Source organism: Podarcis bocagei, assembly GCF_964188305.1.
Source record: "Podarcis bocagei genome assembly, chromosome: 3".
NCBI lineage: Eukaryota > Metazoa > Chordata > Lepidosauria > Squamata > Lacertidae > Podarcis > Podarcis bocagei.
Window position 1 is genome coordinate 81,410,385 of NC_138127.1, and position 72,089 is coordinate 81,482,473.

General features: G+C 43.0%; 1 long non-coding RNA gene across 1 annotated transcript; it reads left to right on the plus strand.

The window, feature by feature from the left end:
* The first annotated feature begins 3,502 nt into the window (after positions 1-3,502).
* Positions 3,503-41,843, plus strand: LOC308582733. Its single transcript, XR_014005820.1, has 3 exons — positions 3,503-3,549; positions 4,094-4,135; positions 41,618-41,843. It is a non-coding gene; the product is annotated as an uncharacterized lncRNA (long non-coding RNA).
* Positions 41,844-72,089: the final 30,246 nt, after the last annotated feature.

Consider the following 72,089-nt stretch of genomic DNA (forward strand, 5'->3'; position numbering starts at 1 on the left):
GGGATTTTGTGTGATATCTTGCCTAAGGGAGCCTCAGGGTTTACTAGATTATACTGGATATTTAGCTCCAATATTTTGCAGCTTGTGAGTATTCTCAAGGACATAACGGAATAATTGAGTGATTCACCATAGAAACAAATTATACATACTTAGTAATGTATCCCAAATATTTTTTTAAACGGTGGAGGGTTGCTTTTTTTAATCGATTGCATATCCTTGTATTTATACATTCCATATTGCGTCTATATGCTAACATTTTTATTTCCAATTTGGAAAGATGAGCTTCAGAGTTTTGCTCTCGCTTGCCAGCTCTGGGAAGATACTTAAGAGGGCCACTTAAACATTAAGCATATGTTGAAATCCATTACTCTCCGGCAAAGCACTAATGCACATGTTTAACTTTAAGCGTGTCTTAAATCCCCATTGACTTCCAATGTGCATTTTCTAAATTGGGGCTTTTAGGAAGTGGAAAGGGGCTTCTGAGTGATTGTGACCATCTCGATGTAGCTCCTAATGGACAGTTATAAGTGCTGGTGCACTAGAACGGATACATCAGAGTTTCAGAAATAAAGGATGTTACAGACATCAGCTGTCCATTCTATTAATTCCAGCAAAGATGTAATGCTATGGAAATGATGCCTGTGCTAACTTTTATGGGAGTGGAGAGCGAGAGCGAGAGAGAAGACTCATTTAGGTGTGCAGGATAAACACAAAAAGAAACCATTGGGTCATGCACACAAGGCCCTCTTCAACATTGGGGGGCCCAGAGGTGTCCTGGTTTTCGCTGGATGGTGGACTTGGAGTATGTTTTCTGCCAAAAGCTTAAATGCTAAAATCAGTCCAGGGCATAAGCAGGAACAAGACTGGAAGGCAAACCAGGTACCTACGCGAGCGAAGATGCTGATCCAGCAAGTGAGACCCAAACATGCTGGGCTCCTGTTATCAAGGAATGGGGTGGGGTGGCAAGTGGGATGTTTCTTTGGACTTATTTGGGTGGGCTGGGCCTGAGCTGTCTGTTTGCACCGGCCCCGGCATCTGACACCATAAGCAATGGAGGAGGTGAAAGGTTACGGAGATCCTGCTCATATACCTGCCAGAAGGTCCGGCTGGTAGATACAAAAGAACAGGTCCTTTTCTGCCGTGGCCCCGCATCTATGGAACTTCGCCTCCCAAGATACACAGTTAGCCAGTAGCAGCCAACAGGGTTGCATGGGCAGGGCTGTGTTGCTCTACTGTCTTCCCAATGCCACACATCCCTGCCAGTTACTAAGTAGGACAGCTGAAGGAGCAAGGCAGTGAGAAGGCTGGCATGGTGCGGCCGCAGCATCAGGAGCATCAAATTAGCTCTGATGTTGCACCTCTCTCGGTAAGGGGCAGTGACATGTGGCTTTAGAAACACAGGAGAGTCAGGCAGCCTCACCAATGCAGCCCTGGCCAGTTGCTACTGCAGACATTTACTTTTTCTTTATTCATTTATATACCACTCATATGCCAGAATGGCTTCTAAGTGGTTTACAACTGTAAAACCAATGATAAAACCCATGCATATTAGTCTTCTTTGCCTTGTGGCAGGCTGCAAACACATTGTTCTTCAGGCTTGGCCATGTCCACAGAATGGAAGATGGCAGTATCCCCCAGGATGTGCTCTACAGGGAGCTGGCTTCAGGCACCAGGCCCAGTGGCAGATCAACTCTGCAATACAGTGGTGCCCCGCAAGACAAACGCCTCGCAAGACGAAAAACTCGCAAGACGAATGGTTTTTTCGTTTTTGAGTTGCCTCGCAAGACGAATTTCACTATGGGCTTGCTTCGCAAAACGAAGCTTGCCCCGCAAGCTCCGGGGATAGCGGGAAGCGCAGCGCGTCTTCCCCGCTGTCCCCGGACCTCTTTTGAAGCAAGGGGCGGCAGGGAGAAGATCGCTTCTCCCCGTTGCCAGCCCTGCAAGCTCCGGGGACAGAGGGGAAGGCACGCGTGCCTTCCCCTCTCTCCCCGGACCCCTTTTGAACCAAGGGGCGGCAACAGTGAGAAGCGATCTTCTCCCCTCCGCCCCTTGCTTCAAAAGAGGGGACAGAGCGACGCTTCCCCTCTGTCCCCGGACGGTCTCCATAGGAACGCATTGATTGATTTTCAATGCATTCCTATGGGAAACCGTGCTTCGCAAGACGAAAAACTCGCAAGAAGAAAAAACTTGCGGAACGAATTAATTTCGTCTTGCGAGGCACCACTGTACAAAGGTTTCTGCAATTGTGACATGAAGGCTGGAAGCATCAGTCCTGCCGCGTGGGAATCCCTTGCAGAGGACCGCACTGCCTGGAGACAGTCTGGTTGTGCATGAGGAGGAATGACCGCTGGGAGGAGCGCAGAGAGAAGAAACACCATGGGGCATCTGCAACAGCACAACTGGATGCCTTCATCTGCCCCAGCTGCAACAAAACTTGTGTCTCCCGCATTGGTCTCTACAGCCACAGCAGGCGCTGCAACCTCCCAACAGCTTGACCTCACCCCCAAAGGCACACTCCTCCATTGTCTCCCGAGACAGACAGATGCCAACCAGGCTTTTAGTTAGCACCCTCTATTATGCTGGTACAGCTTTCTGTGTTATATTTAAGGGAATTAATGATACAGAATGATCTGCAACGTTTTTGCTGCTGTTTTTATGATAGCGGCGACATTGCTTTATATTTTATATGGGCTTTAATCATTTTAAATGTTGCGAGTCACCAAAGGAAAACATTTGTATTTTGAACGGTGGCTAATTAAACTGGTGGAGTTTAAAATAAATTTAAAAGTTGTAGTTGGCAAACCGGCGTCAGACTTGGAATTCCGAGGCATTCTCCATAAATGTATTTTGGAGACAATGTCATTTCAGAGAGTCCAAATGGCAGGGATTTCCGACAACAGAGTACTATAAGGGTAACAAGCTGTCACATTTCATCTGATGTTTTCTGCATAAGTGATTTTTTCCCGTGTTGCCAATAATCACCCAGTTTGTGTGCAGCCATTCTATAAAGCTATTAGTAATCCATGCCCACCATGTGGGCACCCGACCAGCTAAACTCTTCTTCAGATGATTGTACGAAAGGGGGGGGAGTGTTACATTTCTGTTAATGACTTCCTGCCTTAAAAGCAGTGTTGTCTCTCCAGCAGAGGTGGTGGTGTTTTTTTAAAGGGTTTGCAAACCACTGCCTTAAGTTTACCTTTATCCTGGACGCAGGAGAAACCCCAGTTAATCTTTTTTAAAGTCTTATTCACTTAATGGAAATACTTAGGTGCATAATTACATTGAGCAGCTATTGCTATTGCAAAAAGGAGAAGAAGAAAAAATAATCTAATGGTATTGTCTCTATAAGCGAATGAGGATTTCAGGAGGGGGTGTTGGTGCGACCCCACGTGATCCAGAGAGGTTAATGCAGTTAAAGTTATTTCACAGTCCATTAAGGAGCTTACGGTGACCTCGTGACCTTTGAGCCAACAACACGGAATCCATTATCATCACAATGGAAGTGGCGGAGGGTTCGGCTGACTTGACAATGGGCCCAGGAAATCCCAAGTCAGTACTTAGGGTTACCCCCACCCCCTTTCCTTTCCTTTCTGTTCCTTTTCTTTTAAAAAAAAACATTAAAAAAAAACACCAGCCCATGCTCATTTCTTTCTGCTTCTTTGGTACTGCTATTAACATGCCTTCCTGTAATTTGTAACATTAACATTGCTAAAGGTACAGGAAAGGACACCGAAATGAAGATGTCAGAACTGCTGACTTAGTTCAGCGTATGATAATATGGGCTACATATGGAAATGGTCGAGAGGTAACTAGAAAGATCGAGATGAAAACAGTAAAGAAACTCCGTGGAAATGATGATAAATTATCAAAGCCTGAAAAATCTATTTCGGCACATTTTTATTTCTCTCTGTTTTTTAAAGCCCTGTGTTTAAACGCATTCCTGTCGACTGCGTCCCAATGTGTGTGTACTTTACTTATGCAAATAGTATTTCTGTTGCTGTATCTTTTGAGTTTTATCGATCAGCAGAATTCTGAATAGGATACCCTTGCAAGCTCAGTCATCTAACACAACCTATTGCTAACCTTTCTTAAGGATGGAGCTTTCTGAAACGTGCTGCCAATCAAACCGAAATTTGTAAGTTGGAAGAAACATTTTAATTAAGGAATTTTAAACACAACATTTCTCTCGTGTTTTGTTTTAAAGGATAAACATAGCTATTTGTGCTTGCTTAGAAAATAAAATAACATTCAATTACCCTTTCCTGAATGTTCACTTAGTAACAATAAATCTGTTAATGCTAATAATAATGGTACTTTTTAAAAAAGGGATTTTCAATAAATGGTCATGAAATTTAATCATCCCAGTAAATTAAATGTAAACGTCTCAAAAATCAGTAAACACAAGGATATTGAGTAAGCAGAAATATGAGAAAGGGATGTTGATATATGGGGAAATTATAATAATAAAGTATTATAGCAGCATTAAAAATTGTTTTGTAACTAATGTATAATAACGTATTTAATCACTTTAGTTACTGGGGAGTAAGTCTCACTGAATTCAGTCAAATGTATCGCTGAGTAGTCATGTATAGGATTGCAGTATTGATCAACCATATAGGACATCAACACTGCAATGATGCACATATCTACTCAGAAGTAAACCCAACTGAGTTCAATGGGTGTTACTCCCAGGTAGGTGTGTATAGGATTGCAAATAAAGGCTTGTATTAATCAAGCTGCATAGTAACTTTTTAAGATAAGACTGTTAGAAGGGATTGCACATGAATATTAACTACTTAATTTGCAGGAAAGTAGCATGATCTCCTATCTTGGTTCAAAAATACATAAATGGTTGGAGAAGTTGTTGTTTGCTACTGAAGTTTTTTAAAAAAAGGAGCCAGTGATTGGGTAGCATTTTAAACACACATGGGTCATCAAACTTCTGAGCTAGGAGAAAGCACTTCTGATCATGCTCTGATCTTCATAATTCCTGTGACCCCCCTCCTGTAACCCCCTCTTGAGGGTTGGTGGACTTCCCTTAACAGGACAGGATGTGGCACAGAGTACTGCAATAGGCAGGCAGACATAGGGAAACTGGGTGCCCTGCATTGCACAATATTGCCACTGGACCCTGAAGTTCAGTTGCAAGAATTCTCTGCAGAATGTTTAAAGGAGGGCCCCAAACCCTGCACTGAGTTGTGCTGCACTGTGTGCCCCTCACAATGGAAGCTTTTGCAAACAGAAGAGGCAATCGGTTTTTGCAAAGTGCCCCTTTTGTCTGCAGCCCTGTGCGCTGTCTTGTAGGGGAAGGGCGGTAGCTCAAGAGGTAGACTGGATCCACTTTGCATGCTGGAGGTTCAACCCCTTGTGTGGCGTTTGCCCATTCGTTTAGAGCCTGTCTGTACAGGGGAAAAGAAAGGGTTAGAAATGTAGACCAATAGGAAAGCTGGAGGCAGAGCCTAGATGTGTATAAAAGGGCTTAGCCCGAGGTTTGTTTGAGATGTTGGTGGGTAGTTGGTTGGTTGTAGTGGGTTGGCTGGTTGGGAAAGGCAATTGGAGAAGCAGTTGGCAGGCAGTTGGAAATAGAGTGACAGTTAGGGCAGCGGGTTCTTGAGTGAGGGGAGGTAGAAGAGACAGAGAGAGGAAAATAAGACTAAGAAAGTAAAGAGTAACAACATTTGGAATGCCGTAAAAGTTTGTGTCTGAAATAAAATACCCTCTTCTTTATTAACTTGAGAATCTGACTGAGATTGAAGTGATTTTACCTGGCTGGTGGCAGTAGATTAGTGGTGTACGGGTCAATAGTCCGTGAGACGACCGGGGGCTCTGTACGAATGCCACACCTTGCGTCTCCAGTGAGCTCTGAGAATGTTCACCATTAGAAATCCTGGAGAGCGGCAGCCAGTCGGCGTAAACAACACTGAGCGAGACGGATCAGTGGTCTGACTCAGCAGCTTTCTATATTCCTCCAACACCACTACCAAAAGTCAAACCAACTGTCTGGACCAGGTCTTGGGGGCCATGGGGAGCTGTCTCCCCAACGCACTGCTCACAGAAGCATGGATACATCTTACTGGATGTAAGAACTTTCTGTAAGTGGAGGGGCACAACTGGATATAATCTGTTTGATTTGAAGGCAGAATTCCTAATACACAGAAGTCTAGCTGTGCATAAAAAAACTATGGGTCATCCATCAGGGCTATTTCCATAAGTACAGGAGGGTGTAGCACAAGGAATAATTTTCTGTATTCAGCACCAAGCAAACAGGAGATTGAATCCAGGCAACTACCACATGCAGTGCTATTCCTCCTTCCTCTAGAAGGGTTAAGCCACCATTTGGGAAGTAGGGGCAATAGGTAATGTCTGAAGAGGCTCCCACCCCTCTTCACCATTCTCATTAACCTCAAACGTGGAGAGTGATCTCCTCAAGCAATGAACCTCCTGTATTTGCAGAGGATCACTATACATTTTAAAGCCCTACGTATGGGGAGCCTCCACAAGACCCGAAGACTCTCCAGTCAGTCCACAAGGTCACCCTCCAACTCATGTCGCAAGAATGGTGATGAAGGAGCAGAGCAAGCACACTAACACCCTTTACATGCTAACTTAACCCTTGCAGGTTAGAGGGGGCTCTGGTAATTAGGCAATAAAAAATTGTCTACTCATTTATACCAGAGGTGGGGGACCTGTAGCCCTCCAGATGTTGGGGTCCAATTCCCATCAGCCCAGCCAGCACGCCCAATGGTAAGGGATGCTGGGAGCTGTCATTCAAAACATCTGGTGAGCCACAGGTTCCCCAGCCCTGATTTTTACCTACATCTGTTTTATATACTTCAAAATATAGCATTCAAACTACAGTCTGTGCTGGCTTCCCAGCTAGCATCAAATTCTGCAGTTTGACTGTGGATGCACAAAACACATGTGTGAAAGCAGCTTAGCCATAGCTGGCCTCCTCCCTACCAGAGGTATGTTCTGTGTTTTGTCATGTTTTCACCATGGACTGGTGCTCTATTTATTACACGTGTGGGGAACCTTTGCCCCCCCCCCCGATGTTGCTGAACTACAACTCCCATCAGCCACAGCAAGTACAGCCAATTACCAAGGATAATGGAAGTTGTAGTTTATCAACATCTGGAAGGTCAAAGATTTCCCACACCTGATTTATTAGGTGATTCGCGGAACTTCTAATTGTGCATTTTATGTCTTTAAGTATATGATGTGTCTGAGTTATTAAATCATTTTGGCAAATGTATTTCTTATTTTAAAAAATATGTGTGATAGGAGGGAGCATGGCTCCAGAGCGAGCTGTACATGCATCCTCTTGTGTGGAAATCTGTTTTACATAAATGTGTGGCTGAGAGATGTTGTCTTTTGTGTGCGACAGAGTTGCTGTTTTCGAACAATATGTTTACGAGAAGGTTGAATCTGTGTTCCCTGGAATGAAAGTATCAAATGTAGCAAGGTTGCACATAGCATCCTTGAGTGATCTAGGAGTTTTATAAATATATATATATATATATATATATATATTAAAAGCTGTTCAAGCCTTGATTTTAAGATTTTTGTGACAGCAAAATTGGCACTGTCAACATAAAGGCAAAATATAGACCTGAAAGGAGCGGCAGGGGTGCGGTGGGGGACAACTCCACAACAAGTCTCGGCTTTCAGTGGCCAAAAATAAACCAGTTCTTGGCTGAAAGACATAAGTGCTATTGTGAAATTGATATCCCTTCTTGGCTTATTCCCAGACAATATGTTGCCTTTCTGGGGGCTGATCAATATGATTGATGTGATGTGTGAAATTCAGGAGGGAGCTCCCCTTTAATCAAGCCCACTGTCCTCGACAGATAGGCAGCTGCGGACTAACATGTTCTTCAAACTGTCTCCTCCCCGCTGCCCAAACGGAGGGGAAAAGGAAGAGCAAACTGCAAAAAGGGAACATGAGATGGCAGCAAGCGCGCAGTGCATTGGAGAAATCTGCGCGCACCCCCCCCCCACTGCTCCGAGTGTCATAAACAAGCCACAAAAGATGGTCATTTCAGGCTACTTCGAAAGGACGGTGATGAAGTTGTTCCTATCTGCTTAGCAACTCAGCTTGGGAATCTGGCTGCTTTCCGAGAGCTTCCGCCCTCTCTTTCTCTGTTATAATATTGATTTGCTACTGGTATCAAATTTTTTTGGCTTGCGCAAAGATGAAATAAGTCGAGCTAAAAATATCAGAGGAAGGTTGCAACACTTTACTCTTTTAGACATGATGCAATTATCTGTGCAAAGAATTTTAAGTACCAGCTCTCCCCGGCAAGAAAACATTCCTTGGTCGCGAGCCTATAGGTTTTCCCTACGCTTATACAACAAGAAGAGGCGCTGCTTGTGTTGAATGGCAGCGCTTTTGAAAGGAAAGGGGAAAGATAGGGATTGTGTTCTTTCAAAAGCAAGCAGCAATTAAATTGTTAACGCTTTCCCCTTAGATGGTGTTACAAATTAAACCGATTACATTGAATCGATTAACATTACAGGAGGTTCTTCCTTTTTAATAATAATTTTTAAAAGGTTTCCCATGGTTGTTTCGGAGGTACGAACCTCATTTTGTTAACCTTTCCATGTGTTGCAAGATTCACTGATCACCACCTGGTGCCAGCTTGCCGACTAATTATGTCATAAGCAATCTCCTAACCATGTGTAGTTAGCTCTGCCTGGAAAAGATAGAGCGCCTTAAATGGCTGAATACTTTTCTCAGAGGAGCATTTTGAACCATCGACAGACAGCTAAAGAGAACAACGAAGAGAGCAAGGGCAGGTGAATAACAGTTGGCTCCTCAGATCCCTCGATGGAACGTGTTCTTTTCCCAAGATCTCAGACAGAAGCACCCATCAGGAATCTCAGCTAGCGTTCCAAAGGCAGAGCATCCTTTGAGCCTGGTTTCAACAATGCAAAGGTGGCATACAAATAAAGCTATGTATGTATGTATGTATGTATGTATGTATGTATGTGTGTGTATGAAATTCCCACCAACCCCAGCCAGCATGGTCAATAGCCAGGAATGATGGGAGTTGTAGTCCAACAACTTCTGGGGAGCCACATGTTTGCCATCTCTTCCCTGTAAGCACTAGCAGTTTCCTCAGAGGCAAGGACACCAAAAAGATAATAGGGGCTATGTATGGAAGTGAGAGCTGGACCATAAAGAAGGCTGATTGCCGAAGAATTGATGCTTTTGAATTATGGTGTTGGAGGAGACTCTTGAGAGTCCCATGGACTGCAAGAAGGTCAAACCTCTCCATTCTGAAGGAAATCAGCCCTGAGTGCTCACTGGAAGGACAGATCGTGAAGCTGAGGCTCCAATACTTTGGCCACCTCATGAGAAGAGAAGACTCCCTGGGAAAGACCCTGATGTTGGGAAAGACAGAGGGCACAAGGAGAAGGGGACGACAGAGGACGAGATGGTTGGATAGTGTTGTCGAAGCTACCAGCATGAGTTTGACCAAACTGCGGGAGGCAGTGGAAGACAAGGGTGCCTGGCATGCTCTGGTCCATGGGGTCACGAAGAGTCAGACACGACTAAATGACTAAACAACAACAACATGTAAACTCTCAGTTTACTCCGAACCTCTGCTGGTTGTAGGTATGACCCAACCTGAACTTTGCCTGTGGATTTCTCTTGGCTTCTTTTGGAGCTGTCCATGGTACTGCTTCCTTGCTGACCAGACTCTCAGTTGCGTCTTACTTCAACAGCAGTGAGGGGTCAGTTTCCTTCACCAGACCTGATGGCAACCAGCTATGGCACTTGCAATTTTGTCCTCCAAGAGATTAGAACGGGACGGGGGGGGGTGCTCCAGAGGAATGACCCTCCCTCTACTCTCGCATATGTTGCCTGAGGCACTTTCTTCGCTCTGTTTCGTACCCTCCTCACGTTCCATTTTGTTTATTCCTGGACCTTTCCGGCTGCTCATAATGGCTTCCGACTCTCCCATCTTATTCCCAACAGCCATTTATTGCATGCTGCCATTCATACCTACTCACAAATCCATAATAATTCCACCAAAATGTCTGTATGATACCAGTTTTTTAAAAGACTTTTCAAAGGCCAGGCCTTGCCTCCTAAAGCAGAGGGGCAATCAAACTAGATAAAGAGGCTCGTTTCCTTCAATCAAAGGAGCAGAAATAATGAATTTCACTGAAAACTGTGTTGTCCAATGGGCAAGAAAATTATTAACTTTCTTTTGCAGAGGTGAGATACAACTTGCAACTGTTTTACTCCCAGAAACCATGCAGCCCAACGTGATAAGAGGAAGTATTACAAAGTAATTAAACATTTCAAATGAGTTCAGCAAGCCACATATGGAATGAGTTGACACACCCACACTTACAGTGATTGTATACTAATAATAGTGGCACTGGTGGTTGTGTTAATGATCACTGTTTGGAAATAGCTGTGGAGGATGAGTATCCCATTAAATGCAGGTTCACTAAAGTCAAGCACAAGGATTTCACACGCTGAGAGGAGTTGGGCCACTTTGGCGTGTACTGCAGATAATGTCTAAAGCACAAAGGCTGCCAAAATCTTATTTGTCCTTCAGATGAAGTCCATATTGACTGTCTAAAAAAAACCCTACCCAGCAACCCACCCTCTTTGTATGAGCCATTATTTTCAAATTGTTTCCCAACTTATACTGCAGTTGAAAATTGGACAGCTCTTCAATGGTGGCTGCATTTCAATTGATTATCAATACAGTTTTTCAGAATTAAGAATATTGTTCTATTCTTTTCCTTGGCATCATGTTGACTTTGTGTGGTGGTCATTTCAATATTGCTGTACAATTTTGTGTTGGACTCTTTGGCATTAAGATAACGCACGAGAGAATCAATTAGATTTATTATCTCCCCTCGAAGGGTACGGTAGGCGATAAGGCAAACTCTATACATAATGTAGGATTTATTTTCAAGGGCTTCTATGATTACATAGCTGCAGTTATCCAGGTGCAACTTGGAGTGTCACATACAGATGCCTGGAAGTTTCTGTTTAAAACACAACAAAACAGGACTGCATTATAAAGGGTTTCCATGGTGAGTTTGCATGGGCAATTTATACAGGGAAAGGACACCAAGAGGTGAGACTCTTCCAGATGGATGAAAAGGCCTTTGCCATAGATGGTCATCTTTGTATTGTTTTAAAATCTATTTTCAGGATTTTTGTTTCATTTTGTAAATCACCTTGACCCACATAGAGAAGGCAATTTGTAAATTAATACATAAGTATTACAATAAAAATTCATTGTAACTCAGGAAGCTGTCTAGTACCATCAGACTATAAGTCCATCTAGTTCAGTTTTGTCTACATCAGTAGCAACCTCTTCAGAGTTTCAAGCTCTGCCTAGAGATGTCAAGGATTGAAACTTGAACCTTCTACGATCAAAGCAGGTGTTCTACCACTGAGCTACAGTCCCTCTTAGCAGTGCTCCTCCTTGTGGTAGAAGAGAAACAAGATAATAGGAAAGTAACTGTTTGTTTCAAGCAGAAACATCTCACATACTTGTGCCTCTGAGTTGCTTCTGACATGATAGAAGACTTTCCAAAGAGGGAGTGTGGATGCTTCTACACTGAAATGTTATATGGAGTTTTACCACCCATGAGCTGTGCCCAACAGAATGCAGGGCTCCTTTTTGCCAAGTGGAAGCACACTTATAAGAATGAAAAGCTGTAAATGGATTTGCAGTCCATCTTTAACTTGCTGGTTTCTGCTACTTGAGACGTCACTACTGGTTTTGGGTTGCTTCGTAAATGGCAGTTGATGCTTTTACAGCACTGGATACAATTTTGTGCTTTCCCCTTATTAATTACTTATTTATTCAATTTCTGTACTCCCCTTCATTGTGAGGATCACAGGGCCATTTACAATATAAAGTGAACTAGGCTAGAAATGCTCCTCAATATCAGCTTCTCATAGCAAGGAGAGCCTCCTCAGAGGTTTCCGAAACTTCTAACATTCCCAGTTAGAAGAGTTTGGATTTGATATCCCACTTTATCACTACCCGAAGGAGTCTCAAAGCAGCTAGCATTCTCCTTTCCCTTCCTCCCCCACAACAAACACTCTGTGAGGTGAGTGAGGCTGAGAGACTTCAGAGAAGTGTGACTTGCCCAGCAGCTGCATGTGGAGGAGCGGAGACGCGAACCCGGTTGTCAGGGAACTGCCATCACAGTCAGGAGTGGTGGAAGGGCTCCCGAGCGATGCCGGAGAAGGTCCCAGCAGGAAAAGAGAGGACTCAGTGACCTCAGTGACTCAGGGAAGGAAATCAGCGTTACACCAGGGAGAAAGGCGGCCAGAGGCGGGTTTCGGAGGGATGGCTCCAGGACTCTTCGCCAGAGACCAGCGGGGAGAGCATTGGTCCTCCACTGCCCACACCCACCCTGCGCAGAAGACTTCCGCGCAGGGAGGCTAGGTGGAGACTATCCGTCAAGGAACTTTTATGTTGGAAGAAGTTCAGGAAACGCCCACTGACGGATTCTGCCAGTGACTGAGACAGACGCGGAATCAGGACTGTCCAGCCAGGGAAAGGTTTATCCAGGCAACCTCACCGAGAGTGGCAGCAACTTACGCACGAGCAACCCCCAATTCCCATTACACCAGTTCACCGGATTACGAGACTACCACTCTTAACCACTACACCACTTGCTCCAGTTACAATGTTCCATCACTTTCCCTTCTGAGAGAATGCCCTACTTCTGGTTTCTTCTTCCTTTTATACTACTACTAGTCATTCTTATTTGGAATAATTTCTGAATTTGGTTTAATGAGTGACTTCGGTTAGAACAAGCCTCAGTTCCCTGTGTTTGGGTGTAACATGGAACTCTGGTTTGCTCGTGACATCGTCACAGCCATGTTTGACAGATATATTTCAGACCCAACTAAGCTGCTCTGGCTATGGTTTTAGAACCCAAATTTTAAATAGTGAGTAAAATATGAAACTCATCGCTGATTACTCATCTGTGAATTAGATTCATTTGGAAGAAATAGATGCACAAGATATGTAGCAGGGAAACAGCCTTCACAAGTCCCAGTTCTGTAAATGAAGCATCAGATATAATGAAAAGCTTGGTTGGAGACATATTTGTCTGCTAATTGTTGTTATAGTTAATATTTTTTACAAACAGAAATGCTTTTAAAGATAAATACCTCTAATGCATCTATTGATTTCCTTTATTTAAACTATTAATAAACTGACACAAACAGTCTCTTTTTTAAAAAAAGAGAAGGGAATAAAATAGGATGCAGGTACCCACAAAATGTTTTCTGTGTATTTCCAAGCAGTTTATGTATTAAAACTGGAATTAAAACTGATTGGCTGATAATGAGTGCAGATGCTGACCTTTGGAGAGATTTATTAGTCCTGCAAACGATGAACTGGGCTCCCTGCACCTTGTGACCTTGACAGAGAGATACAGAAATAACCTATGGTATATTTAACCCTTTCTGGGTGCTAAAAATAGATTTAAATACAAGAACTATCAATGAGTTAAATGTTACTGCTAGATCAAAAAGTGAGATTTTGGTGGGGGAAGAGAGTGCTATGATCAGCTGATTCTCCAGCACTATTTTGGAACCTTGCAGATTCCTTTTTTCTGCATGGTATACAAGAGAGATAGAAAAAACGTGTGTGAGATACATTTTTGTAAACTCTAAATATTGGTCGAAATATTGGGAAATTCTGGAACAAGAGGGAGATAGACTGAAATTGCAGAGTTTTGAGAAACTAAAAAATAAAGTGCGAAATTGGCTTCATTATTATCGATAATGGAGGCATATAATTCGGACAAGAAAATTGGTTTCCAGGTGGAAAAATCAAAATTAGAAACAGAACTGTTAGAACCCAAAACTAAGATTTTGTCAAGGATGTACAATCTGCTGTTGAAATGGAATACTCAGGATGAAACGGTGAAATCTGTTATGATTAAATGGGCACAAGATGTTGGACATAATATAATGATGGCTGACTGGGAACAGTTATGGACCACAGGTATGAAGTTTACGGCATGTAATGCCTTAAGAGAGAATATTATGAAAATGGTATACAGGTGGTACATGACCCCAGTCAAGCTTGCAAAAATCTATCATTTGCCCGATAACAAATGTTGGAAATGTAAAGAAACTGAAGGTACATTCTTTCACCTTTGGTGGACGTGCCCAAGGATTAAGGCTTTCTGGGAGATGATCTATAATGAATTGAAAAAAGTATTTAAATATACTTTCTTGAAGAAACCAGAGGCCTTTCTCCTGGGCATAGTCGGCCAATTGGTGCCAAAGAAGGATAGAACTTTTTTTTATGTATTCTACAACAGCAGCAAGAATACTCATTGCAAAGTATTGGAAGACACAAGATTTACCCACTCTGGAAGAATGGCAGATGAAGGTGATTGACTATATGGAACTGGCGGAAATGACTGGCAGAATCCGAGACCAGGGAGAAGAGTCGGTGGAAGAAGACTGGAAGAAATTTAAAGACAATTTACAGAAATATTGTAAAATTAATGAATGTTAGAATGATGTTGGATAGAAACTAAGTGGTTTTTAGCTGCAATACTATAAGGGAATATGAAAAATGGATTACTAATAGGTAAAGATTTAATGTTACAATATTTTAAGATTAAAGATTAGGATAAACAAAGAGGGGAAGGATTTGCTGAACCAACAAACTGAATTGGAATACAAAAAAGGGAGGCGTGAGGAGGTCCGGGAAACAAGCTAATGAAAAATAAGTAATGGAAAGATTGAGTTGTTTTTAATTACTTTTATTTTGTATTTTTCTTTTTTCTATTTTTATTTTGTAATATTTTGAAAATCTTAATAAATATCTTATATATATATATATATATATATATATATATATATATATATATATATATATATGCAGGTTTTGGTGTCTTCGGGTGTCTTCCCGTGTAAGAGTTGGGGTGTCTAGGCGACGTTTCGACGAGGTCTCACTCGTCATCTTCAGGCTGGTGCTTTCGGCTTCTTGTTACTAGAACAGAGCAGGGTCTCAGTGTTTGAGTTCCTATAAATACTGTTGAGGGGGTGTGGTGTATAGCCTCCAACGTTCTGGGCAGAGAGGAAGTTCCCAGGTTAATGTGCCTTTTCTTCTTTTGTTCATTAATTACTTGAGGGATATCTTGAGTGATTACTTGAGTGATATTCTGAGTACCACTTAGGAGGGTCATTAGGTGTGGATTAGTTGCTAAAGCTTTCGTGTCTTGACCTCTTGAGCTTGTGAAGAGTTTTTCTGAGAAGATGGCTGTACTGCACTTAGTTGTGCTCTGGCTTGGCTTCGTGTATAGGGGCGAGCTGTGGTTTTGTGCCCTGTGCCAGCCAGATCTGTGTAGGGATTGCAGGGGGGTGCAGCATCCGGAGGTGCCACTATGGTTTGGCTACTGGATGGTGTCTGTAATTTATCTGTGGAGAGGGTCTGGGTTTGGGTCTGGTGTGGTTGATTGGAGATGGCGTTCTGTGTGCCTCTGGTTCTGGTGTCGGTTTTTTTTGGGGAGGGCTAATTTCCAGATGTCTGGCAGGCGGGACGTGTCGTCATGCTTGTTCATGTTGTGAGGGTGTTTCTCTATCTCGATGGCTTCCATGATTATTCTCTTGTGGTGATGTTCCATGTTAAAGAGCAATTTGGAATCTGCAAAATTGATTTCGTGTCCTGTTTCTTTCATGTGTTGGTAAAGAGAGGAAGTTTTTTTCTTCTTTTTTGACGGCATTCTTGTGTTCTGCGATACGTGCATTTATTCGTCTGTTTTTTTTGTCCAATGTACGTGGCTATTTATAGGAACTCAAACACTGAGACCCTGCTCTGTTCTAGTAACAAGAAGCCGAAAGCACCAGCCTGAAGATGACGAGTGAGACCTCGTCGAAACGTCGCCTAGACACCCCAACTCTTACACGGGAAGACACCCGAAGACACCAAAACCTGCATTCCTGTACCCGTGAAAATCTACGAAAGCAAATATATATATATATATATATATATATATGATATTTATTAAGATTTTCAAAATATTACAAAATAAAAATAGAAAAAAGAAAAATACAAAATAAAAGTAATTAAAAACAACTCAATCTTTCCATTACTTATTTTTCATTAGATTAAGATTTCTCTCCCACCTTACACCAAGAGTTTTAAATATATGAATTAGCTCATTTAAAAAAACAGTTAATGCCCCACCACAAGAATATTCTATGTCCCTGTTGTAATATTTTGTCACGATCACTTCTGAATCTAGTGGTACCTTGGTTGTCGAACGGCTTGGCTCCTAAACACCGCACACCCGGAAGTAAGTGTTCCTGTTTGCGAAGCCGAACGGTTTTTGGAAGCCGAACGTCTGACGTAGCTACCGCAGCTTCTGATTGAGTACAGGAAGCTCCTGCAGCAAATTAGAAGCCGTGCCTTGGTTTTCTAATGGTTCCAGGAGTCGAACGGATTGGCTGCCTCCGGTTTTGTTGGAAACACAACTGCTGGCTGCAAGCACCAACTCATCCTCCTCCCTGAGCTTGATGGTGGCGGCGCTGGAGGGAGGAAACAGGACATTCTGGGATCATATCAGAAGCCAGGCTGTAATTCCAGGAATGTCCCAGTAACACTGGGACACTTGAAGGGTATGCCCTCTTCCTATAGGCCCGATCTACACACCCAGACAGATGAAGAGAACTAGGTGAGTGGAAGATGCAACTCCTTCTTGCTCCTTCCACTGCTCACTTGCTCAGCATCAGCAAGGAGCAACAGCAACAGGGCTAGAAGGCACCAGCTAATAGAAGTGGAGGGCCCTAGTGGGGCGTGGCCTTGTCTATTGCCTGATGGTGCTCACTACTGGTGCCAGTCCTCAGAAATTGCCTGCAGTGAGCTATTTTTAAGATCTGCAATCAGTGTCAAAATAAAAAAATTCCTTCCAGTAGCACCTTAAAGACCAACTAAGTTAGTTCTTGGTATGAGCTTTCGTGTGCAAGCACACTTCTTCAGGTATCTGAAGAAGTGTGCTTGCACACGAAAGCTCATACCAAGAACTAACTTAGTTGGTATTTAAGGTGCTACTGGAAGGAATTTTTTTATTTTGACTATGGCAGACCAACACGGCTACCTATCTGTAACTGCAATCAGTGTATTTGACTCAGTGGAACTTACTTCGAAATGAACGTGCAAGTCTCTCATGTAAACATGCCCTGCCAAAGTAAACGTTGTTGTTTAGTCGTTCAGTCGTGTCTGACTCTTCGTGACCCCATGGACCAGAGCACGCCAGGCACTCCTGTCTTCCACAAAGTAAACATACCCTATGCCAAAATCTTCTGGAACTGAACATTTGCATTTAGTGTTGGTTTAGCACCCATCCCATAGCCTGAAGTCTCTCTACCCAAGCTTACCAGAGTGGTCTCCACATTGGCATTAGAATTCCCAAGGCTTATTGTCTTGGATGACTTCAATGATCATATCATGTTCATACCTGGCTGGAACAGTTCGGGTTTTCATAGCCACGGGCCTGTCCCAAATGATTTTTAATTTTTTTAACCCTTTACAAATGCTTTCAAATAAGTGAATGAATGAAATAGGACCTGTTCCCATATGCTGGGCCTTGTTTGTTTTTCTGAATAGGGAAAAGATTATCTAAGGGTGTTGAAAGTTGATATGTTTCCCCTTGTCCTGGACAGATCATTGCCTGGTCAGGTTTAGATTCTGGACAACTGTATAAGTGCACACCCCCAATATTTGAACTGCTGGGCTGGGTATCATGCGAGTGTTCCTTTATTTCCAAATGAATCATACAAGTTCGGTCCATCCGGCTAAATCTATTCTGAGAATGCAACAACTGGTTACACGGGCATCTCACAGATAAGAGCAGGGTTGTTTTTGCTCTGCTTCGGGAAGCTCTGTGATCAAGACGGCAATCTGTTTTGTCTGTTGCCTCTGACAGTATCAGAGGGGACCTGGCTCGGCTAGATTGATTGGTACCTCCAGCCTAGCCATTTCCGTGCAGAATGGCTAGGTTTTTTGCCTAATGATGTTACATTTGTCCTGCAGATGATGTAGAGCATGCTACAGAGAATGAACAGCTCGGCTCTGATCGCTCCTTATTTGGCAAGCACTCACATTTCACACCAACCCTCTTCAGCCCCATTAATATTATATATAGATACCCTTGTCACAGATTTACATTCGGTGATCCGAAATCAGGACGGAAAGGGTGAAATGTATGAGGGGGGTAGGGGTGAGGAGGTGAGCTGATTTATTATAGGGAATGTTGAAGAATAAAAAGAAAGTGATCAAATTTATATTAATGGTCTGACCTACATTCCCAAGCACTGTCTCTCTCTCTTCCCCCCCCAAACACAAACACACACAAAATGCAGAACTAAAGCTTCCATAGCTATGCCTCCATATGATAGATTTCTTTAGAGCAGGGGTAGACAATATAGGGGTCCCCAGATATCCAGTAATACTGCTCCCATCATTCCTGACCATTTACTATGGTGGCTGGGGCTGATGGGAGTTGTAGTCCACAACACAACGAAGGTACCATGTTGGCTAACCCCTGTTTTAAGAATAAAATCTGCTGCTTTAGCTGTGCCATTTGTTATTTCTAGTGTTAGCTTCTCTACAACTTAATGAATGCTTTCTTATTTTCATCTCTTTCTCTTATTAAGGTTTGGAAATGGGGTCAGATCAAGATAAAGCTGGCTGAACGTACGGTAGTTCTCTCTCTAGCAACACAAGAACGGGCCTTTTCTGTGGTGGCTCCCTGTTTGTGGAATACTCTCCCCAAGGAGCGTCACCTGGTGCCTTCATTACAAATCTTTAGGCGCCAGGCCAAATATATTCCTTTTCTCCCAGGCCTTTGGCTAATTAAACAATCTATGACCTTTTAATTGTGCTTGTGGGAGGTGGGTTATTGGTTTGTTGTTGTTTTCTGTTGTGTGTTTTGTGTTCTCATTTTGTATTTTTATTTTGTAAACTGCCTTGTGATCTTTCGATGGTGCTATACAAATTTAGTAAATAATAATAATAGTAATAGTAATAATAGTGATAATGATAATAATAATAAAAACAATGGAATATAAGTCCCCCAATACTACAGAAGTCATTAATAAATTGTCCCATTGATATCAATGCAACCTAAATTCAATAGCTCAGTCTGGATCCAACCCAAGTTTGGCACAAAATGCATTCATATTTTCAAATGGTCCTTGAGAATATTGCATCAAGTTCAGTCATTGCTGGCAGGGTGGTAGCGTACTTGGTAAAGAGGCATCTCTGCAGCCAATTCACACATTGCAATTTTACTGCTAAGATATTTTGAGTGTACACTTTAAGAGGCATAGTGTGATGGTGCTAGCATGTATATCATGCACGCTGATGCTTGGTGGCAAATCCAGATTTGCTATTGTGCAAAGTATTAATGACTCTCGGCCTTCTTTATATAGGCTATTACTCAGCATCTTTCTTTCCTTTTTCACCAGAGTTTGTTATAAACTCTCCAAGGTTATGGGCTGTACAAAGCTGTCATATCAATCTTAGAAGTGAACTGAATCAAAGTTTGAAATTTTACCTGCATTCACCCGTGGTGAACATATGACGTAGGAAGCTGCCAGAATACTGACTGACTCAGGCCACTGATTCTGCTCCCGCCTCACACCACCACCAATTTCTGGACACTCAGAACTTGATAACTTGAGAGAAAGGCACTATTCATGTGCAAATTAGGACTCATAAACTGAAAATTAAAAGAAAGATGGAATATTAAAGGTGCCTGTGGGATGGCTAACTCTATCAAAATGAGTAGGACTTCAGAGGACACATGTTTAGGATCTTAAGTATTAATCTTCTAGTTTAATGTAGATATTTAGTGGCCTGACTGCAGGCAGTGTTGGGTGATGTGGATTATTTGGCTGCATTTCAATACGGTTTTATACCTAGTTATGGAACAGAAACAGCCTTGGTTGCTCTGTTGGTCGCATCAGGGAATACAGTAAGTAGAAGGACTACAACCCAGTGAGTTCTCCTAAACCTCTTAGCAGCATTTTTGGCCACCAAGCATGGCATTTTCTTGGGCCAGTTATCTGGGCTGGGCTTAGGAGTCATGGTGATATACAGTGTCTCTGGTCCTTCCTGAGACGTCATCATGAGAGAGCAGCCTTTCTCCCCCCAGTGACCATTGGTCTGTGGGGTGTTCAAATTCAATTCTGAAACTCATGCTATTTAATATCTATGTGGAGATACTGGGAGGCATAATCTGGAAGCTTGGGCTGAAGTGCCATTGGTATGCAGACATTACTCAATTCTACCTCTCTTTCCCACCAACTCATCTCAGAGAGGCTGGGAAACCCCTAAACCAGTGTTTGGAGGCCATTTTCAGATGTATGGGAAGATGCAATCCAAAGCTTAATACAGAGGTGGGGATATTGGACATGTTGCAAGTGGGGAAACTGGTAAACCCCAGAGAAAGGCGTTCAGCTTGGCTTCACGAGGTTGCACTCACTCTAAAGGAACAAGTTTGCAGGTTGTAGGTACTGCTGGACTCATCGCTCACTGGGGAAGCTCAGATCATGATGATGGCTAGGAGTGCCTTGTAGGAGCTTAGACTAGTGCACCAACTGCAACCCTATGTAAAGAAGTCAGATCACAACTCAGTTGGCCATGCACTGTCACATCCAGTGCATGCCTTTGGGAATGGCTCTGGTACAAAATGCAGCCACCCTGTTACAGTTGACTCTTGGGTTACGTTACTCTTGAGTAACGTAAACTTTGGGTTGTGAAAGCGGCAAACTTGGAAGTATTGTTTCCGGGTTTTGCCACTCGTGCATGCGCAGAAGTGCTCTATCGAGCCACGTATGCGTGCAGAAGCGGCACCTCTGGATACAGATTCTTTGGGGTGCGCACGGACCCCCCAAATGAATTAAATTCGTATCCAGAGGGTCCACTGTATTACTGGTAGGGACAAGGCAGCCATAACGTGTAACACCCATTATGTATCAGTTGTACTGGTTGCAAGTGTGTTTCTGGGCCCAGATCAAAATGCAGGTTATTGTCTTTAAAGCCCTGAAGGGCTTGGGACCAGAATACCTAAAGGACCACTTGCACCCATATAGTTGTACACATATCTTGACATCTAGCTCAGAGAACCAGCTGTAACTCATGCCTGTAAAGGTGATTAGGCTGGTCAACATGCAAAACAGGGCTTTCTGGCAGTGGTACCCCTATTATAGTATGCAATTTCTATGGATATTATGCAGGTCCCATCGCTCATGGTTTTTTTTAAAAAAAAAGCTTTAAAGGCCTATTCTCAAATTATGTTCATCTCCTCCAGTGTTTTTTAGGGGAATTAATGCTCTAACGTACCTGTTTACATATGGAACATGATATTTTAGGATCCTTCTAACCACATCAGTGGATACGAAGCAAAGTTGAGAGTAATGAAGCCCAAATATGACAGTGTGTGAACCAAGGTGAATTAATTCATGTCTAGCTGTATATTGATGATAATCAAGAGGTATATCGAGCATGAATTAATATTACCATCAATGCAACAAGCCATGAATGATCCTTTAATGTCTTCCCGCAATTACAAATTTTTCTTACAAAATGCATTTAAATATTATATACATTAATTTAGTTTCAAGGCCCAAAATTATGTCGCACAATATTAATCTCAACCCTCTGTATTCTCTTATAAGCCAGTTATATCACTTGATTTCTTATACCTACTTTATAATTACCTTTAATTACCAGTTTATAATAAGTTTATTCTGTTAATTCAAGGTTGTTCATGCCCTGAAGCATAAACCAATAACAGTATCATTTGAACCTGTGACTAATTAGAAATGTGTAGTGCCATTAGGTAACTTGTTAATGGAAATAATTTCAGCCTTTAAGTAACCCGCCTACCACTTGTTATTCCTATGGATGGAGTTCTGAATGTAAGTTCAGGACCAACACTACCTCTCTGGTAAATATGTGTGTATAAATGATCACAACATCAAAAAGCAGAGGGAAAAACCCATGGGCATGAAGTAAGCTTGCATTGCTTGTTTAAGGAGAAAACTACGAAGGCAAATGAGTATAGTTTCTCCAATAAAGCTTTCCTTCAGTGATTCATGCTATAAGAGCGTATTTGTCAGTGATCCTGGGAAGATAGGCGAACTAATACCAGTGTACTGTAAGAAGCAAAGATCACCAGTGCTGAATCAATGATTCTTCAACTTCATTGGACTGGTCATGTTGTGCAGATGCCTGATTATCGTCTTCCAAAACAACTACTCTATTCCGAACTTAAAAATGGAAAGCGTAATGCTGGTGGTCAACAAAAGAGGTTTAAAGACTATCCCAAGGCAATTTTTTTGTATAAACAGCAACAATTGGAAACACTCGCCTGCCAGTGCTCCAACTGGAGAACAGCCTTTACCAAAGGTGGCATGGGCTTTGAAGACACTTGAACTCAGGACGCAAGGGAGAAACGTGCTAAGAGGAAGGCACGCTTGGCAAATCCACACCGTGATCAACTTCTGCCCGGAAACCAATGTCCCCACTGTGGAAGAACGTGTGGATCCAGAATTGGCCTCCACAGTCACTTACGGACTCACTGTTAAGACCGTGTTTATGGAAGACAATCTTACTCGGCTACGAATGATCGCCAAAGAAAAAGAGAGCTATAGGATTCTGGAGAGTTCAAAGGAAAAAGCAGAGGAACAGCTAGATGTATTACCTGACTGAAAAAAATGTTCAGCTACCTCAGGAATTGCTTATTGGAGTTACTGAAGCCCAGGGCTAATGCACCTTCTTTGCATACAGAAACTTCTTTGTTTAGTCTCCAACTTCTCCAGGTAAAAGATGTAATTACCTGATTATGGGGAAGGCCTCAACCTGAAAGCCTGGAGAGCTGCTGCCCATCAGAGTAGTCCAGGAACAGGGAACCTTTTTCAGACCGAGGGCCACATTCTCCCCTGTGCAGTCTTCTGAGGGCTACATGCCAGTGGTGAATGGTGAACAGGGCCAAAGGTAAAAGCAGGCAGAGCAATGAATGCAATTGTTACCTTTCTGCTGTAGGCTAGTTTCTATCTATGCACACTTTTGTGTCCCTCATCCAGACAAGAGGCATTACTAGACTTCAAGGATGCATTGCAGGCAGACAAAACATTAATATTAATAATAATAATAATAATAATAATAATAATAATAATAATAATAATCAAAAGATCAGTTCAGTTCATCACCTTTGAGCAGACTTTTGCCTTGGCAGGAGGTATAAAAATTATTGTAAATAAGTGTTCAGATGCCCTGCACGCTCTGGTTTGAACCAAATCACTATATTTGTGATCGTCACCCCAGTATGATTCTTACAATTATTTAATAAGTCCAGGTACCCCGTCATAGGGAAGCTCAGAGGATAGTGACAAGAGAGAGGGCCTCGTCAGTTGTTGCTCCCCATCTGTGGAATGCTCTCCCCAATAGGTGCCTTCACTAACATCTTTTTGGCTCCAGGAAAAGACTTATCTTCTTTTCCTCAGGCCCTTGCTTTGTTATTAGTGAACTGCCAAACTGGCCATTACAGGGGTAGTTCCATTTTCATATTCATTTTTGTGGCATGATGTGTTAATATTAATGTATTAAATATGTTGTAAGCCGCTTGCAGACCTTCAGGTAACAAGTGACTAACAAGTATATTAAATTAATATATCCATTCCATGTTGTCATCCCCAATCCAAATGTAAACAACATCAGCAACAACCAAAAACCTGCTGTAGACAAAGTCCACACTGGAAGAAAGAAGGAAAGATTGGGAGAGGCAAAGATGGGCACACAGGGTGGAGATAGGGAAGGGGGAGAAGGAAAGAAAGAAAGAGAAAAGAGATTTTGCAAAATGTGTTTAGACGAAAAGAACTGAGTCCCCACATGAAAACTGCACACATAGGATACGCAGGCCTGCTCTTTCCAGCAGTTAGCAATATGAAGTGTTTCTGAAGAAGCAAGCAGGGAGGGGGTTGTGTGTCGGGAACTGAAGTGGACAATTATGGGATAAATGACGCCTGGCTGTGAAACGAACTTTGAGTGGAAAATAAAATTAGACTTTATTTGCTAAATATTTCTTGCAAAAAATTAATTTTTTTCGGGATTGTTCTGCTCCAGCCTTTGGCGTTTGATTTAAAATTCTGGTCTCACACAGCTGGTGACAAAGTGAGCCTTTGATTAATCAGCGAATTGGTCTAATCATCTATTGCTGGGAATAATAAATGAGAGCAGATGAAGTCCATACAAGATGCTTCTTGAACTAAGCATTTTCTGGGCATAAGCAGCACTTAAGAGAATCCAGGGGACAGCCTACCTTACCTGGGGGGGGGGCAGTTAATGACCGCTGAGTGTTGGTAGACTGCTTGGTTTACATTGCTCTCTCCTTAACTTGCTGGCATGGCATTTTTCTACCATCTGACTTACACCTAATCATTTATATTACTTTTGAGAGGAGTAAATAGTGGCAGGGCAACTATCATTTTGTCATTTTGGCAGACCTGGAGAAGGTGCTTGTCCTCCTCCAAATCACTTCAGATTAACATCTTAGCCAACTTCAAAGTCTCTTTCCCATGCACTGAGATGCTTCCATGCTACAGAGGAGGAGAGCAGGCAGGGAAAGCCCAGAGGACTATTGTGAAGATCATTTGCTCTTCTAAATATTTCCATGTCCCCACTAGAACATGGGTGGGAAAATATTTTAAGCCCTAGGGGCACATTCTCTTCCAGGCAACCTTCCAGAAGCAGACTTTGTGTTTTCAAATTTCTTTTCTTTCTCTTTTTTTGAATATTTTTGTATTAGTTTTCAATTACAGTCCAATAATAGCCTCATTACATCAATTTATAATACAATTATTAATACCAATCATTCAAGTATCAAATTATACAATTTAGTTTAAAGAGGCCACCTGCATGCTAGATTTGATGATTTGATGGTTTTCTTGATTTCTGTGTTCCAAAATCTGATTAGTTTCAATTACATTCCGGTCATAATAATGATCCCTTATACAACAACTGCAATATTAATAACTACTATTCGTGTTGACACATTAAATGAGTTATAAAATTTCAAGTGAGGAACTCAAGCTATATCCTTGTTCTTCCTGTGTGAGGCAAATATTATGCCTGTGGTGTTTCTTCCTGTCCTTCTAAGATGTTATGTCTTTCTTTCCCCCGATTTGCTGTTATCCATCATGCCTTGGGCGAAGCTGATATCCCATTGTTGTTCCAGAAATTTCTCCATAGCTCCATCCAGTGCTTTGTTGTTTTGCACTGAGAAATTTAATGACAGCTGCAAAAGTCACTCTGTCCCAGCAAATAAACTGTTGTCACCATTTTTTCTCTCGTCCTGGGAAGAAGAGCAGTCTGTTGAACTGCAGATGACCTTATGAGTTCCTTGGCAGCTCACAGACTCCTTTCATCCTTCCTTCCAGCTGATTATCCTTCCAATTAAATTAAATTCCAAGTTCTCTTAGCGTTATTCAGTTCACTTTGTAACATAATAAAGGATGGGGAAGAGTCAGTTCTAAGTAAACCTTTTGCAAAATAGAGCTTTGCTCCCTTTTCCCTATTTTTTTACACACACAGTTCCATTTGATGTTATACTCCATATTTATAATCCAATTTCGTCCACCCTCACTTGTACAAATATAATTTGAACTAACATTCAGAGGAGGGTTGCCAAATCATAAATGTAAAGAAGTAAACTTTAAATAAAGATACCACAAGCTCCCCTCCCCGCCCACGTCTTTTGCACCGAATGAAGTCTTATCTCAAATTCAAACCTTAAAGTCTTGCGGTTGGTTTGTTCCGCAGTTTGTGATCTCATCTCTTCTCGCGCATGCATGTCCTTTAGTCCAATTAAGCTCTAAATAACAGGAGAACCTCTGCTTCTTAATGATGGCATTGGAGGGTTTTCACCAGGTGAAGTGCTTTTGCACCCAGCACCTCCCTGCCCCACACATTGCATGCTGGAGTGAGAGCCAGGTACCAAGACACACTGCTTTCTCCCTGTCCCTGGGGGGGGGGGATTTGCAAGGATGATTTACCCTCAGTCATCCTAGTTTTTCCTTCACCTATGATCTCCAACCTGGGCTGCCTCCATTAAGGCAGAGCGGAACCAGAAGCCTTGTGTTTTTACATTTCATCAGTGTCCTTTGCGATGCCAAAATTCGGTGCTCCCCAGCTCTCACTTTTTGTTCTAGGTCATTCTTGTTGCGACTGCTGTGGTGCCCTCTTGGCTTGCCTTGCCAGTGTGGGCAAACCAGTCATGCTTCCCTAACTCTGCCTGTGCCACAAGAGCATCTGCTTGGCTTGCAGAAGGTCCCAGACTGAATCCTCAGCTAGGGCTGGGAAAGACCCCTGTCAAAAATCCTGGAGAACTGCTGCCAATCAGTGCACGCAATACTGAGCTAGATGGACCAACAGTTTGACTCCTTATAAGGCAGCTTCCTAGGCTACACTGAACCGAATAGTAATCCTCACCCAATGCCACCGACAGCAACGTTCTCATTGGCTTCTTGAAACCAGTAAGCTAGAATTTCACCATGAACATCTAAATTGCCTTTGACGTTTCTCTACTGAAAGATAGGGTGATGGATTCTTTGCAACCCCCTAAAATGAGCATGCTCGGAGGAAGCAGGTGCAATAAGCTTTTGCCCGTATAAATATGTGGACGCTAGCAGTAGAAATATAACACAAGCTGGTGTTATATATCAAATCCCTTTTTATTCAAGGAATTTCGTGTTTCCTGCGATGGGTCAAGCCTGTAAAAACAGAGACAGGAAATCAATAAGTAGAGCAAGAAATAAAATAAAAAGTATCCTTGGTTTCAGGCATGCTGTTTCCTCTCTTCATCACTGCTGTAACTAAGTGTCTTATGATTTGTACCAGCCTTCATGCTGCTGGGTCTCTCTATCTCTTCTGGGTGATCTTTCAGCCAAAGGAGTGTTAAAATACTGGATGAAATTTCACTGTCCTTCACTTCTGTTGGTATAGAATTGCTAGCTTGTTAAATAAGGTTTAATAGGTAGATTAGTCAACTACCGTTTCAGTTGATTAGCCAGTGAGAAACCCTAAAAAGCTTTGCAATTACCTAAGAGCACTGCAGGAGCACCACACTTCCTTTCCCAAGTTAACTTGTCCCCCCGTCAGTCAGTAGTGGGTTTTGTTTTTTTTCCTTTTCCTTCTGATGGAGGGAAGGTAACCAGGCCCTCTGGCTAAATTGACACAAGTAGTAATGGGGAGGAAGCAAGTAGAATAGTAGGCACAAAATTGCAGGCTCTGCTTACAGCAGCTGGATCAGAGCTGCCGTCGTAACCATGAAAATGAATGTAAGCTTTGAAAATTGAATGAAATACGAAACCTAGTGAGCAACTGGTTTCAATATCGCCAGTTAAATGAAATTTATAAAAAGGATTTAAAGAATGGATTTGCTGAGCAACGGTCATACTTTGAAATTAGTTTGCGTGAAAACGATGAGAAATTAATTTCCAAAATGTATAAACTGTTACTAGCATGGGAAACGAAGGATGAAATGGTTAAAACAACAATGACGGGCAAAAGATGTTGGACACAAGATAGATATTGCTGCCTGGGAAAAGCTTTGGGAAACAGATATGAGATTTACAGCACGTTACGGCTTGAAAGAAACTTATTATAAGATGATGTATAGATGGTATTTAACGCCAAAGAATGTATCAAACAAGTGTTGGTATTGAAAATGAATACCTTAGAATATGCAGAGATAGCACTGATAAGAGCCACAGATTCCAACTCCATACTCACCTTCAAGTCAAATGTTGCCAACTACCCACATCCATTTTGTGGAAATTCGGCATGTTGTTTTGCGTCAAGCACTCAGCAAGCATTACATGGTAGTGCCAAACAAAAGTAAACATGGACAACACAGCAATTCAGAAAAAGAATTGTGTTCTTGGGGAAACAGAAGTTCAGCACATGAATGGAAAGATCATGTGCAAATTTGCTTAGAGGACTGAGAACACAACTGCATCCTTTCCATAGAATGAAGGAGACTCACACTTGTAAAACGAACTTTGCCTCAAAACATTCAGTTCTCATTGTCCCTTGACAATCTGCTTCTATCCATGCTTTCCTTCACCATAAGGAGTGGGTTGGAAGTGTGTGAGAAATAGCATGTGGTTCCTGGCCTTGTTGCTCCGCTATCTGGGTCATGAACATATGAATAGTATTCTAATGTTGCAAGGCCTTTATTACTACCATTGATTTTTTTTTAACCCAATTTCATCATGGATTTAAATAGAGTTTTGCTTAAAATTCAATGGCACAATATGGTCCCCCGACATTAACACATCCGAATATTGACAGCAAATGAAAACACAGCCATTTTCCCTTCCAAAGCCCTTCCTCTTGAAACATTATAATGCACCCCCTGGGCTCCAGCTGTTTCATAATATGCAGCAAATGGAGTGAAAATGCTATTGGATACAGGTTGGCTATAAGAATACTTAAAAAAAAAAATCCTATATGAACAGTACCCAGCCTTTTAATCAAATAATTTCCTAATCGCTCACTGTGGCATCCCAATCAACTCATCTCCAGTTAAACTCGTCTCTCTCGCCCCAGCCCCCTCCTCCTTACCACTTTCGCTCCACACTTTACTTCAGAAAACGTTCGGCGCAGCCCATTAAGGAACGCTTTAATTCAAGAGAGCCTGGCTGATCAAGAAAAATTAAGCTCCTAATAACAGCAAAATCGAAAGAAATTTGGATAAAATGACTCTCCGCATCACAGATTTTGTTTACTAGTGGGTAATTAATTCTCCACATATGCTGGGAACATCTGTCGTGGTGACCTGCCATACTATCTGTGAAATGACTGCTGTGCAGCTCCTCCGCAGGCCATTAGCAACCATCGGAAAGAAGGCTTTCTCCTTCCTGCCCCCAGCCTGGGCAGTTTTTTACTTTTGTTCCAATCTGCCACAATGCAAGTTGCCCTCTACTCCTTCCTTCTGTCTTCTCGCTCAAAAGCCTATTAGGAAAAAACCCCACAGAAGGGGGGGCAGGGGAAGCAAGGTAGAGAAGAATGGGTTTAATTCCTAGGTAATCCTATCAAGCCGCTTCTCTCCTACCTTTCATTACCTCCAGCTGGTCACATGGGAACTCATGAGATACAGGGAAGAGCACATTAGGCAAAAGTATATCTGCCTCCTTCTCTTCCTATGGACAAATCCTAACATTCCCTATAATAAACCAAAGAGCCAAAGTGTAGGATATGATGATGAATTTGGGGGGGGGGGGTGGAAAAGAATGTCATCCTTGTTTTCAGCAAGGATGGGAAAGCACACTTAAGGTGGGCAGAATGGGGAATTGGGTTCATGTTGTTAACAATTGGCTTTTATGGAGATCTAGCAGCATGTGCAAAGCCTTTTATGTAAGTTACATCTCAGTGCTGAAGGCAGAGATGTATGTTTCCAAATTTTCTATTCCCACTGTTCAAATTCTGAATTCTGAATTTTGAATCCTGAACTCATGTTTGTAGTTTGAATATTACCCCTTTCGCTCTGCTTTCCAGATTTAAACGCTTATGATGTGTTACTATTTCTCCATTGTTTTATTTTTGCCAGGTTCCAGATACAAAACTTCACAAGCTCTCAGCTTTCAAATACTAATTACCGCTGCATTTTGTCTATTAAATGTTGTCAGATCCTAAGACTCATTGCTTGTTATCTACTCGCTCCTATAAGATAATAAAGTGCCACTTCAGGTCATGCTGTAAAACATTCCAAGACCAAAAAACAAAAGCCTTTCAGCTTAGTAGAACAATTGGAACCAATCCACATACACCAAAGGATGTTTGCCTTAACTTCTGTGCTGTGTAAACATGAACAGTTCTCCATATTGGGACCATCTTCAAAGGCAGCCCCAGGTGCAATGCATGGCAATAGTCTAACCTGGAAGTTACCAGAGTATAGACAACTAAAGCCAGACTGGACCCAGATGACATCAGAGCTGGGCTACCAGCTGAAGCTCACGGAAGGCCCTCCATGCCACCGAGGGCACTTGCAGCCCAGAACAGGGATCAGACCAGAGACAGGAAGTTCTTTCTCAGGTCTGCTCCAAAGCTGCGCCTCCTCAGCACCTACGATTGGCTACTGAGCCTTGCAAGTGATTCCCAGCTGTTAGTGCAACCAGAGGAGCACGAAGTGACCCCTCCTTTCATGCCAAGACCATGAGGACGGAGTGCATGCTTTCCATGGGCAAGGAGGCTGCAATTACCACTCCCCACGACTGCAGAGGGAAATGGGTACTCTTACTCAGCCATCAACAACTAGGGAAGTTATAGTCCAAGTCCAGAGCCAAATTAAATATTACATTAATCATGCAGTCTACGTAGGCTTGTTGCTTCAGGATGCAACCATATGGACACTTGAGAATAAACACCAGTGTACAGTGGTACCTCGGGTTACATACACTTCAGGTTACATACGCTTCAGCTTACAGACTCCGCTAACCCATAAACAGTACCTCGGGTTAAGAACTTTGCTTCAGGATGAGAACAGAAATCGTGCTCTGGCGGCACAGCAGCAGCAGGAGGCCCCATTAGCTAAAGTGGTGCTTCAGGTTAAGAACAGTTTCAGGTTAAGAATGGACCTCCGGAACGAATTAAGTACTTAACCCAAGGTACCACTGTATACTGTAAGACGTCATTCCGTGCACATAGGATTGCACTGGTTAATTGCGCATTACAGTGCTGGACTGCAACTTTAGCCTTTGGCTAACACTTTGCGAATTCACGGCTCCCTTCGCCTGAAATCAGCACTCAGGTGGCCAAGCTCCATTCAGATGCCATTGCATAATCAGGCGCTTAGAATTTCAAGCATTGTCTTCAAGGGCACGTAGAAAAAAAATTCTACAGAGAAGCAACTTTATTTATCCCCATAGGACTAGATTATGCCAGAATGAGGAGAGAACACCTGCATCTCCACTAGGACACCTGCTTATGCAATAAATGCCACTTCACTAGCACAGCCGCAGTCTGTCAATGAGGAAGGGAGGAAAAAGATGCAGACTGCTAAGAAAATTAGTCTGAAAGATCACAGCACAGGCAGCAGGGCTTTGACTCTGGCAAAGATATCACCTGCACTCTCGTTCCTACTGTTGAGAGGCATTGCGGTGCTTGCTATTTTAGTTTTTCTTTATTAAAAAAACACTATTATATTTAATTGATGCTTCTTTTTGTTCCTTTTTATTGTTGTCGTTGGTCCTTTTATGGCACATTTGTTTTGTCCTGAAACTCAAGATTAATGTGCAGGTTTTATTGCCACCATGAACAATTTGGCTGTTTCATTTGGTTTCGGCCCTGTTTAGTATCTTGATGCCAAATTTAAAGGACTTTGCCAGATCCTTTGGTAATATAAATTGGATTTCAGCTATGTCAAAACAGATCACATAGATTCACTTGGAGGGCATGCCTGGACCGTAGATTTTTGCACTATTTGATTCAGTGTTGTACATTGCTAAGTCACAGGGAAAGGAGTAGGTTTTTGTATTTAAAAAGGCATGACTTTTCCTCCTGCTTCAGAAATACTACTACTGCTAACAACAGCAACAAATCTATGCATTTTACATGCATGCCAATATGATTTGCAAACATATAGGAGCATCTAAAATAATTTTTAAAACAGCACAAAAATAACTAGATTGCTTTATTGCATTTTACTTAACCGTAACTTTTGTTGAAATATTATGCTATCAAAACTTCTACTTTATTGAAACAGTTATTTGGCCTACTGTGCTGATCTGTTTTGCTTTGTCTCTGTATTTTAATCTTAATGTTAATGTTTTTAACTGCCTGAAGTCTTTTTTAAAACAACAACAACAACAACAACTGCTCTTATCTGAAGTCTTGTTTCCCCCATAGTTGCAGCTTTAGATTCCAGCAGAAATCAAGAAGGGCTCAGTCTCTCTAGCTATCAGCTTCTAGCTCTTTCGTCTTTCTCACTACCAACCAGGTGAGGGTGGAGCCCATCCATTTGCCCTCTGGCACAGAGCAACTTCTTTTGTTGTTCTAATGATGATACCTAGGTCTATTAACTCTAGGGTTGCCATATTTCAAAAAGTGAAAATCCGGACAGAAAAGTTGTTGAGCTTCTGCTTTATTTTGGGAAAGTTGTTAAGCTATTTGGGAGGGGGGCTACAGTAATCTGAGTATGTTTGGGATATTCCGGACATATGTCAACCCTAATGAACTCACAACAAAACTTGCCTGATTAGTTCAACTATGGAATCCTCCTCTAGATTTTAACCTTTGCTGGATCCAGGATTCCAGGAATTAGAAGGGACATCATACAGACTGACCCCCACCACCAACAGACAACAATATGAAAACAGATATTAGCAGGCTCACTTGACACCCATGTTGGTGACCCCAGCAGAGATATTGTAAATCAATCAATCAATCCCAGCCTGTGTTTGCTGGTTCACAGTAGATATCTGTAACATCTCTTGAAAGTTTCCTGGATAAATGGAAATAATACAAAGGAAAATAAGTCTAAGTCAAGCACTCATCTCTTCCCATTGATCTCCAGGGGACTCGAAGCAACTTACAGGTGGCTGGATTGTGCCCCAGTTTATTTTTGAAATAATGGGTGGTTGTTCCATTACACTGAGGATTGGTATGCTTTTCTGTAAATTAATTCTGAAGGGTCAGCAGTATAATTCTCTTGTGAAATCAACTACAGCGATAGCTGCCTAGGTATACAGCATTAAAAGTAGTCAGAGAGAATGATACTAATGCCCTGGAGAGTTCTTCATAATTAGCTGTCATTTATACAGCTACTTTCTTCAGCACATACAAAATGTCCATAATTACAGTGTGCTACTAGTGGATCCGTCCTAGGAAGAGTGGGGTGGGGGAATGCATCACCAAAGAAGGGGATGAAATACAGCTCAGCATAGTGGGAAATACTGTGATCAGGTGACCTGCATACCTGCTAAGTCTGCAAGACAGGTGCTAATGGTCAGTGGGCAACCTCAGAACCCTGGCTCTTCCTTTTATAGTTATTTATCTTTAAACCAGGGACGCGGGTGGTGCAGTGGGTTAAACCACAGAGCCTAGGGCTTGTTGATCAGAAGGTTGTGGTTCGAATCCCCGCGACGGGGTGAGCTCCCGTTGTTTGGCCCCTGCTCCTGCCAACCTAGCAGTCAAAGCGCAAGTAGATAAATAGGTACCATTCCAGCAGGAAGGCAAACGGCGTTTCCGAGTGCTGCTCTGGTTCGCCAGAAGCGGCTTAGTCATGCTGGCCACATGACCCGGAAGCTGTCTGCGGACAAACGCCGGCTCCCTCGGCCTATAGAGCGAGATGAACGCGCAACTCCAGAGTCGGTCACAACTGGACCTAATAGTCAGGGGTCCCCTTTACCTTTACCTTTACCTATCTTTAACCCAGACTTGGCCTGGGTAGTCCTTCTGTCTTGGGCCAGAGCCTTGTGAAGTAGGATATATGTCACATGTCGGCCACCTTAGCAAGAGAAGTACTAAGCCCAGTCAACTGAATGAACCCAAATCCCATATGCGTGATAAATTAATTATCTGCATCAAGCTGTGTGGATTGTTGCTTCTTTAAGCAAAGTGAGGCAATTGTTTTCACATGTCTGGGATGGGAAAGCTGTGGCTCTCCAGATGTTGTTTGACTACAACGTCCATCATCCCTGATTGCTGGACTTTGTTGGCTGAAGCCAACTGGAGTTGGAGCCTAACATCGTCCAGAGGGCCACAGGCTCCCCATCCTTGGCATACAGTAGGATAAAAAGAATGTGGCAAAAAGAGAAAGTCATGCTGGTTTAATTGATTTATCATTTTTGATTCCATTCCCTGTTTCCTCTTTGGTATCAAAGGCTGTTGTGTTGACCTCCCAGTGTAAGAAGTACCGTATTTTTCGCTCTATAACACGCAGATTTTTTCTCCTAAAAAGGAAGGGGAAATGTCTGTGCGTGTTATGCAGCGAATGTGTGGTCCCTGGAGCCGAAAAATGAGGCAAAAATCAAACCGCGCTTCAGGGAGAAGGGAGCTCCGTGAGAGAGGAAGCTGTGGCTTTCCTGCATTCTGCCTCAGGGTCTTACTGCCCACCCTCTCTGTTCCGTTACTGTGTTTGCTCAAACGGAACAAAGAGCAGGGAAAGCCCCTCCCCTCCAGGCAAGAAGAGAGGAAAAGCAGAGCGTCCTTTGTTCTATCCTCTCCCTGCTCCGGAGGGAACAATGTTTGTGAAGGGAAGAGAGATTACAGGTTTGACTTCCTGCTTTTTGTTTTTGGAGACACACAGCATTCAAATATGCTTTCTTCCATTTAAAAGGATGAAATCCTTAAACAGTGTTTTGCCTGTAAATTCATGCGATCTGGAAGATTACAGTGTCTGTACCTCTTAAGGGATGGCAAAGCTTAGGTTTCGCTGCTAAATAGTTCTTAATGCAGTTAAAATGCTTTCTTCTGTCATGCTGGTGGGAGGGGGAGAGAGAGAGAGAGAGAGAGAGAGAGAGAGAGAGAGAGAGAGAGAGAGAGATACGGCTGGCTTGGGTGGGGGGAAACTTTTGCCTTCCTTTCCTCACGTTATAGCCCTCTCCTGCATTCTTAGCCTTCTGTGTTTTTCCTTCCCTCCCCACTTAAAATGTGGTTACAAAGCATGGATCCACATGGATCCTCAGGATCTTTGCATTGGGTCACCCCAAATTCACCATCAGAGCACACAACATGTCCATGGCTACAGCCTGCCCCCCCAAAATCACACACCCATTGTTGCCTGGGGCTGCAATGGTGCAAAAACGTGGTTACAAAGCATGGATCCTCAGGATCTTTGCATTGGGTCAGCCAAAATTCACCATCAGAGCACATAGCATGTCCATGGCTACAGCCTATCCCCCCCCCCCAAAAATCACGCACCCACTGTTGCCTGGGGCTGCAATGGTGCAAAAACGTGGTTACAGAGCATGGATCCACATGGATCCTCAGGATCTTTGCATTGGGTCAGCCAAAATTCACCATCAGAGCACATAGCATGTCCATGGCTACAGCCTGTCCCCCCCAAAAAAAATCACGCACCCACTGTTGCCTGGGGCTGCAATGGTGCAAAAACGTGGTTAAAAAGTATGGGTCCACATGGATCCTCAGGATCTTTGCATTGGGTCAGCCAAAATTCACCATCAGAGCACATAGCATGTCCATGGCTACAGCCTGCCCCCCCCCAAAAAATCACGCACCCACTGTTGCCTGGGGCTGCAATGGTGCAAAAACGTGGTTACAAAGCATGGATCCACAGGGATTCTCAGGATTTTTGCATTGGGTCACCCCAAATTCACCATCAGATCACATGTCTGGCCACAGCATGAAGCACAAAAATGATACGCCCACTGTTTCATTCAGAATATTTTTCCCTTGTTTTCCTCCTCTAAAAACGATGTGCGTGTTATGGTCAGGTGCGTGTTATAGAGCGAAAAATACGGTAGTAGAAAACAGGTAGAAAGGCTGGGCTGAGCCAGGACTTTGCATTGGAATGCAAAATATGAGTATAGGAAGCTGTCTTATGCCTAGTCAGACCACTGGTCCATCTCAGTATTGTTGATGTACAGACTAGCATTTGCACCCATGCTAAGGAGGCTAGCTTAAGGAGGCAGGGCAGGGCGCATGGCACACACAGCTCTGCCCTCCATCACCTCGCTGTCACTCCCTAGCCTCTGCCGCTGGAGGTACTTGCCTCACTCTGCCCAGTGATAGGGCCGTGCTTGGCTACTGCTGCATATGCTTGCAGGGGAGCACCTAGTATGTACCTACAGTATCACCTTGGCTCTCAGAGACTGTTCTGAAATCTAGAGACTTCCAGGTTGGTGCCTCCGGCAATGGCGGATTTCCTCTGACCGGGAGGAATCTGCTCCGTGGAAATTTGGGTCTGGCCGCCACGGCGAAGGTGGAGACCCGTATAAATCACAGGCGGGAGAAGCCTGTGAACGTGGGATTCGGTGGGCACCCTTTGCGCCTCCCCTACTCGCGGGGAAACCCGGTTTTGGGGATCCGGAGCGACATGGGGCGAGCGGCGCGGTGCTTCGAATCGTCTGCTTCTTCCACGGAGCGAAGCCGGATAGCTGTTGCCGGAGAGCATTGACTTTTTCCTGTGGACAATTTGACTCCAAAGTAATTACCCATGAGTAGAGCTGAGACGGGAGAATCGGATTTTAAAAGTTTAATTTGGCATCGAAACGGGGAGGTTCAAAACAGGAAGTCCGCCTTCCCTACTTGTAAACAGACTGAGGCAAGGAGGCTGTAGGCTGAAGTCTTGGAAAGTCTTTTGTAAAAGCCTAAATTTCCATCGGTAAAGAGCATAAAACCCCCCTTGGAGGCAGGAGAAGAGGGGGGGGGAGTTGTGGACTGAGTATGCCTGCAGGAGAGAGTGAAGGGAGTTAAAATAAAGCCGCTCTGACCCTGGAAATGGGCTGCCAGTAGGACTGACGTTTTGGAATGTTCATTGACAGCACTTAAAACGTTCCTTGACAGCTAGCAAAGGAAGAGAAATACATTGTTTCTATTGTCTCCGGCTGCTTCTATAAAGGAGTAAAAAGTAACTGAAATCTGAAATTAACTTTGGATTGTATGAGTTGTTTTTAAAGGGGACATTGTTTCCCTCTAGTGGAAATCTCTGAAATTGGTTACTTTATAAGAGCTGGGCTAGGGGGACTTCCAGCTGCAAGATAAGAACTGTGAGACTCTGAGATTGACCTTGAATTTCTCAAGTGTTATGGTAAATGGAAAGGAAAAAAACAGGTGAAATGTCAGCAGAAGAGGCCTTAGTGGTTGCATTAGCGAAAATAAACGATTCGTTGGAACAGCTTCACAGGAAAATAGACAACCTGGGACAAAAGGTGAACACCAACACAGAAACCATTCAGAGATCGATACAGGAATTTACTTCGACACGGCAAACTGCGGATGAAGTCAGGGAGAAAACCCTTGCTGCTGAATGTAAAACAATACAACTGGAGTGTGAAAGAGCCCCATCCATTCAAAGGCAATTCGATGTGACATCTGTTATGATGGAACTTAAAGAAAAACAGAAGAATTTGAGGACCAGAGCCCTACCTGAATTGGGAAAGGAAAGCCTGACAGAGCTTCAGGAGGAGACTGGACTAACATCGGTTGAGAAAGAGAGGCTTTTGGGGGCCAGTATGACACCAAAAATGTGAATTTATTTAAGGGCAACTGTGAAGGACATTGGATTGAAGAGAAGGGGGATTGGGAAATATGGACAAATCTGAAGTTGCTATTGTTGGGCCGAGTCGTGGTGGGGATGAGGGTTGCTGTGATGCCGGGAATGTTGCTTTTGTTTCAAATAGTGCAAGTTTTGGATGGGATGGATTGTATCAGGAGGTGGCAGAGGGATGTTTTTGGAGTTGTTTGGCAGGGCAGGAAGCCTCGAGTAAAACTTAAGATATTGACGGATGCTAAAGAAGGAGGTGAACCTGCCCTGCCAGACCCCTAAACTCTGTTGTGAACCATCTGCTCTTTGCTGGCTGAGAGAATGGTTGTCTCCTGGAAGCACAGAAGTGTTGGATAATGGCAGATGAAGTTGATGGACTAGATAGAATTGGCGGAAAAGACTGGCAAGATCCGAGACCAGGGAGAAGAGTCGGTGGAAGAAGACTGGGAAAAGTTTAAAGATTATTTATAGAAATATTGTAAAATTAATGAATGTTAGAAGAACGTTGGAATGAAGTTATATGGCTTCAGTAGAAATGTTATAAGGAATTAAGTATAAATAGATTAATAGAGTATTAAAGGGAAATAAGGTTAAAATGTGTTAAGATAATTATAGGATAGAAAACAGGGGAAGATGGATAGGAATTGAAATTAAGTATAAATAGATTAATTGAGCTTTAAAGGGGAAAATATGGTTAGAATGTGTTAAGATAATTATAGGATAGAAAACAGAGGAAGATGGAAAGGAATTGCTGAAACAATTAACAGAAGTGGAATACAAAAAGGGAGGTGTGAGGAGGTCGAGGAAATAAGGGAAAGAAAGATAAGATGTTGAAATTGAAATTTTAAATGGTTTTTGTTTTGTTTTGTTTTGTTTGTTTCTTTTATTATGTTTGTTTTTTATTATGTATTGTATTGTATTGTATGTTTTTTCTTTTTTGGCTTTTTTGTAGTGTGTTTAATTTGTTGGAAATTTAATAAATATATATATATATATATTTTAAAGAGACTGTTCTGAAATCTAGTGAGCAATCTCTACCATCAACAACTGCATCCGGCTAAGGATCCGGAATCAAGTGAATGGGGCACTCTTTTGTTGTTCTTCACTTTCATTTGTGTGTGTGTGCGTGCGCATGTGTTATATACACCAAAAGTCTAAGCAGATACCATTACCATGATAAATCACTTTTTAATCAGTAATAATTTTGCACTAAGTGCTGTGTAAATGCCCTTTGTTTCACTACTTAAACTGTCAACCGGACTAACAATGGGACTTCCAGAGCAGTGCCTGTCATTAGGAGTAGGAAGTAGGAAGGGAAGAGAGAAATCAATACAATTTTTAATTAAGGGTGCCTCATGACTAGAGCTCTTAAACAAGGAATTCTCCTTGTCAGAACATCTCGCCTTTAAACCCTGTTTCATATTCTGTCAGCTCAGAAGTTAACGGGCAAGGAAATGGAAGGGATTTACAATGGGCTCCTTTTCTGAAACAGGAAAGGATGGGCACGTGAGGGGAGATTCTAGATCAGGGGTGGTGGGGAACCTCTTCTCTGTCAGGAGCTGTGTTCTCTTGGGAGTAATCTGTCAGGGACACAACCTTGTGACCACAAGACTGCATTTGGCCCCATCTGCACTGTGCATTCAAAGCTCTATTATACCACTTTAAACAGTTATGGCATTCCACAAAGTATCCTAAGAACTTGTTCAGAGTGCTCAGAGCTTTTAATAGACCCCATAAAGGTAAAGGGACCCCTGACCATTAGGTCCAGTCGTGACCGACTCTGGGGTTGTGGCGCTCATCTCGCTTTATTAGCCAAGGGAGCCGGCGTACAGCTTCCGGGTCATGTAGCCAGCATGACTAAGCCGCTTCTGGCGAACCAGAGCAGAGCACGGAAACGCCATTTACCTTCCCGCCAAAATGGTACCTATTTATCTACTTGCACTTTGACGTGCTTTCAAACTGCTAGGTTAGCAGGAGCAGGGACTGAGCAATGGGAGCTCACCCCGCCGCGGGGATTCGAACCAGAGTTACAATTCCCAGGATGGTTTAACAATCAGTACTTCTTCCCAGGGCATTCTGGAAATTGTAACTCTGTGAGGGGAAATAGGGGTCTCCTGACAATTCTCAACATCTTTAACAAATTACAAATTCTCAGGATTTTTTGGTGGAAGCCATTACTTTTAAAGTAATATCCTTTTGCTTAAAATGTACAGATGGAGCCTTTCTTTCTTTCTTTCTTTCTTTCTTTCTTTCTTTCTTTCTTTCTTTCTTTCTTTCTTTCGCCACCTTCTCTCTCCCCCCATTTCTGCCAGCCCCCTACCTCCCTATTCCTCTTCCTACCTGCCCAATAGGCCTCTGGGGGAAGAGGGGTGGGGACCACTCTTTTGACTTTCATCTCTGTTTTCCTCCCTATCACTCTTCTCTCCCTTTGAGTTTCCCTGATACTCACCTTAAATTCGGCCACAAGAATGCATCTGTCAGGCAGCAGGTTCAAAACCCCTGAATGTAGAGGAAGGAATCCAGCACTCAGGCATCCCTCTCAGCTCAAGTGGGTTTATCAGACACAGCATAAAATCTGCAGATATTGATGTCCCTTGAAATTACTAGAGAGATCTCGCCCTTTAAAGGCTTTTTGAAATGATTTGATAGACTGTAAAACAGACGTTCTTGTCAGTAATATTTTACAATATAGATTTTTGTGTGTGTCGGTGGAGAAGAGGGAAAAAATGGTTCCTTATTCTTCTTGAATTATTTGTGCTATTGACTGCCTTGAGCTGTCTTGTCTTTGTTTTGTTGTTCTGCTTCCTCCTCAGCGATTTCATCTCCCTCCTTTTTAAGGGTTTCTGAGGCTGGATTGGTTTTTATCCTATCTAAGAGAACTTGCTGGTTAAATTCCCTGCACCCTCCCACATAGCAATCAATGAAGTCAAACAAACTGACGATTAATATGAACAAGATAGACATGTTCTCGTTCAGTAGAAAGGCAGATCTTTGGATGGGGTGCAAATGGTTTAGGATATATGCCTCAATTTAGGCCTGCAATTTGAACCCCAGGGTTTGGCAGTGGCCAGGAGTGTTTTTGCATAGCTAAGGACAGTACACAAACTACACCTGTCCCTACCAGATCTGGCCACAATGACATGCTTTAGTTTATAACTTCTTTGGACTACTACAACATGCTTTGCATGGGGCTGCCTTTGAAGATTGTTTACAAACTCCAGTTGCTTCAGAATGCTGCAACCAGGCAATTGACTGAAGCCAGCATGTGACTCCCAGGTTATCGCAGCTTCGCTGCCTGCCTGTCAGTTTTCAGGCATGATTCTAAGTGTTGGCTATTCTAATTAAGATTTGAAATATGCTATTCTCTCATATGAACCGGCCAGTGTGTTTTAAGACCCATCAGAGAGGCTCTTCTGTCTGTCCCACCAATATCTGAAGCACCATTGGCAAAGAACTTGAGAGATGGCATTTTTTGTTTCTTCTGCTAGGCTTTGGAACTGCTGCCTGACCCTCTCTCTCCCTGGCGATCTTCCATAGGCATTTTTATTGAGATAGAACTTCGGCCTCATATGATATGTTTGGAAATGCCTCATAGGAAGAGATTCATAAATGAAATCATCATCACAATCTGATTGATTGTGGCCATTCCTTTTTAAAGGAAAGCTTTTTTAAAAGTCTTATTAATGTATTTTACCTCATCTGTTCTTTGGGGGGTTTTGGGGGGGGTTGCGTTTGTATTTTATTGCAGCTAGCCACTTTGAGCAGCATGTGGTGGAAAGGCTATACAGTTACCAAATAGCCAAAAACTAAATAACAACCTCACAAGGTGGCATTTTTCCACACAAAGCTTGTCGCGTTTTTCCCATGAGTAGTCACTTCTCATACTAGACATGGGATACTACTGTCATTTATTTATTGAATTGGATTTGCTCTGACTATGGTATGGATCCCAGCTAGAAGCATCAGAGCACCATGTCTACTAAGCCAATGGGTTATAAATTTAGATTATTTTTGTAATCTAGTCAGAATTAAGTCCCACTATTATTTGCTCACGGGTTTCCAGCTGTACTCTGTAGTACAAACCATTGTGTATTGTGGGCCATGTGTCTTTCTCTTCTTGGTAAGACCAGTACCACAGCTAACAAGATAGGCCTGTTTCCTTTTGGGGCAGGAGATAATTTTTTATTTAATTGAAAACCAGGAGAGGTAATTGTAACTTACACACCTACAAAAATGCACAATGAGTTAATAAAGTTGTGTGGCCAAATTTTGAGGGAATGTATTGCTGTGAAGGCTAACACCTCCATGAGATTCTCAGTTTGAGCAGATGAAGCAGTAACGTTTTTTCCTTTCTTTCTTACAGACCCTCTTTCTAAAATAATGGCTTATCCCAAACCTGTTTGTTAGCAATGGTGGATGTGGCCTCCATCTGCATGAATTATCCCCACCTCCACACCTCACTACCAATAAGACAATGAAAAGCGGCGTTCCAGGAAGATTTTGCCTTTTGATCTCCTTTCTGATCTAATGTAATTGTCCACTGGCAGAAGCGCTGTGAGGTGCAGAATAAAGTAATGAAGCTAATCTGATTTCTCCCCCTGCAAACCCAGGATCTATGTGCCCTTTTTGTATTAGGTTCCTAATGAGATTCCCTGGCCTGCATTCCAGCAGCCAGTGCTGAGAGCGTAGGGAGGGCTTCCGCTTCTCACACAGGGGACCTGCCTCCATTTACATTCCACCCTTAATGGATGCAAACCTGCCTGCCCTTGAGTGACAAGGGACCATCCCTCTCTCCCTCCCCAAAAGACAGCCTCGGGTGGGAGAAAACATCCCGTGCTTGTGGGAACTGCAAAGCAAAACTGGACATGGCAAAGCTGAGATACCGCAGAAGGGAAATGCCACTGTCCCTGGATTCATCAGAGGGAGCAACATCACCAAGACTTCTTCCCTCAGCACCAGAGGAAGAGTCAAGGCTTCCTCTGCTTGTCTGCCATTGGGCTCCTCCCTTTCCCATTTGTGGCTGAAGGCACCAAGGGTGAACAACAGAAAATGCTCTCTGGGTTCCTATGGACTTCCTCTGCAGGAGTCTTGCACAAAATTGTAACCCACCAAGTTAACTACAGCCTTGTGATCTGCTGGTCCTAGGGAGACGGCTAAAGCAATAGGTTTATTGAGCTTGTGGTGAGATATCATATGAGGCTTGACTGCTGAAGACTTGCAGCTGGCTTGATGTATCACACATTGTTCAATCCTACTCATCTGTGAGTTGATTGTTACCAAAAGAAGGATGTTGCGCTGTGACTCAGGAAGGCTCTTTTATGCATTTTCTTCTTGTAAAAGGAAATCTGCCCCCTTAGGACCTTCCCAGAAATTCACCATCGGGGTTCAAAGGGGGAAGTAATGACTTTAAAGTACAGTGTTTTTTGTTTGTTTCTTTGAAAAAGGCTGTGTACACACTCCCATTTCCTCGGCATCCAGTGTTCTCCCATCACTGGTTTGGGGAGTAGGATACAAATGACATTAGCCACAGCCCATATCCGGTACCTCTCCTGTTGTTTCTTATGAAATACTGCATTTTTATGCATTTCCCTCCAAACCAGCTTCTATCCAAATTGAGATAAAGAACTGCTTTTTAAGCCGCTAATGTGTACACAGCCAAAGCCCCCGCAGAGCTGAAAAGATACAAACAAGGGCTGAAGGGAATCATTTGGAATTGTATTTAACTAAGGTCTCCAGGAGCTATTTAACAGCCTCAGCTGTGTTCTCTGTGGACAGAGGCCTGCACCACAGAAGCACCATACATAATTCACTACAAGAGAGCCCCAGAACTAAGCAAAGAGGCTAAATTACCGATCAGTTGAAGAAAAAGTGTTCCCTTCAGGTCAAGGTTGAAATCGTTGGTAAACCAGCATGAAAGAGATCACGTCAGACTCTGTGTAGGTACCCTAGTTCTGTCTGGTCTGTGTGGCTTAATTACAAATGTCCATATATATCTATCTATCCATCTCCACGTTATTTACAAGTCATATTTACTCTCCAGTGAAGCTGACTGATGTCTATGCAAGGTGGATGATGGGAAGGGCATCAGTGTTTATAAAGCCACCATTGATTCTGTCACGAAAGGCCAAACAATGCCAGCCCAATAACGGCCTTGTATTCTGTTCGCGGGGCTGTCCTGTCAGAGGTGCGAGGCACTACAACTTAGCCTGAATACAAAAAACATCTCATTACTTCGCAGGACAGGCAACGCTGCTAGTTATCGGCAGCAAGTGTGTGACTTCAGGAGTACAGTTCATAGGGAGTAGATGCCATCTGGCTGTCATTAAGTGGCTGATTGGGCCTTCCTGTGATTGACTGGTGATTGATTGACAGGTATTCAAGAAAGGGAAGCGATGGGTGCTATGAGTCAGCTGCACGCGGGAGCCTTTTGTTTCAATCATGCTGCATGTATTGTTTCAGTCTTATATATAGGGAGCATTTTTCCGTGGGGGTTTTCCCCCAGTCTCTTCCTTTTTATTTTTTGCTCCTAGTGCATCAAGGCCTCTGTTCGAAGTACGCTGGAGGTAAGATGAGAGATGGGATGGGATTGAGAGAAATGCAGTGAGGGAAAAGGAAATTAAAAAGAAGAGTTATGGCTTGAATTTAAGTGCTAGTATATACTGACGTATCACTGACAAACAGCTCTCCCAGATCATGGTTCTGGGGGGGGAAAGGAACGGGATGGGAGAAGGTACCCCAATACGATTATAGCTAGGCCCATGACACAAATTTGCATATGCCAATCAATATGCATAGATGCCTCTGGGCAAATTAAGGTGCAATGTACCTAGTCGCTTTGTAAACAAAAAATAACAACAGTTTTTAAAAAGTAAAGGAAAAGAACAGGAAAGCTCAAGCCCAGCACAAAGACCTGGGCCACCTACCCCCTACCCCAAAAACACCCGACTTCTCCAATTATAGCGAAGGAACAGCCAAGAGAAAATATGGTAATCAAACCGACAGGGACACTAAAGAAAGAAAATGCTCAATGTATTAAAATATATTCTTGATTTTTATTTTATTTTATTTTATTTGTAAAGGAGGAAAGATCTGAATCTGCTAAAGACCCAATGGCTGGTGTCTGTATTGTTCTGCAGTTTTATACATCAGGAGTCAATATGACTACTGCATCTTGGGGGTGGGGAAGGAGGGGGGGGAGAGATTTTTTTAAAAAAATAAAAAGATGGTCTCCAAGCAGTTTATGAAGTGATAGATCATATATAAATAGGTTGTTTGCTCTCAGTACAGATGCCATCATTGCTAACTACTTTCAGGCTCTTTGAGAGCTAAATAATTTCGTAATGCATCATTGAACATTTAGTTGCTTGGATAGCAGATGGTTTCAGGGGTCCATCTGCTCACAGCAATGTTCTCAACAAGCCCCCTTCACCTTCACCAAAAGGTTCGAAAACGTCGGAATATTCATTCTTCACCACAGGTGCCTTTTTTTTTGGAGACTGCCATGTGCACAGAGTTGGTAGCGGACTTTTATTCAGGCAAAGGTGGCTAGATCCAGTGCGTTTAGTATGTGTTGACTCGAAACATGCACACACACACACGGTTTGCAATGTGTTTTATTATCTGTTTGAGAGAAGGGGGGAGCAATGTGAAGTGGGCTTAGGATTAGGGTGTTAAGGCTGCAGATGGAAGTAAATGTTACAGAGAAACAGGAGTGCTGTTGAAACACCTTCCTTGTCTCTACACCTCCTGGTAATCTATAGGACAAGAGTAGGGAACTGTGACCCCCCCCCAATGTTACTGGATTACAATTCCCACTATCCTTAACCACTGGTCATTCTGGCTGAGAGTACAGGAAGCTGTGTCAGACTAGCTCAGTACTGTTTCCATCAATTCAGCTCACCAGGCTGACCCCCATTTGACCCCTAGTTCATTTTGGCCAAGCAGCACTCACCTGCCCTGCACCTAACATCATATAAGACATCAGATAAAGACCTGGTTTAGCTGAAAAGGCCTCACAAACACTTCAGATCAGCAGGTCAGCATTTCCTGCAAAGCTCTCTGCAGGACCAAACTATTAGAAGCTCCTTACAAAGCACAAGACCTGGCCATTAGCTGATGGCCTGGTCTTGTGCAGCATTTCCCGGTGGGCTCTGCGCAAGGGCTCTGCAATCAGGTGGTTGTTGGGTCCTGTGAAAATTGATTGCAGGGTGCAGCTTTGTCCTCTTGGTCTGTTTTCAATCCATGTGGGCAAAAAAAGAGAGAATTTCATGATGTTGTTGTGATATTAAGTGATTTGAGCTGCTCACCTGTCATGGACTGGCTGGATGCAGAGAAGTGGTGCAAGGCACCAGTTGGGGGACCCCCAAGGAAAGAAGTCCCAGAGCCAGGGGATTGGTGGTGGAGTGATGATGAGCGGTCAGAGGTAGAAGGCAGAGCAGACTGGGGGGAGGTGGTGCCGGAGGTAACAGGGTTTAGTGAGCAGGAAGAGGCTGTGGCAGAGAGCAGTCCAGAATCAGTGGCAGAAGCCAGAGGGGAGGAGGGCCAAGAGGCAGAGTTGAGGCAGGCTGCTGAAGTAACCAGAGGGTCTCCCCCTTCTTCTTTGATCAGCTCCCCTTCTCCCTGGTCTCCCAGAACACGAAGAGGAAAGAAGAGGGCAGAGCAAAGAGAGACAAGACAAATGAGCCTCAGGTTGCTGGGGAAGGACCTAAAGGAGGACGAGTTATAGAGAACAGTGGAAGGTGCGGACCATCAGTCCTTGCAACTGCCTCATTGGGACAAGACAAATTGGGAAGAGTTGCTGTGATCACTAGGCCTGAGCTGTTTTGTACTGCAGACCCGACTCCCACCTTGACATCACCATTCAAATTTGGTCCACAGCAGGTGGGGCAGATAAGGATCTGGCCCTCTTGCCAGATCCAGTCCCCCACCCCACCCCTGGTCTGCCTTGACTAGCAAGGGCTCTGCACTGTTTGAGACAGAGGTTACTCTCTCAGCCTTACCTAGAGATGCCAAGAATGAACCTAGGACCTTTTGGGCACAAAACAAATGTTCTGCCACTGAGCTAAGGCCCTTCCCCATCTTCCTGGGGACGATGAGAGTTCAAGTCCAACAACTTGAGGGTCACAGGTTCTCCACACCTGCTATAGGACCACTTCCTCCACTTCCTGCCATCAGCATGAAACTTTATCTAGCCCCAGCAGCAGCCACTGTTGAAGTGAAGCATCCACATTTAGAGTTGATAATTCTGTATGAACCAGCTACACAGAGAAGTTGGCGTTTCCCAAGAATCTGCTACCCTTTCCCTTGCAGTTGCAGACACACAGTTGCTTAGTGCAAGGGGCAGCTTACCACAGGGCCAAAGGTCACACATGATGAAATTATAAGCAGCCACTGCCACACAAGCACTTTGCCATATGAAGCTGCCAATTAACATGTTTCCAGAGGGAGAACCATGTTGCTCCAAAAACAGCAGCGGATGAAGTGAACTGTGGCCCACAAAAGCTCATGCCACAATGTTTGTTAGCCTTCAAGGTGGCAAGACTCTTCGTAGCTGCTGCTTTTACCAATTAATAAATGAAGCAACCAGAAAGAACTACAGAAATAGGAGCACGGCCAACGATTGGAGCGGCTGAATGGAAGCGATTAAGACATAGAGTGACCACACCAATTATTTACTCTGAAGTGAGTGAAACATAGAACTCTATAAACACATTTTCACTATTGACTGATGGAAGATATTGTCAGCCTGCTAATATCAAGGCATTGGCGTTGCTCTACCTCACAGCAAAGCAGGGGGAACTCCGCAGAAGGTGACTGTTCTCCCACTCTGGCAGAAATGCTGATTATGCACTCAAGAAAGGACAGAGCAGTCACATCTTTTATTATAGGTCTTTGTTTTCCTCTGCAGGAGCTATACACAGAGTGGTTCCAGACGTCATTCTGAAACAAGAGCAGGGAAATGAGTCGCTTGTGGCTCCAGTTTTCGTGCTTAAGGGGGAAGCTATACAGAAATCCCATGTGGAGATTCGCACATTGATTCCATACCTTATCATCTATACCTCTCTGGATGTTTTATTGTTTCCTCATTTGTTTGTTTGTTTGCTTGTTTGTTTATACAACAAGAAAAACAAACAAACAAAAAACACAAATACCAAATTATACACAAAATACAAAAATAACCATAGACACATAATATTCTTAGCAAACAATAAAACATCTATTGGTCTTAACACTAAAGACCCAACCTCCCGTCTATTCCATACTTCAAATTCCTATTACTTATTGCCAATACACATTTTTTTCATAATTAAACTTATTCTCATTAAATCTAATTTCTTATATCTACCTTACAACTATTACTGAAGTTCCTCGAATGCTGCAACAGAATTTAAACTACTATATTTATTTTTCAGATATTCTTTAAAAACCTCCCATTTAGAAACAAATTCCTGTTTTGATTTATTCTTTATTTTTTCTGATAAACCATCTAATTCAGCATATTATGTCAGCTTTGGGATCCAATCTTGAATAGAGGGGATTTCATTACTCTTCCATTTTGCTGCGATCAAAACTCTTGCTGCCGCCATCGCATATAAAAAGATACCCTTCCTCTTTTGTGGAATATCCAAATCTGTTATTCCCAGGAGGTAGGCCTCTGGTTTTTTATTGAAAGAGATCTTTAGCATTTTTTGCAGTTCTGCATGTATACTCTCCCAGAATACCTGTATTTTCCTACATATCCACCACATATAGAAGAATGTTCCTGAGTCTCTGCATCTCCAACAATTACTTGATACATTTTTATACATTTTTGAAAGCTTCCATGGTGTTAGATACCATCGATGTTGCATTTTTTGAAAGTTCTCTCTAATCGTGTAACAATTTGTGAATTTCCAATTGATCTTCCATAAATTTTCCCATTGGGCCATGGTTATTGAGTGGCCAAAATCCTGGGACCACCTCACCATTGCCACTGTTACCTCCTCCTCCTTGACTGTCCAGTCAAGGAGGAGTCGGTAAGTTTTGGAAAGAGTTTTTCTTTTAGAATTTACAAGATCAGATTCGAATCGGGAAATTTCTGTTGAGAACCCCTTTTGTTTGTCAGATTTAAATTTTTCAAATAACTGATGGTATTGGAACCAGTCTGAAATGTGGTCTCTTATTTCCTCAAAGTTTTTAAATTTTATTTGGCTATCTTCATTTTTTAGAAGTATTTTATATGTTGGCCAGCTTTCCTGAGTATTTTTCTGTTTTACTGCTATGGCTTCTACTGGAGAAGTCCACCACGGGACTTTAGGCTCCATCAGGTCTTTATATTTTTCCCATACAGCAAAGTGACTTTCTTATTATATGGTTGGTAAGGTTTTTATGAATTTTCGCTTTTCCATATATTAGGTAGGCGTGCCATCCCCAACGGTTGTCAAAACCTTCCAGGTCCAGGAGGTCCGGATCCTGCAACGTGCACCAATCTTTTACCCAGGTGAAACAAGCTGCCTTGTAGTAAAGTTTTAGGTCGGGAAAAGCCTCCTCTCTCTTTTATGTCTATTAAGATCACGTGTTTAATCCTAGGTTTCTTCCCTTCCCACAGGAATTTGGAAATTTCTCTTTGCCATATCTTGAGACAACCTGCTTCGCCCAGTATTGGAATCATTTGAAATAAAAAGATTAATTTTGGAAGCACATTCATCTTTATAATGGAAATCCTACCCAGAAATGTTAATTTTATTTTACTCCAGGTTGCAAAGTTTTTTCTAATCTCTAACCAAGTTTTGGTGTAATTATCCTGAAATAAGTTTATGTTCTTGGGGGTGATCCAAATACCCAGGTATTTCGCTTTTGAGGAGATTTTCAGGCCCAATATTTTTTCTAAATCATCCTTTTCTTCTCTGGTTACATTTTTAACAAGCATTTTTGTTTTTGTTATATTCAGCTTAAAGCCTGCCACTTCTCCAAATTCTTTAATCAATTCCAGCACTCTTTTCAGACTTTCTTTAGGGTTTTCAGTCATAACAAGTAAATCGTCCGCAAAAGCTTTAATTTTATATGTTTTGCTTCCCAGAGTGATGCCTTTAACAAGCTGATCCTTTCTTATCTGATTGTTCAAGACTTCCATCACCAACATAAATATCAGTGGTGACAGTGGGCAGCCCTGTCTGGTTCCCTTGTTTATTTTGCACTCCTCAGTAATTCTTCCATTGATGATCAGTTTTGCATATTGTTCCGAATAGATGGCATTTATTCCATTACAAATATTTTCTCCCAGTCCGATTTCTTCCATTAATTTTTTCATAAACTTCCAGGACACATTATCAAAAGCTTTTTCAGCGTCCACCAACATAATAGCTGCTGGTTTGTCAATCCTCATTTGGATGTAGACAGGACTATGTGCAAAAGTCACATAGTCCACATCAACACTTTGACAGCAGACTGGGCAGGCATACAGGAAACCCGGTCATCCTATTTATTTCCAAGCACTTTTCAGCACTTACCAAGTGCACATGCAGAGTGGCCAGATGCAACAGAGAATGGGGCATCAGCCTATTTGCTAGTGGGATTTTGGCAGGTGCCATGTGAAAACTGAAGAAATGGAAGCTACCAGCTTCTTTTATTTATTTATTTTATAAAAATGTATATACTGGGACGCAGGTGGCGCTGTGGGTTAAACAACAGAGCCTAGGGCTTGCCGGTCAGAAGGTTGGTGGTTCAAATCCCCACGATGGGGTGAGCTCCCATGAGCTCCCTGCTCCTGCCAACCTAGCAGTTCAAAAGCACGAAGTGCAAGTAGATAAATAGGTACTGCTCTGGCGGGAAGGTAAACGGCATTTCCGTGAGCTACTCTGGTTCACCAGAAGCGGCTTAGTCATGCTGGCCACATGACCCGGAAGCTGTACGCCGGCTCCCTTGGCCAGTAAAGCGAGATGAGCGCCGCAACCCCAGAGTCGTCCACGACTGGACCTAACGGTCAGGAGTCCCTTTACCTTTACCTTTAAAAATTTATATACTACTTGATTGCAAAAAAACAAAAACAAAACCTACCTCTAGGTAACTTACAAAAGAACAAAACTATAAAATTATTGGTTAAAAAAACAACAATTTAAAACATTCAAAAAAATTAAAATCCATGATAAACAAAAACCTTAAAAGAAACGTCAACATTCTCAATATCTGGGTAGGCTTGTCTAAACCAGCGTGTTTTTAGCAGGTGCCGAAAAGAATACAAGTGAAGGCAGCTGCCTGGTATCAATAGGCAAGGAGTTCCACAGTGTAATTGTGACGATACTAAAATATTGACTTCTTACAAACGCCAAACAAGTATTATGGGGCACCTGTAACAATGCCAGCTCTAGTGATTGAAGCAGTTGAGTGGGCATATGCAGTATGAGCGAAGGCAATCACTTCTGCCTCTGGTCACATTATGGCAGCCTTCACTGACCTGGTGCCCTTCACGTGTTTTGGACTACAACGCCCATCAGGTTAACAAAAGCTGCCCTATGGGCACATGCATGTTATCCATGTCTACTGTTTGATACTGTCAGGATAAGCACATGTCAATACATTTAAAAAGACAAAAGAAGAGGAGCCCTCCCTGATTTTTAAAAATGTTTTATCTGCCCGTCCTCATCTATTTTTATGAGCTCATTCTTCATTGTGTGTGGCAGCTACTAAATGCGATGCTGAACGAGGTTCTACAGCTGCTTAGGGAATAAGCACCCCCCCTCCCCATATAAGTATATAGTTGCATTTCCCCCCTTTCATTTTAACACATACTATAAATCATGGCTGCAAACAGCACCTACAGTAAAATATTGTCATGTAAAATCATTCCGGCGGAAGGTTTTATTTGCATTGTACTCAAGAGTTAATGTGTCAATAAAAGGCTATGATTTCACCTGAACCACTCCAAATAGATGGATCTGGTTTTACAAGCTGTGCATCTAGTCCCTGCCAATTTGCATCCAGACAGGTAGTCACAATCCACTAGGAAGTTCTCTTGCACAGGACCAGTTGCAATGAACAGGAGCGGTTGTGCAACTTGTCTTCTCTTTTGCTCCCCTGACTTCATGCAAATCCAGGGGTGTGATGAGGCACTCTAAAACCTCCAATGGAGGCTGCACTCTGACTTTATGCAAATCCAGGATAGAGATGCTGGGAAAGGAGCCCACCTAGGAGAAGTAAACTCCTATCCTAAACCTCCTCTGCCTTGCAGGATGTCTTCAGAAGAAAAGGCTAAGGAGTAAACTCTATATAGATCCGAAGTGAAGTCCCTAAGATGGGCGCCTTGTACACCTGCTTCCAGCAATTCCTGCAGCCAAGCTGGTGCCAAATGTATTGCTCTGCTTTCCTTTGGACCACACCAGCGAAGCCGGGAGGGGGTCTTGCCCTCTGGGCAACCCAGGACCTCTGCCCAGGTTGCACCCTGGGGAGGTCACTTTGGTGCTGCTAACACAGCAGTTCAGCTTCAGCCACGGAAGTGCACTCCATTGTCTCTTGAGACAGACAGATGCCAGCAACCATGCTGCGCTACAAATTCGCCAGTGGGGCTGTGCAATGACTGACTCGTGCAAATATAGAGATCTAATATATTATTATTGATTATTCTTTTTATTGCTAGGGAGGGTAAACATTTTTTGTGATTTAGTATGAGCCATGTTTTCAAAGAAAAAATCTCTAGGCTTTAGAGCACTGATGTTGTTTTGGAGTGAGCATTGCCTTGTTTTTGTTCCTACTTTCTGCATAGCCCCTCCATCTGTATATTGGAAATAGTCTGTTAAAAGAACCATAAGTCTTCAGCTTCTTTCATACAAAAAAGGAAACCAAACCTGCAGAAGATTTGATTCCTAGATTTGTAGAGTTGGAAAGGACCACTAGGGCCATCTAGTCAATTCCTTGGAATGCAAGCATTTTTTTGCCCAACCTAGGGCTTGAACACACGACCCTGAGATTAAGAGTATTGTGCTCTACTGACTAAGCTACTGACTGACATATTGCTTGGGATTTCTTGAAGATGCTGGAGACTTGGAACAGCCCCAGCCTGAAATGCCAGACAGCTGCTGCCAGTCAGTGAAGACAATACTGAACTAGATGGAACAACGGTTTGACTCAATACATTCCAGCTTTCTATTGTTGTTCCTTTACAGCCTCCCCTCATTCTTTGCTTCTAGAGCCAGGGCCGGTTGGTGCCCCCTTAATGTGCTGAATTTGGCCCAGGGGCTGCCAGTTGAAGACCCTTACTTTATTGAGGCTGCACTCCTGAACTAACTTACCTGGGAGTAAACCTCTTGAACTGAATAGGACGTCCGTCTAAGCAGATATACATATGATGGTGGTGGTAGCCATTATAACAATCAAACCTTTTACCCAAGTTGCTCAGAAGTCATTTCTGTTTATGCTCATCGTGCTTCAAACTGTGGTTTGGCTTGCTTGAGAGTTTAATGCAAAGCACAAATCCACAACTGGCGATGGCCCTCGAGCCTTAAAAGAAGGAGAAAACAGCTAACAAGCATGACAAATTCTATAAAGAAGTTAGACATCATTGAGATGGTGAAACACTGACATTCCATATCTACTGCCCAAATTTTTGAGGCAGTGCTCAAGCTGGGAAACCACCACTGGCAAGAGCAGTTGCCATTTTGAATTGTATTTCTTCTCACACAATAGCCCTGCATGAAAGATAATCAAGATTTTAACCTGTATTTACAAATGCAAGCAGACAGATCTCAAAAATGGGAATCATGCAAACTCTGTCATATTGTTTATTGCATCACCTGGTAAATGAATTCTTGTCTGATAAATGAAGCTGCCACATGTGGACTTCTTTTTAATTAAAAAAAATTAAGGTACAGAAGTTTGATTATTATTATTTACATTTAGTCTACAGCTTAGCAATTGGGGAGACAAGTATAAATCTTTGGTCAGCTGTAAATCTTTGCTCAGGCGTTCCCCAGCCATTAACTAGTTCTTCGCTATCTTCAGTTGGTGGTGTCTGCTAATATTTATTGAAAATTTTCCTGGAAGATGTTATTATTACATTATTGCTGTCTCAATTGCTCTTAACCATTTTGGTTTTCACTGAATGAAAGCAACATGTAATTATTGTAATAAATAAACAAAGCCAACTGCAAAGTCACAAATCATTCATAATGTGTCTGCCTGACCTACCTCACAGGGCTGCTGTGAAGATAAAAGAGGAAAACTCTATGTGCCCCTCTATGCCCCTCTATGGAAGGAAAAGAGGAAAACTCTATGCCCCTAGCTCCTAGAAAGAACGTTTAACCCAATGGATCTTGAGTGCGTCCCAGCTTGTTGGCTGGATTCAATACAAACAGGGAGATCTGTGCCAGTCTTCGCATGCTTAAGTCAGATCTCAAGTTTTGCCTCTTGTAGATGTTCTTGTCCAGGGGTCAACAAACTTTTTCAGCAGGGGGCCGGTCCACTGTCCCTCAGACCTTGTGGGGGGCCGGACTATATTTTGGGGAGGGGAGAATGAACAAATTCCTATGCCCCACAAATAGCCCAGAGATGCATTTTAAATAAAAGCACACATTCTGCACATGTAAAAATACCAGGCAGACCCCACAAATAAGTGCATTTTAAATAAAAGGACACATTCTACTCATGTAAAAACACGCTGATTCCTGGACTGTCCATGGGCTGGATTTAGAAGGCGACTGGGCCGGATTCGGCCCCCGGGCCTTGGTTTGCCTACCCATGTTCTTGTCTGTGCCGTCATACAGAGATCTTCATTTGCAAGGGATTCCCCCCCCCCCATTTCTTGCACTGCAGGTAGCCCATTCATGTACACATTCCTTTTATGCACAGATCTCTTTACCATAGAGAACTCAGAGGCAGATTTTAGGGCAGCGCGAACAGTTCTGCCACACTGGGTGCTGAGCCTGGGAGACATCACGAATATTATGTAGTGAACTGAGAAGAACAGAAGGTTTGATTTGGGGCACCACATTTTGGACTCACACAGGGTGCCGCTGAAATTTGAAAGACCAAAGTCCCAGGAATTTGGGTAGCTTTTGTTTTTTGCCTTTACAGAAGAACTTTGGGCATTATGGGGAAGCAGGAAGCACATTGTTTCCTACTTCCCATTTCATAGAACCATCAAATTGTAGAGTTGGAAGGGACTTTGAGGATCCTTGCAATGCCGCTGTCCCATAGGGGGACCAAACCTGTAACCTTGACGTTATCAGCACCACACGCTAACCCAACTGAGCTATCCAGGGTAGATTTTGCACAGTCCTTTGTAGCTGCTGAAGTAAAGCCTCCACATCTCTCCCCGCCCCCCTTGGTCATATGCAACATATTCACAAGATGGAAAGGCGGACTGCACATCTGAGCACAGAAAGCAATAAGTTTCACTTGAACTTTTCGATACGGACCTAAAAGCAGCCTTACGGAAAGTCAGGCTATTTGCCCACCCAGCCCAGCATTGACTGGCAGCAACACTCCAGGGTCTGTGGCAGAGGCCTTTCGCATCACCTACTGCCTGGTGCTTTTTTAACGGAGATGTCATGGACTGAACATGGGAGCTGCAAAGCATGTCCTCTATCCCTAAACGACGGTCCTTTCCATAGAACAGGAAGCAGAAAATATTTGTGCTTCTTCTCCCAGCATCTCCATCCGGCCAAAAGCTGCTGCTTGAGGTATCTGCATCACTGTGCAGAGAGGGCAGTGCATAAATCTTAATGTTGCATTCGGTTCTGATTAGTCCCCCCCCCCCTTCACGGCATGCTCCTTGGAAAAGGTAGTTCACCTCTAGAAGGCATCATGCTGCTTGTTTAACAGTTCAACAGCATTTGCAACCTTATCACCTCAATCTTTCAACTATGCTGCTTTATTTCCTCAATGGTCTGCTACTCTCCACCCCCCTCACCCCCCTGCACACCTTTCATAGTTAAGTAAATTACTGCTCAAGGGTCATATAAAAGTCAGCTGGGTTACATAATTTAAAAGAACATGTTCCAATTGCTTTAAAAAAATATTTTATTTTATTTTTAGCAAGCCCCAAATAATCCTGATCTTGGATTTGCCACCCGGACACCCTTCTGAATTATTTCAAGTGCTCTGCGTTCTCTTCAAAAAACCAGCATGGGTTCCCCGCACCCATATCAGCTCCAATTTAATGAAGTTGTTAAAGTAGCAAGACTGACAGGTTAATTATCCTTTATAAAAGGGGGACAAATTGAACTGTGTCTTTCCATCATTTTTTGATATATCAAGACGCTCCTGAGGTGCTCAGATGCCACTCTGGCGAATAGAACAACTAATCCACTCTGCTATTCTTTCTTGACCCTGCTTGCCCCTACGGGGCCTTGCGGTATATTGCAGTGGCTTTTTGTTTTGTTTTGTTTTGTTTCACATTCAACAGATTCAACTTTATTATGAATTCAGAAGGATTCCCCCCCCTTCCTCCATATGTTAGCTGACAGCTCCCCTGAAATAACTGATGGCTAAATTTAAACTCTGATGAAAATTAACCCAAGTGTTAAATGCAAACGGGGAGCCGGTTGGAAAGAAAAGAGTTATCATAGTAAATGCCAAACAGTGGAAAATGTGTGTAAATTAATGGAGCCACACTGGTGACAAGCTGTCAGGCAGTTTGATGGCTCTCGACAGTGCTTTAGTCCCACTGAAGTTGGCCAGAGGGCAGCACGGACAAGTCCTGCTTTTCAAAAAGACCGCGGGATGCTTGACAGTAACGCTAACTAGACTGTCTAAAGTTCATGGTCAAATGAGAGGCCTCTTTAAAAGCAAAAAAGAAAAAAAGAAAAAGAGAGAGAGCAAAAAAGCTGTGTGCTAAACAGGATCTGTCTGCTTGTGCGATCTGAATGAGATATCAAGCAATGCTTTGGTGTCCCAGTGGTCACCAAAGGGGGTAAAAATAATGAAGAATATATGCAGCCTCCAATTTAGTGGGAAACAGCACTGGAATTTAATCGCCAAGACAATTTTATCGGGTTAAACTGCCCAGATATGCTACCCCTGAAAATATGTATTAAGAAATGTTGTAATTTGCCAAGCTTTATCCATAAAAGAAATGGTTTGGTTTCAAATGTTGCATTCCAATGGGTTTTTCAATCAGGTAAAAATATTTGTGCCTGTCCATAAGCAATATTCTAAGTATGTTAGGTACAATATCATATGCTGACATTAAGATAAGGGTTAGCATCCCAACAGAGGACTGCTTGATTTTTTGATTATTATTTTTTTGGACATTGTCAAAATAGATCTGGGATCCCCAATGTTCAGCATAGTTCAGGCGTTTGCATTTGCACATGGATTAGTTTGCATGTTTTGGGGCTGGGCCATATATTACAGGAGCTTAATGCTTAATAAATATTGTCATATTATTAATTAAGCCACAGCTCAGCTGGGGCAACTGTGTTAACATGGACAGATTGCTATTTCTGAGCTGAAGTTTCTTAGCTGTAACGTAGAAACAATGAGAATGTGTGACACACAGTCAATTGTATCAATGACATAAGGATTATGAAAAGCCCCCTGTACAATGGAAACGATCTCCTTTTGAAATGGCATGAATCCGCTCTCAAAGGCAGCTGTAAAAGAACACTCTCTGAAGCCCTATAGAAGAGCTGTGATTATTTTTATGGAAATGGAATAAAACAAAGCAAAAAGTCCAGCCATGGTATTGGATCACACCCAGGTATTCTACAGACATGTCAGAAAAATATAGAGGAATTTGTAGTCTGATGTCTGAGGGCAGAACTTCATAGAAGTACTAGTAAGTTGGCCCTATTTAAATACATAGTGTGATATCTAAGTAGACCAAGTAAAATCAATGGACTTTGGGCTAATTGTCCATTAATTTCAGTGGGTCTACTCCAAGCTTGACTAAACATTGGCTATCATCTCTAGAGTTTGGGTGTCTGAGTATTCCTGCATTTCACATGGAATTTGAATGCAAGGCCCTTTAAAATACAGCTGTCTGGAAGGTTTTCCTGCACACACCCTGTTGGAATGCACAGTAGAGTACTTTTCTGTGGACTGTGCCTTTCCAAAATTATGATTCTTCGAAAAGGCCTTGCACTGCCTTTCTGAGCCCACACACAGAAAAGATCCTTCTTTGTTTACAGTGTAGATACATTAACACTACATTTGTACAGCAGATATGTGAAAGGAATACCCACATGATAGTTTGCGAGCTACATGATAAATAAACGTACCACCTAAACTGTAACAGTGCAATTTATCACATGTCTGCAGCCAGAACACCTGCTTAATAAGACATCTCCCCTTGTGCTCACTCTATCATTTGTAATTCTTGTGCAGAAAGAAAGAAAGAAAGAAAGAAAGAAAGAAGAAAGAAAGAAAGAAAGAAAGAAAGAAAGAAAGAAAGAAAGAAAGAAAGAAAGATTGCTTTTCTTCATAAATGTTGAATTTCCAAATAAATTGCATTTCTGCAAAATCTAAGATTGGCATTCTCCCTCCCCTCCACATAAACAGCTTTTCTTAAGGGTCCTTTATATTGTCCTTTAAATGCCCCCATATGTTCAAGATCATTTTGCATGATTATATAAGGAAACCACACTTAGCTTGAGAAAATCTGGATCCAGCGTCTAGGTGTTCCTCTGCATAGGAAGATACAAAAAAAATCACAAAACTGTTGATTAATACAGCAACATAGCTGGCAAAGCCTGGCTCAGTTTTCATTGCAGGGGGAGGTGTCCTTCCTTAGGATTCCTTCCTTCCTTCCTTCCTTCCTTCCTTCCTTCCTTCCTTCCTTCCTTCCTTCCTTCCTTCCTTTGCTTGTTTGTTCTGCAAACCTAGGAGTTTCCCCAAGCCTACTGATACCTCTTTCTGGTCTGTAAATGTCCCATTGTGGTTATGTCAGGACTGGCACTCGGAGAAGTGAGATTACTAGCAGATGTACTGCATCTATATACCTTGACCGTCTTGGCTAGTATAATGATCAATGGAGCTCTCTTAGATGAACTTTTTGTTTAATTCTATTGCCAACATTAGGCAATGAGCCTTTCAGGTCAAGAGCATGCCTTACCTGATAAAGTATATTTGGATTAGGATTTGTTCTGTAGCACAGCGTTTGCCAACCTGGTACCCTAAAACTCCATCATCCCTGGCCATTGGGCATGCCAGTCTGGACTGATGGCAGTAGCAGTCCAAAACACCTGGAGGGCACCGGGTTGAGGAAGGCTGCTGTAGCAGGTGGTGTGGAAAGCAAAGGGCTGTACTCCATTAACTCTTATTTGGAGTAGACCCACTGAAATTAATGGATCTAACTTAGTCATGGTCATAAATTTCAATAGGTTTACTGGGAGGAAACATTAGTTCGAAATAACTCAAAGATTAGTGTCAGGGGTACAGGGACAGAGGCACAGGGAAGGCAGGAAATGGAGAGCGATGGAGAGGAATCCCAGGACAGGGAGGAAGAGGATAGCAATGACGCAAGGGATTCCATGAGTCTCTCCAGCGAATCAGAGGATTCCCAGAAGGGGGCGCCTGTGATAAGGGGGCGCCAGGGGGAAAGTGTCAGGAGCGGGGGGCCAGCAGGGGACCCCAAAGCAGCAGCTGGGAATCAGGGCCAGCCTCCCCACCAGAGCGCAGCGAGGGGGGGGAGGTTCCAGTGTGTCAGAGGGAGCAGCTCCGGTGACAGAGAAAGGGGAGGGATCAGAGCAAGCCATTCTCCCGGAAGAGGAGGAGGGCAGTGAGGGGAGTAGCATAACTGTCAAAAGGAAGGTCAGAGGTTGGGCGCGCGCGCCAAGTTCAAATGAGGAGGCGTGCGAAAGAACAGGGAGCCCGGGGGAGGAGCCAGGACCCAAAGCCCGCAGGAGGGGGGAGGAGCAGTCTGGAGATTCCGCTTCAGGAGAATCCAGGAGGGGAGGAACCCCGGCGGGCAGAAAGACCCTGCGGAAAAGGAAAGAGAGAAAAAGGTGGAGCAGCGTTAGCTTATTAAACTGGTGTAGGGGAGGGACCGATTCAGAGGGGACTTCTAACGTCTAGGGCTAAGAGACGCGGGGCTGCACGCCTCGGTTGTGGAACCAATAATGAAGTGCAATAAACGTCCTTGTATATAAGAAGAACTTGGCGTTGGTCTTTTGTGAGCTGAGACCTGAGGCAGCACTGACAATTAGGTTTGGTAGATCAATTACTTTAGTTCTCACCATGAACTTGTTTGAAGCAGCAGATTCTAGAAGGACCACACTCTTGTCTCCAACTACCATCTTCCACATTTGAAGAGGAGGGAAATCTTCCTTTCAGAGCAGGAGGCGCCTAGTTGACATTTTGCTTTAATATATTGTTTACCTGCACTGTGCCTTTCTATCCTGGCATCCTCAGGTATTCTTGTATCAACAGATTAGTGTATAACAGGGAGCGGGGCAAGGTCGCACTTGCTGAAGAGCAAAGAACAAAGAGGGGGAAAACAGCAAATAGCAAAGCGTTGTTTACCCTTCCTTACGATTTAGGAACTGGGGCAAGGTTTGGAGCAAAGAGAAATGTGAAGGGCATTAGGGGTACTAATGTGTGGATAGCCCTTTCAACTTCCAGGTCTTTCAAAACAGAAAAAAATAGCACAGAAATGAGTGGCTGCATTAGGTCTTCCTCCAGCAAATGCAGTCCTGAGCAGTTTCTATAGTGGCTATGGGGAAGAGCTTCAGCACCAGGGTGCTTTGCATACAGAAGGTCTCGGGTTCAGTCCACAGCATCTGTAGATAGAGCTGGTAGAGTAGCCTGCCTGAAATCACGGAAAGCCACTGCCAGTCAGTGTAGGCAGTATTGAACTTGATGGGCTGCTGACTTGGCTTCCTGTGTTCCTATGTACTTTATCTGAGGCATCTGAGAATGGTCCTTTATTTGGAGCAGCCCTCTAGTCTGAAGGATTGTTGGGTCCAAGTCCCACTTAAAGAAGAAGATCAAGCAGCAGACGTGAATTTGCCCATCAGCACTTATCACCTGGACAGCAAACTGAGCAGGCACAACAGTCACCTGATCACAGTCTCCGCCACTATGGTGAGGTGGACCACATCTTAATTGTGGCAATTATTTCTAAATCTGCATGTAAATTAGCGACTTCAAAATTTATGCACACCTGTGTCCTCTTTGGGCTTCTTTTGGAAGGCACATCTCCTCTTTTGGGGAGATGCATCAATGATCACCCTGTCAGATTCATGTGGCCCACCCTGCCCTATGGCTGCTGTTGGTTTTATTTTTAATTCCATGAGATCCTTGATCATGGGTGTCATGTACCACACATAGTTTTTGCTTTAGGAGCAACATATGCACTGAAAACACATCGACTTAAATATTTTATTTAAGGGAATTGTAATGGTAAATACACAGGGTGCCCTCTTGGGTATGCTTCATGGAAATGTAAGTTCTAAAACATTTTAATTAAATAAATAAAGCTCAGCTCCTAGCTCAGAAAACTATTTGTAGAATTGGGTTAAAAAGTGGAAAGCTACATACAAGTTCAGACCCAAATAAGTCTCCTGTATCTTTATTGGTAACCTTCTTACGTAATTCTGACTTTCAAATGCTCACAGAGTGCCTTGTGCTTCATGTTGATTCCTCATCTCTTGCCTCTCCTTGTTCAGGCCTCATCCTCTCCTTGTTCTTTGCATTGCAGTTTTCACAGAGAATGTCTCGTTTGGTTAAATAAGTAGGATGTGTGTGTGATCTTCCTGCTTCCATTGGGGTCAGGATCAGGCCTGTAGCAAATGCTGTGGAGAGCAAAGGTTAGGCTTGGTAAACTAATGACCTCCCCAGGAGCCACTGTCAGCTCCTCTCCACTTCTAAATATGTAGCAAATGCCTCTGTTCAAAGGACAATCACTGAGAGCATGTTGTGTTCTCTAGTTTGGCAGACATTTGCTATTCATATTTTAGAAAATAGATGGGCCTCAGAGCCCAGTTAGATCAAGTGCGTGGCATCCATGAACTTAACTCTGTGGCACTAAGGCATAAGGCACCTCAAAGGAATATGACAGAACTTTGCCCGGCTATCTTTGGTTGCCTGTTGATAGAAAGCCAAGTGTTCACTGGCTATTGGACACACACATATACAAAAGCAGGTGCCTACTGTATAAATGCAAGGATGCAAGAGGCTGTCTCATATTCATTTTGTCTAACAAGACCAGTACTGTTTACTATGACTTCCAGGGCTCTCCAAAGTCTGAAGCAGAGCTCATTGCTCCCCTGCACCCCTAAAAATGGCTCACAAATGACTTGCAGTCAGGTGGTTCAACTCCCCACTTGCACAAGATGGCGCCACCCAATTTTAGGCAATCTTCTTCCTCCCACTGTAGATCCCCATGGCACATCCCAGGCCTTTCATGAGGGTCCTCTAATTCTCAGGAGATAAAGCATGGTGGTGGAGGAGGAGGAAAGTCTTACTGCATGAATAGACTTGTTTATTGGGCAAGTGGTTTGGATACAAGTATTTATAGCAGGGGTATGGAACCTGCAGCCCTCCAGATGTTCATTCATTCAACACTTTTGTACCCCACTATTCATCAAAAAAGATGTGGCTTAAAAATAGTGCTGATAAAACAGCCCCTGCCCTCAGACTTATAGTCTAGGGCTGAATCTAGACACATCAAAGAAGTGTTTCAGTTAAACGTGTTGTAAACTCATACAGGGAAATCCGGTTGGGAAAGACAAGACTCCACAGCGCCATATGGTGGCACAGCGTTGTATTGCATATACAATGCATATAAAACTTTTTCTTTACCAATCTAGCTGAGTCCTAGAAGACTTAAAAGGAAAATGGAGGGGGGAAGCAACCTCATGCACTAGATTTTAGTTGCAAAATTCTTGTAATGATCGGCTGGATTAGAATGATTTGGAGAGGAGTCAAAAGATACTGTCTTTCAGCAGAACCAATGGAGAAGCCAGGCAGTGCTGTCTCCCTCTCTGGAATAGCCTGTGCTAGATGGCAGCTGAGGGAGGAGTCAGATATTGTTGGGCCCAACTCGCTTCAGCCACAGGCCAACGGTGAGGGATGATCAATATCCTCTGTAAAGTAGGGCGTAAGAAGTCTTCTCTAACAGGTCATTGAACATCTGCAAAGTAAGGGGACCTGGTCACTTGAGTCTGGGCCTAAGTGCTGCCCTTGTTATGTTGAAATGGACTTGAGCTGCACTTTTAGTTGTACGGATAGCTGCAGCAGAATATATCCTCAGACTTCATTCCTTGTAAAGCCTCTTTTATAGTTTCCTTGACAGGAAGCTTCACAAGGCTGATGTGATGCACAATACTCTTTTCAAGCTATGGAAGTTCATAGTATGCCTTCGAGATGATACCTGCCATACAAAGAAATAGCACACAGGTCACACCTGTAATTAGATCCATGTACTAAAATGAATTGCAGCATGGCTGGTTCTGACTGGTGATGGCGAGACCTTTATCCCGTCACATGTTAAGTTTTCTCTGGGTATATGGAGATGTTTAGCTGAGCTTTGCCTCTGCAAACCACAGAAAAAAGCTGTGTGTGTGTGTGTGTGTGTGTGTGAGAGAGAGAGAGAGAGAGAGAGAGAGAGAAAGCTCTCTCTATATATATAAGTAGCAAAGATAACCTTTTAAAAAGCATTTTATATATAAAAAATGAACAGTCCTTTAATGTTTATTGAAAAGCAGCATCTTTCTAAAAAGGGGGATAGCCATTCAATGTACTTGAGCTAACAGACAGCTAAGTTGTGCTGGGTGCGCCTTTATTGATTCTGACTAATACTGGCTGCGTCAAATAAACTGCATTTCAGAACTGTATGCATTTTTAAACAAGTTCCTGACTATAAACTCTTCATCAGGTTATGAACCTGAAAAGCCCAGGAATCCGAAAGACGCCGTTCTTTCCCCCCTTCTTGCAATATGCCGTATCAGTCTGCCCAGATAACTGACACTACAACTTCCTCCGAATAGCTACCGCTCGCCTTCCTTCCCCCATCTTCTCCCCTTCCTTGCCATCTGTTCCTGCTGCTCAAGCAGCCTCCCTCCTCTCCTCTCACCAGGGCCTGTCTAAGCAAAAGGGTATTAGAGCCTCTGATGAGGTAGGCCTCAGGCCTCTCCATCACTCCTAGCCACAAGGAAAGCACCAGCTGTCTGGCCTCATTTGCATTTTCTCTCCAAAATAATGAAATTAGCCATGAGTATCCTGAGGTGATGCAAGACGCAAATTTAGGCTGGATGTGTCAGCATGTGATGGGAAGGGAGGGGAAGGTCACTGAGGCGTTTGGAAGCTGCCCGTGGTATTAAGCATCTAAGGTAGCATACATAGGATTTCTGTACTGTGAGGAGTGAGATGCAAGAACCTTTTAACTGCCGAGAAGTTTAACAGCAGTGTAAACACACGCTAGTGGAAAAACAAGGAACTTTTACAGGTCCACACAAAGACAATGCTATTGGAAGTCAGGTTTGGGTGGTTGTTTTTTGAAACCCGAAGCCCATGGCAGTCGAAAAGACAGAATGCATGAGCCCTTTGACTACCAGTAGGTAATACTCAAGCACCAGCTGATAACCCCAGTCTCATAATTCTACACAACAATTTACCATAATTTGTAGGTGACCAACTGCTACATTAGTCTCTAATGAGGTTTCCTAGCCAGATTCCAGTATCTCCCTCCTGTGGTACATAATGTTCACCATTTTTACTCCTAGTGAAGGGAGAAGACATTAACGAATTTGTTATGCAGCAACACAGATCTCCAATTGCTGTGCTGTATATTTTATTTCCTCGGTGTGGAGGGATAAACACATGCTTCGCTTTCTCTTTCTGCTGATAAATTCGTACGGTTTATGTCTCATAAATCCAAATTTTCCACCGCAAACTATTTTAACCTGAAATAACAGCTGGGGTTTTTTCTTCCCTTTGCTTTTGTGGTGGCACTCTGCAAACCGCTTCAGCTAAGAGACTTGGGGCAGCATCCAACTGGAGATGTTCTATGTTAAGTTGTGGGTGAACATATCAGATGACACAGCAATTCTTGTTTATTCACAGGCCAGAACAGAACTGAACTGAAGGGTTCAGCCAGCCTTCTTATATAGAGCTCCACTACAGCGCAACAGTAACCACTTTCTGTAACTATCCAATCACTGAACGTCACTTTCAATCCCCTATTTGCATATGTGGACCTGAGTGAAAACTATCTACAGTATCCCCCTGCTGGCCCAGGGTGAGAACTTCAGTACATAACATTCTACACAAGGGCCATTGAAAGAAATGGGAGCTTTACAGGAGTACAGTTAATGCATAGGAGCCGTTACTCCTTTCCTACATATGGAAAGGGCATTTTCAGTTGTACCTCTCCATCTGTACAATGCCGTCCCAAGCGAGGCCTGCCTCACACTTTCACTGATGTCCTTTCCACTCCATGTGGACTTACCTTGCCATTTCCCCAGGGCTTTTGATGGACAGAGCTGATTATATTTTGCCATCGTTGTGCTGCCAAAGCTTCCTCTGGCTATTATGGTAGTTGGGCTTCTGTCTTAACTCCCTCCTCCCCATGTATCTGTGTGCATATGAATTGCTGGTGTTTCTGTGAGGAGATTAATTAGATGAATTCTAATGGTACAGTATTTATGTTTTAAAATGTTGCTCGCTTGGAAACCTTGGTAACAAGCAACTAGTTGTTGTTATTGTTGTTGTTGTTAATGGACAGCTGGCCTTGAGCAGCAAAACTTGCTAGTGGGGTTTTCCATTGGATTCAGACTGAACTGTACCTATCAAGTCAATACTATAGCCCTGTCTACAGTTTGCCTGATGAAGCCTTTGGGATGGCTAAATGACTTTTTTTTCCCTGTAGCTGTTTTACTTATTTTATTCATCCTTTGTGGTTGCCTTGGTGGGTTTTCATTATCAGTGATCATAAAAGCTGTGCTTTAAATACAAATTTCTTTTGTGCTCTGTTGAGGACCCTGGGGCTTGAAAATAGGGGCTTTGTCCATATAAAATGAATGAGGCTGTTGAGTCAGGCTGCCAACAAGATCTCCTCAGCACCACAGGTATAATGTATGTCACAACTTGACATGCGGGTGCTGCAAAGTTCATGGATGCTTCCACTGTCAGCATATGCAAGAAGCAGGAGTGTGGAAGTTTATGATGTCTGCTTGAACCTCTCCCTACAGTGTGAGAGATCCATCAGGAGCTGCTGGATCCATGTGTTGCTCCCCCGGAAGGGTGAACCACCAAACTGCAGTAGCCGGCTTCTCAATGATAGGCTGACTCTGCCAACATGGTCTGGCCATTAACTTCTTCCAGGGAGGGAAGAGTATAAAAGTGCTTCCCGTACCAGTGGAACCTTGATCTTCCTGAGCTCTGGAGCACATTATCCTCCTGGATACCTAAGTTGTTTTCTGTGGGACAGCAGTCACTTTTCCACCAGGGAAGACCAGCAGAAAAGGCTTTTCTCTTTAAAGAAAAAAGAAAAAAAGTAGGGATAATGTGTGTTTCACTGTAGCCTTAACGTTGTCTAATTGGCTTTCCTGAATGTCAGTCATTGCTATGATTTCATTCATTGGCCAAAACCACAGAAAGGCGGAAGCAGGCGAATTTCTCACAGAACAAATCAGAAAAATAGTACCTGTACATTTTACCTCATATATTGGGTTCTACAAATGCTAGAAACGTACTCTTAGAAACAAATAAAAAGTTGGGATTATGGTTCACCCTGGAGGGACAATTGCCCCCCTGTTCTGAACTCCAGACTCAAAGAAGGGCTTGTGGGAGTGGTTGGATGCAGGAATCCAAAGAAGCATGTCAAAAACATCAGTGCTTTTCCAGAGAAGGTGTAGACTTACAGCAAAGCAGCCTGCCCTGTCTCCCAGGCTTTACAGACGCAGAACAGACACTGCAGCTGGGAGATGGCTTGTCTGCCTCCAAGCAAATGTTTATACATTCTTTATACACAAAGCAGCGTACGCCAATTCACCTGACCAGATGAGGGCATAGGTGGCAGATACCCAAATCTTACAGATAGTTTCTTTTTTCTGAGCTCAGAGCCCAGCACCCCAAGAACACATATAAGGATAACAACAAAGCAAGCCAATTAGCTTATATCAAAGTGTGTGAATATAACATATATGAACTCATTGCTACAACAATTACCAATTAAGTTGTGACATTATCTTGGCTACCAAGATAGTGTTTGCAGAGCATGTGGAACACTGCCCCCCCCCGCGCCCCTCACTGGTGCCCATGGGTGCCACCTCTGCATGTTGGTTAATACCCAGTTCTGGGCTCTAGATACTTCCAATGAAATTGCCTTTTTCAACAGTGTAGCTGTTTGTGGCTCTGGTAGTAGCTCTTCAGTCCATTGCTCATTTCCCATAGGAGTTTTAAACATCAATGATAAAGAATTTCCTATATCCACTTTCAGATGGATGATTAAAAGGAATGATAGAGATAAACTGACACTGGGAAAGCTTTATTGAATCCAACGCTCATTTTGCAAATCCCCAAACCGTACTATTTCTTAGCTCAACATTTCTTACATTGCCTTTTTGCCCCCCTCTTCCGCCTCAAATTATTGTTTCAAAACATACAACTGAGTGGGTTTTTTTGTTTTTTGTTTTTTTAAAAAAGCAATGGCACCTCTGTTTAACTATCAGTCGCAACAAAGAGACCTGCTTGGCAGCACTTCGTGTCAGTCAAAAGTCTAGGTCAGACACTTATCAATTGACCCTGTGTTAAAGGTAGACACTCATTTCAGCATCTGTCAATAGCATCTTTTGATCCATTTATACTGGAGGCTGCATCACTAGAGTGATTTATAAGTGAGCGTGCATAGACTTTAAAGAAAGGACAACACTTATAAAAAAGAAATACGGGGGGAGAGGGATCCTACAGTGGGCTGTCTTATTTGTTGGGATTTTAGGACTTGATTAGAACGCTTCATTTGTGATGTTGTAATTTAGGATCTGTTCGACTTATAGGAAACTTGGCATCACTCATTAACAATGAAAAGTCCTTGTTATCGCAGAGTCCTCTTCTGAAATCAGCGCCTATTCATAAAGCGTTCCATTATCTGTTCAGTATGTAAGGCCCTTATAATTATGAACAGCGCTTCCTGCTATTTCCTAACCTAGGTTTGGTCTCTAAACTTCCCCTGTTGAGGTTTTAATTACAAATCTGCCAATCCTGGTCCATTTTACACAAGACAAGGGAAAGAAATGTGAACATTAAAAAAAAAAAGTCACAGAGGGGCCCAGGAAAAATTTCCTTGACACACACCCGCTGTGACACCACAGCAATTGAAGAAGGCCTGTCATTTGCCTGTCAACCTCTGACCTCACCCAGACATATTATGAAATGATTTGAAAAGAAATATCAGCACCATAGTGCTGGCTCTTTCAAGCTTTGTGCTGCCTGTCCTTGATGTCAGTCAGGAGTAGCTAACTAGCACCCACAGAGCCTTTTCCATTATTATTTTTTAAAAAAATAATAATTAACAAAAAATCCCACAAAATATCAGGAATAGCTTCTGTTAGCAAGACTAGCTTTTGTCAAGTAATGACTTTATGACATAAGGTATTGTTTACCTAGGCATCGTTCTCTTACTTGCATTTTAATGAGCCTAATTAATAATAAGTTAGAAGTCCTCAGCTACTTCTTCACAGCTGGACCATATGCACTAATTACACCAAGTGAGCAAACTTCAACTAATCCCTTTCATCAGAAGAAATATTTTAATTCAAAAAAAAAAGTCTCAATGTGCTTTCCCCCCTGTTTTTTGTTTTTTTAAAAAAACCTATAAAGAGCTAATTTTTTCATACCGGCAAATTTGCACAGGAATCAAAGTAAACATTGAAGGGGCAAGATCCTATCAATTTATTATTATAATTTCTAGTTGTAGGCTTTATTCCTCCATGCCATAGTAAGAGCATGGCTGATCAGAGTAGGTTAACAAGTTTCATTTCTAATACGTGCTGCATTCCTTCAAAGCAGGGGTCACAAAACATCGTACTAAAAGAAAATGATATTGTTAAAATCCTGAAATCCCTTGCAGCTGATAAACCTTTAGATCTCATGGTTGCAAATACATGTGCAGAGATATGGGGTGGGGGAACCACAGCTCAATGGAAGGACTATAGTAAGGTTACCAGATTTTTTCTCTGAATTCAGGGACACTTTTCAACTTCAGTAGGAATGATAGGGGACTGATTTGTAAATCCAGGGACTGTCCCTGGGAAACGGGGACGTCTGGTAACCTTAGACTATAGCTAAGTATCTAATTTGCATGCAGAAGATTTCAGGTTCAATCCCCAAATAGTGCTGGGAAAGTCCTGTCTGAAACCCTGGAGTGTTGCTGCCAATCAGTGTAAGGTAACACTGAGCTAGTTGGACCAATGTCAGGCATGGCCAAACTTGGCCCTCCAGCTGTTTTGGGACTACAGTTCCCATCATCCCTGACCACTGGCCCTGTTAGCTAGGGATGATGGGAGTTGTAGTCCCAAAACAGCTGGAGGGCCAAGTTTGGCCATGCCTATAAGGCAGCTTCCTATGTTCCTCTGTAAGATTACATGCATGCAGAAATTCCATTGTTCCGTCCCCAGCAAGTACTGGTGAAAGCATCTAGAATAGCAGTTCTGAAAGCAACTGAACAGCTTTTAAACTGGACTCCACCATCACCCCAAATCCACTGTGTTATACCCTAAAACAAAGAGTAGGCAACATGGTTGCCTACCAAATACTTGCTGAACTACAAGTCCCATCAGTCCCAGCCAGTGTGAACAATGGAAAGGTATGATGGGAGTTGTAGTCCAACAACATGTAGATGGTATTGCATTGGCTGCACCTGCCCTAGAAGCTCCCGGAATTGCTAGGCTGCTTCCCTCCAACACACACTTCTGGAGTCTGTTCTCTGGCTTCATCCCCAGGCCTTGCCTGGATACATAATTTATTATTTTAAGAGATGGAAACCCTGGCTTCAGATATGTAATAATTCAATACGGAAGAAGTCATCTCTGTCAAAAGGAGCAGTAACTGGTGAAGCAGCCATTGCCTAAATTAGGCCTGCCTAGCCATGGAGGTCACCTGAGTCTCCAGCAAACATGTTAGATCCCAAAATGGCCAAACAAATATAAAAAAGCAGGGGTCAGCAAGGAAGGGCTAAAAGGAGACAATTCTTGTTTGGAACATGCTTGGAAAAGAGGTTTAAACTTCCCCCCTCCACACACTATGGTTGGACCACTCAACCTTGCCTGCTATGCATTTTTAAAGAACCAAACATAAGCATGGTTTCTAATGGCTAGTTTGGCTGTAGGAATTCAAATTCATAAGTCCTTTTAAAAAATTGAAATTTGAAAAATTTGAATTATTAACTTTCAAAGTAGTGCTGAGAGTGTTTCAATATGTGTTGCCGTGTTCTCTTCCATACAAAACACACAGGCTCTGTGTGTGCGGCTTATCTAAAGACCCATTACCCAAGGTGCTCTTGGCTACAAAATTATATCAGGGGGAAACCTCGATGCTGAGCAAATTTCCCTTCCCTGGCCTAATCTAACATTAAAAACCCCCTCAGAAGACACCCTTCCATGGAGAGAGTTCTCTGGAACAGCAGGAGACCTTGTCCTTTAGGAAATTTTGTCTAACACATTTGGCCTAAATTCCCCTTTGTTGCTTTTCATTACATTAGCTCTTGTTATATTCTGCCAGATGACCCTAAACAATTCCACTAAACAATTAATGATTATCCTATCTATCCTTCATTTGCTGTTTAGCTACAGCTATATGCCTTTTACTCCTTTTAATCTTTAGTTTAATGAAGTGTAATTAATCAGTCTCACAATGAAATATTGAATCTTGAAATTTCTCAATTCTTTCATAATAAGCTACTTCATGCATAAAAAGCCTGCTTGGAAGAGGAATTAACACAGCTGCTTTCTCTCCCTTGTTTGGATAAACAATCTCCATCAAAATGGGAATATCACTTAACAAAACTGTAACAAGTGTTATTATAGTTTGCAGCAGAGGGAAACTTTCCAGAGACACAATTTAAACGAACTTGAGGTTTCTGTTCTGTGGCATTCACTTAGAAGTCTGAATGCTATTGATTACTTGTCTAATTTGTATTATTTCCCTTGGCCTCCCAGACAAACCGGACTGTTTTGCTATCCAATCTCCTCTCAGTGAGACATTTGTGTTCTAATCCTCCCAGCCTCGCTGAATGCTCAGAGGTCTTTTGGCCCAGTTTACAGCGTTGTAACTTTCTTTAGATGTCGGCACTGTGAGAAGAAGAAGAAAACGATGGGGGGGGGGAGAGAACACGATTGCCAACCGAATGAACAGAAAACAATATTTCCTGCTGCGCAGCGCTATTCTGCCTTTGCCAAAGAATGATTAAAATTTATCACAGACCCTGGGGGCCATGTACTTGCCTTCCAACATTACACAACTGAAAATAGGTGCATGTTTGGAATGCTCTGATTCTCATTCCAAAGATCACTACCCCAATCCTACCCTCACAACATACACTAGGATCCACCACTAAGGGCTCTGCAATACTTTCTAATGTTGCATTCATTTACACTGCAGTTGTTTGCCTTCCACCGATTTAAAAGCCAGGAGGGTATGTGTGTGTGTGCATGCTTAAAGATATCATGAAAGCTGAGGCTCCAATACTTTGGCCACCTCATGAGAAGAGAAGACTCCCTGGAAAAGACCCTGATGTTGGGAAAGATGGAGGACACAAGGAGAAGGGGACGACAGAGGACGAGATGGTTGGACAGTGTTCTTGAAGCTACCAGCATGAGTTTGACCAAACTGTGGGAGGCAGTAGAAGACAGGAGTGCCTGGCGTGCTCTGGTCCATGGGGTCATGAGGAGTCGGACACGACTAAACAACAACAAAGCTAGACAGCACAGTTGTCCTGTAGTCGGTTAATGATACAGTAATCCAAAATACACCTCAGCAACTGCAGTGTGTGAAACAGTAGGCTGGGAACTGCACAGGCCGTTACTGTTCCTGCTCATTCACTGACTGTGCTTCAGACAGTAACTTTTTGTTTAGTGAATGGAAAGCTTGCCGGCTCATAGGAGTTGTACTCTGGGAAGGGGTCCTGCCTCCATTTTACTGAAGAACTCTTTCCATGAGCGCAGCTCTCTTTCCAAGAATGGTGTAAAAGGGTTAGGATCCCATCTGCAGCTCAGTGGTGGAGCGTCTGCCTTGCATGCCCATGGTCTCACATTCAACCCCCAGAATCTCCAGGCAGGACTGCAAGAGAGGTGCCTCAAATCCTGGAGAGCTGCTGCCAGCCAGCGCAGACAATACTGAACTAGATGGCCTAGATGACTCATTAGAAGATGGCTTCTAGTGTAATCTAGAACCAATGGTGCACATTCAGTCCATGTTCTAACTATCTTTCCTGTGGCAAGTGAGGAAATTTGTGGACTCTCTTAACATTTTCGTCCCCCAAATCAGGACATCAGGAAGGACGTGCCTTCTGGTCCAGTGCTTGGGTCACACCACAGTACCTTCTGGTCTGGTGCTCTGGCATGAGGACCAAGAAATGGGTTAACTGTGGGTTAAACCACAGAGCCTAGGACTTGCCGATCAGAAGGTTGGCGGTTCGAATCCCCGTGACGGGGTGAGCTCCTGTTGCTCAGTCCCTGCTCCTGCCAACCTAGCAGTTCGAAAGCACGTCAAAGTGCAGGTAGATAAATAGGTACTACTCCAGCGGGAAGGTAAACGGCGTTTCCGTGCACTGCTCTGGTTTGCCAGAAGTGTGTTTAGTCATGCTGGCCACATGACCCGGAAGCTGTACGCCGCCTCCCTAGGTCAGTAAAGCGAGATGAACACTGCAAGCCCAGAGTCGGCCATGACTGGACCTAATGGTCAGGGGTCCCTTTACCTTTACCTTA